We start from the raw sequence: 59,260 nt of genomic DNA on the forward strand, positions 1-59,260 counted from the left end.
TCTGTTCCACTTCTCTACCATCTGTGCACAAATGTGTACATAGATGTATATATCCTTACTGGAGTATACAGCCCATGTATTACTTTCATGATAGAATAATTATTATTCACATGCATATCCAGCATATGCTGTTCTGTGTTTCTCAGCAGGTGATGTGACACAGGGCACTCTCTTTGATACTCATTCTCCCTCTCTTTTTCTCGTAAACTGGAACTGCCCCTGAAATGCAGCCATTTCTTTGGGACGATATCATAGCTGTTCCTCAGTGAACACCTGAATGACTTTATTTAGGCCAGAAAATGTCAGGATGCCATAAACTTGCTGAAATTGCAAGGGGAAACCTATATAGGCAGATATAATTGGCCTCACTGAAACACGCCAAGCCAGCGCAGGCCTTTACTGCAGTAACAAATCCCATGGAATAGTTACTGACCAAGAGCTCCTTGTGTTTCTGCCTCATGTTCCCATGAAATTTCATGACAAGTTATCTGAGAATTAGCCACAGAGTTAGTGTTTCCCTTTCAGCTATTTTGAAAATGAACATGTTTGGACAATGTGCAAACCATGAAAGGGAAAGAATGGCAAAACATCAGAACAAGGAGGCCGAGGAGATCAGGATCAGCTGTGCACTGGACTTCTTAAGTTGTTTGATTACTGCTCCCCAAGCCAGATGCAACCCAGCTAGGATAAAGCTGTACATACTGTACTTAAATTTTTGGTGTTGGACTTTCAGGCTTGGCTTTACCTTGTCCACAGTGGGATATTTCCTTTGATATATCTTCAGCTATCATGCAAAAGCATCTACTTAGTTTTCTTTTTCAACATCTATTCTTCTGCATGGAGAGGACTTGAAAGGTAAGCATATTTTGATGACAATGAGGACTTGACTAGAACTTCAGCAGCTGTCTCATTTGAAAAAAAAAAAAAAATTGCAATGGAAAAAGCAGCTTTCTGTAAAACTGGTCTATCAAACAAAGAAATGCCTCCTCTAAAGAGTATGGCAAATTCATCAGTCCAATTAGAAAGCACGGAAAATGCTCTTGGACAATGAACTATGACAGGAATATACCAAAATCATAAATCCATGGCCCCTCAGAAGTTACCTGTCCCACAGAGTCTGGACTATATTACTGCTCCATGAAAAGGGACTCCCACTCCTTATGAAGAAAGTCAACACACAGAGAGATGCATTTGCTTGGTGCAGGTGATCCAGATCATACGGTCCTCAATTTTAATGCTCTAGGACCATGAGGATGGAAACACAGTTACTTAGGGTGCTCCACATAGGCCAGAGATGCATAGATTTCTATAGCATCTCCTGGACATGGTACTCTACTTCTTTCCCTACTATTCCCAAATCTATCTGGGACAACTTTTACTTCTCTCCACCTGAATGAGTGAACAGTAATTTATAGTAAGCAGCTTGTGGGCTGGGTTCTGCAGCTGCAAAAATTACGGAAGTGGGGGCACGTGACATGAAAACACATTCCCTGCATGTACATGACAGAACTGTTACAAAACTCTCTCTGTGAAGACAGGAATAAATTATTATGTTAGTGTTACCAATAAGTGCTGTCACTGCAAAAATGGGGAGTCCCTTCTCCCTGAAATCAGTATGAATCAGAAGAAAACAATATATTTTTTGAGCTAAAACACATGATCAGTGTCACCCCACGGACATCGACTAAACCCATGTTTACAAAGCAAAATCACCATTTCTCTGGTGGGAGATGATTGTTAGTTTTTAGGAAAAAATCTATGGACTCTGTTATTTAATTCAGCAAATGCTGGTAAATTCTCATGCGTAAACAAACATTCTTCTTCAGAGGAATTTTTCTGGGGGAAATTCTGGAACTGCTAATACAGGACAAATAGATTTTCTCTCCACTTGGAAAGCTAGCTTGAATTTCTGGCCACTCATATAAGCCTCTCCATGTTATTCCCCATGCACAGAATTTGCTCTGCTTTTTTTTGAAAGTCCAGGAATTAATTCACTTCCTCATTGCCATTGAAAACGGCTGTGAGCTTTGAACAGACAAATATAGTTAACCTCTTAACACACAGGATACTGAAACCTATTCAATACTTAATGCTTTTGAGGTAAAACCCCGTGAAACTGTTTGGCTGGAGGTCTGCCAAATGAGATTAAATCCCACACCTACACTAGTTATTCTAAAACAAGATTTACAGTAAGCACTGGGGGTACTAGACCCCTTATACTGTTGTATTCTATGACAAAATCAAAACAGTGTCTTCCTGAAACAGACACTGTGCATCTAGCAGCAGTTATGGGGCTGATACAGAAACTACAGATGAAGCTCATCGGTCTGTGTTATTGAGAAAGTCAGATTAGACAATTATGAACATAAAAAGCTGGTCAGAAGTATTCACCATGTACTGTAGAAATTGACATTTCTTGGCTATTTCTCCACATTTTGATGAATTGGGGGAAAATACAAAAATTACACAGGGAAAAGATTGACAAGCTTCATGCTCTATGATTTGTGACTAAGGATTACCTTCACATGGTCACTTTTTATTCACTTAGCAGTCCCCACATAATTCCATTGCTAAGAGCTACTGAGAAGAGATATTTCCATCCTGAGAGAAAACAGTGTCAGCAGTTCTCCCATATTAGCAAGGAATGATACAGAGTCACTCATTCACGTATTCACCAAGCGCATGGAAATTAACAACAATTTAAAATAGCTTTACTGATTTTAAAGACTGTAAGGTTGGCTTAATAAATGGAAACATACGTAAGAAAATACATTACTGGAAATATTTAAAAGAAATAAGAACAGGTTGCAGTGAATTTTTCACCATTCAGATTATACAAACTGCATATATTTTGGGAGAAAGTAAAAACTTCCAGTGAGACTAGAGTTCACTGGGAAAGGAGCACAGGATGCTAAAGACCTGAAAGACTGGCAAGTCTGCTGAACTGCAGGCTGTTCTATCTAAGAAAGTTTGACTGACTGCATTATGTATTGAAATTGTTCAAGGAATAGAGGAGAAAGGAGCAAAGGCTTTAATTACGTGAGCAGGCATTCACTAACTGCATTCCCCACCCCTTCCCATCCACTCCCAGAGGGTATAGCTCTGTGCTAAATGCTTACTTCATACCTGAAGTTAGAATAGCTGCATGTGAAATCCCATCAGACGGGAATACAGAAAGGAAAACAATAGTAGTTCCCGCCAGACTTCAAAGGAGGCATTGTCTTTAGCTATTTGTTCGTTAACCAGTTGCCGACTCACGGATGCTGAAGTGCTGGCTGAAGCAAACGGCTCCAAAATCCAGACTCTGCTTTATGGTCCGCTGCTGTGGTGTGCACTGTGCCTTTAGGCAGCACAGCAGTTGTACCAGACTAAAGGCTAAAATGAGTGGGCTTGCACTACCCAAACTCAGCCATTTGCTCTGTGCATTAAGGCAGGCAGTTTTGGAAAGAGAAGACCATCCCTGTGCAGAACCCTTCCCTCCACAGCATTACCTACGTAGTGCTTTATGCTTACAACCCTCAACCTAAATGAAAGACCATTACAACAGTCGCAGTTCACAGTTAATGAAGTCTCTACACCTGGATGGTAACTTTCCTGAAGCAGGGACCACACTGTAAATATTCATGGTAAGTAACCGTGTGTCTAAATGTTAAGGTACAACAAACACGAAATGCGAAAAAACTCTGTCCTAAAGAGTTTATAGTAAAAATTAAACAAGCAGGATATGGAAAAGTGTGAGACAAGAAACACCCTTACACTTACCATACAATTGAGAAACTGAGGTACCAGAATGCTAAGTCACAGCCCCAAATGCAACAGGAAAACTGTGGCAAAGTGTGGGCTGGAAAAGTATCAGGAACAACCCACCCCGTTTCTACGCTCTTTCCTAGGCATCTTCTCAACCACTGTGAGAAACAGGGCGCTGAGCTCCATGGGCCTTTGATTTGGCTTACTACTGCTGTTCTTACTTTCTTCAATTTAGCCACAAGCCCTGTCTGAGCCTGCTTCAAAATCCACTGAAAGCCCTTTGCTCTCCTAGGCAAAAATAATGTTGGTCTTCTGCTTATTTCTTGCTGGGGGCTTATTGGAATTCTCTGTATTGTGCACTGCAGAGGGTCAGTAATGCTGGGCTGTGCTGCTATCTCAAACATAGATGTACATAGCTCTAGGTCTCTGCAGTACTTAGGGGCCCTGAGGCTCGATCCACTACGTACAGATATCAGAGGAATGTATGACAGATAAAAATCTAGTTAGAAATATATTATCATTACCACTGCACCTTTTCACACGTTTCACAGACTCTCATAAACCAGCACTGGAAAGGCACTCTGAGACTTCAGTTTGCCTGTTACCTCCACACCAGGAGGTAAGTATGGTTAAGGCCAAGCTTAACTAAGGGTAAGGCCATACTTAACCCTCTTGTAGCTAATATAACCTGTTCTAAAAATGTCCAATGTTTGCCTCCATAGGTCTTTTATCGCAATGCTTCACCAGCCTTAATGGGAGAATATTATCCTTAATGTTTAACCTCCAGGTCAACAAGAGGGCCTAAAGCAAGATTTGAACTTTTAACTTCTTTGGAACCCACTGCAATTCCAGTCCTTTGCTTCTGACATTTCTGGCACAGATATTAAAAAGAAGAAGAAAAGGAGGGGGAAAAAAAAAAAGAAAAAAAAAAAAAAGAAGAGAAAAAGCAGAAGAAAAGCAGAGGGAGCCTTAGCCCGGTGGCATAAATACAAACCCCTACCCCCTACTCCCAGTACAGCCCCTTGCCACAATACGCTGGTAAAAGTCTCCCTGGGAATCTGGAGTTTCTCTTACTGTATTCAGATGAGTATGATGGAAAATTCACAAAACCAGTTCAGCTCTTGCTATCAAAGTGGCAGAGATGAGTTTGGGTATTTTTATTTTTTTTTTAACCATCACTACTTGATTCAGTAGTAAGCACCAGTTTTCTGTCTGATAGAGGTTTAAGGGATTTTCCTCCCTCTTTCTCCTCTGCACCAACAAGCTCTTCTCATCACTTGTCCGCCAGGAAAAAAAGCAATGAAAGGGCTCCTGGAAGACAGAAGTGCTGAACTCAAGCATGACCTCAAGCACTGCTATTGCAATAGAAGGGATTTCCCTTTTATGATCCTTTTCCTCCCTTCTAGATGAATCACACCTCTTACAGAATTATCTGATATTAAAAGACCTGGCAAATGATTGAGCTATTAAAGTCTGAATGTTACTATCCATAAATATTATCACAGTCATCATCCTATGATAGAGTGTTATATCAATACAGTTTTGACAATTAATCTTTCCTAATACAACCTCTGAAACACTTGGTGATGGTGTTCTGAACACTCTGAGGTCTTGGTTTAATTTAGTGAGCATGAGCTTTTCCTTCCCAAACAGTAAAAAGAAGTGAAATAATTAAAATAATTTAGAGATACAGAGCTGAATGGGGCCTTGAGAGATTTATTCTTCTTCTCAAGTACAATAAAGAATTGTTATTGATTGATGTGCATGAAACTGATTACTCAAATACCCTCCAAAGTTGGATATTCTGCAGCTTCCCTAGACAGCCTGCTCCAGGGTTATAGAAACTCACCACTTATAAGGGTGGGGGTTTTTACCCATATGCCTAACCAAAATCTAGGTAGCTGTGATTTAAAGTATTTCTTGTCCTGTCCTCAATGGCAAGGAGAACTTCCCCCGTCCCTCAAGAGATACAGCTATGTATATATACACAGAAATATGTGTGTGTGTGTGTATAGTTGGGAGGGTGTGTACGTGTGTGTCTACAGACACACTTCAAAGAGGAAAATTTTCATTGCCCTTATATATATGTATATATGTTTATATTCTGTCAAATATAAACATTACAGCATAAATGGTGGGACAAACTATGAGGTATAATTGCAAGAAATAGGAGTAAATCAGAAAAGAGGAATGTATATTCATGCATTCTATAATTATTGATGTTGCTGGTGTTTTTAATGTATTCCTATATTGCCTAGGAGATCCGGCTGACAAGACAAAACTTCATTCTGTGCTGTGCAAACTCAGATCAAATGAATTCCTGCCATCCTGCTCAGATCTATATGATAAACATCAGCCTTAGCCACGTGCAATCAACTTTCAGTTTATCAAGGTGTAAATAGTAATTATGAATATTCAGATGTGCTTACCATTTAGAAAAACAAAAATAAACTGTTGCCTTTTCAGGTTTTCCTGGGACTCAGCATCTCCCTCATAGGCTCACAGTTAATACCTGCAGAACTATTACTTTCCTTACTCAAACTTCCTTTCCTTTCCTCCTTCTTGTAAGTAAAAACCAGAAGGGGCTAGGACCACTTGTTAATCTATTTGCTGCAGTTTCCTTCGCAAAGCAGGGTATAAGTCAACTGGTTTTTCCCGGCTTCCTACCTTAGCTCCTCATTCCCACTCCATCACTTGAAATGCTCCCTGCAAAACTCTCCAAGTAGCTGGGCTTCACATCACATGAGAGAAATTATTTAGATAAAACCAAATTTTTTTATTTTTTTTTTTTTCTTTCCCCTAATCAGATCACTTCAGTAATCTGGTACATCAGCCCACATGAGGGGACAGGGAAAAATGTCCAGGAGCAGGGAATGGCAAGATGCTGAAGGAAACATACACTTGGTAATCACACCACAGATGCTGCCGTAGTTACACAAGTAATTGCTCAGGCCCATTTCCCTGAGGCATCCAGCCCCCTGGATCTCATTCATCCCGCAGGCCATCAATCCTTAGGTGCTGAGCCTTCCCACCCAACTACTACTTTCCAAGGCAGCAGAGAGGCTAGGGGGAAAAAGGGGAAAAAACCCAAAAACAAAACCAAAAAGCCAAACCCACCCACAAAAATATTTAAAAGAAATCTCTGCAAGGAGAGCAGAAAAAAAAAATAAAATGGAAGGGATTATTCTTTTTCCAGCCATATCCCTGACTTCTTTTTGACCAAAGGCAGAGAAAGAAGGACAGCAGGCTGCGTAGAGCCAGACACAGGCCTGCAAACCCTGGGAAAGAGCACGCTGCCACGTAACCACAGCATGTGACACGAACGCATGAGCTGAGCCAGCTGCTGCTACCAGAGGTGAGGTGAGGGAGCTCAAGGCTCAACTCGTCCGAAATCCACCTGTTCTCTGCAGGAGTCAGGATTTAAGACCTGATTTCAAGGTGCAGAGCAACCCTAGCTTCTCACGGAGTCGGTAGGAGCTCCAGAATGGGCAGGAGCTCCAGCATCTGTGAGTCCTCTTTTAAGACTGCAAGAAACTTTGTTGCACTGTATTTAATTTCTGGGTGCCTTCAGGTTGCAAGCCTGCTGGGCAAGGAACTGCCCTTTCCCCAGCAAAAATCCCATCCGTAAGTCATATTTACAGGCCTTAAGCATTGCGTTTTATTCAGTGAGTTTTTCCATCACACAGATTTTAGGACATAGCTTAAAGGTGTGAATCAATTGATTACAATGATTTAATTTAATGATTCCTACAAACTGGTAGGCGTGGCCAAGAGTTTACAAACACGGGCACTAAGATCCTCCCGATTTGATAACTTTATTCTGAAGTTCCGCCCCTTACCTACAACAACCTTACCTTGAGCAGGGCTGGATTAAAGCTCATTAACATCTCCTGCCTAAAATACCAGCGTATGGATTTATGGGATTACATATCAGTCTAACCTCTCACTAATGAAGTTACTTGTGGTTACCTACAATACAAAGCCAAAACCGTGAAGCAGATGCCACCCTAAATGAAAAAAACCTAACCAAACCAAAACAAAAAACCCCCAAACTAACAAAAGAGGAAAAAAAAAAAACAACAAAAAAACCCCCCACAACAAAAACTTGCTTAGGTTTGAAAACAGTCTAGAAGAGCAATAGCTTCCAATGGGATGGGGTCCCTTTCCATCCTGTTGGGTGTGGGCACCTGCACCCGGGGAACCCACGCCCTGAGACCTCTGCAGGCCCCTCGTCACGCTTCTCCGCGTGGACGAGGACGAGGTAAGGGCTCCAGGGGAAGTCGGAGCCTCTTGTTGCTGCTGCTGCTACCGGGCGCTCAGAGGGCGCAGCCGGGGCGCAAGGCTGCTGCCTCCGGCCCCGGGCACGGCAGGGCAGGGCAGGGCACGACCGGCGGCAGCCGCCGGTTCCCCAGCACAACTAACTCCCTAGTGCCCGGGGGACCTTCTACACCTCCCTGCACCGGGGCACAGAGCTGCTCCGGCCCCAGCGCCTCGGGCCGCGGGCTGCCCTCCCCCGCGCCGGCGGGCCAGCCGAGCACCGGGACGGCACGGAGCGAAGCGAGGCCTGCAGGACAGGACGGGACGGGACGGGAACCCACCCGCCCCGGGTGGTGGGGGGGGGGAGGGGGAGGAGAAAACGGAATAAGGAAGGAAAAAATGACACCCCGGCTCCCGAAAAGCCCGTCGGTGAGTCACGGCGGGCGGAGAGGCGGCGGGGCTGCCCGGCGGCGGCGGCGGCGGCGGCGGCGCGGGGTGCGCGGCGGCGCCCCCTGGCGGCGGCGGGCGGGGTGGGCGGCGGCGGCCGCCCTTGTCACATGCCGGAAAGTCCCCGGCGCTGCCGGTGGAAATCCCCGGTGGGGTTTTTTTGTTGTGTGTTTTTTTCTTTTTTTCTTTCTTTTTTTTTTTTTTTTTTTTTTCGCCCGGGCGCTGAAACGGAAAGGGAAAAAAAACCAAGAGGCTCGGCTCAGCCCTTCATTCCGCAGCGGCGGCGGCGGCAGCAGCTCCGGCGGGGAGGGAGCGGCGGAGGGAAAGGGAGCCCCGGCTGGGCGGGGGGTTGATGGCTCCTGAGCTCGGCTGCGTCCCACCGCCCCAGCCCCGCTGCTGAGCAGGAGTTACCGGCAGGATCGCCCGGAGGAGGAACCCGCCGGCGGAGAGGTGAACGCCGCTGCGGGCACGGGGAAGGGAGGCGGGCGCGGCGGGGCACGGCGCGGCGGGGCACGGCACCGCGGGGCACGGCACGGCGGAGCCCCCAGCCGGCTTGGTGTCCCCCACCCCGCTTGCAGGAGGGCTCCTCGGGCCAGCGGGCGGGTTTGGCCGCGGGGTTCGGCCGTTTTCTGCCCGGCGGTTACCGCTGCGAGGGGGGCCGGGCGTTGGGCGTCTGCGGCCGGGCGGTGAAATTGTGCCCTCTGTTGACCGGCGCTGGGGCGGGCGCGGCGGGACCCCGGCCCCCCGCGGGGCTGAGCGGGCTGCCCTCGGCGCGGGTCTGGGGCACGGCGAGTGGCGGTGACCGCGCCGGGCTGGCTTCTTGCGCTTGCCGCTGCTGGCAGAGTCCTTGGCTTCGAGCTCCTGCTGTAAAGCTGGCGGGGGGCAATAGCCGTGGTTGTCCCTTCCACCTTGCGTGCACTTGCTCCCAGCGGACCGGTAGGTTGGGGAACCAAGCCGTGCGAACCGGTCCGGTGGTACATAAAACACCCTCCATCCTCGTCCTCTTCCTTGGTGAGGAGTGATAATACGCTTAGCTCTGTACCAAGCGCTCAAAGACCCGGGCATAGAAATCCATGAGCGCTGTAGATGCGTTAAGCGTGTTTATTTTAGCATTGTCTTAGCGCTCAGCAGAAAAGAGTTTATTGTTGCTGTTTTCTGGAAAGAGGACAGAAAATTAAAATAACTTTATGAAGCCACTGGCAGGTCTCGGAACAGTATTCAGCTTTCGCGAGCCCAACATCCTCAGTACTACCAGTTCAGAAAGGATGCTGCCTCAGATAGCTATTTAATCATTGTTTACAGCGGTGCTCTTCACAGAATTCATAGTCATTACACGTCAAAAGGTTAAAGTAGTATAGCATACGGTAAAGCACGGTGCAGTGTAAATGAATGTAATTGTAGCTGAGCTTTCTGTTCCTTAAATCTCTAGCTTAGGTGGCTATTGAGTTCTGTTTGTTTCATCACATTGTTTTTGAAAAGAAGGGTTGCTCAGCCTTTGCCTTGATTGACATTTAATGACCGTAAATAGCATAGACAGTAATTTCCATGTGTGGAGGGGAAAATATGCCTGTAGAATATAATATTGAATAATATAGTTTCAGTGAATGCTTCTGTAAACTCAGTACTTTCTGTTACTTAAAGCTGGAAATAACCATTTCAAGGGTCCATGTCGGTAATGCTTAATTGGTGTAAAAAAAGCCCATTGACTCAATGGCTCTACTTACATAAGTAAGGAATTCAGTATTTTGGTCATCTCGGCGTAAAGTATAGCTGTGGTTATTAAACAGATTGATAAGGGGTTCTTCATATTTCATTTCTTAAATCATCCATACATTTAAATATAGGGTTACATAAATAGCACGTGTAAAACTATATTGGTGGGTGGAGTGGATGAGAAAATGTGTTATTTCCATCCTAAGGCTGTATGTTGGTGGGGGAATGATAAGAATACGCCACCTTTATTAGCTAAAGGAAAGCTTTTCCACGTGTTGCAAGATGTGACAGCTCTGAGCCCTGTCCCTAGCGCTCTTACAGGAGCAGAGGAAACACTGCATGAATGACATTGCCCTGACTGAGCAGAGAGAACTTTGCAGCATCTCGCGTTTCACCTGCCTCTATTTAGGGCTTGACAGGATGTCCACTGAATCTCTCCATCAGCTGGTTCTCAGAGAGGTTATAGAGGGCAGCTCTTGGCAGCAGGAGCTCAAGGTCCCCTCTTACCCCGGCAGGGTCCTTTCCAGCACTCCAGCTGAGCGGTTGGAGGTGGATGTCGCCAATGCAAGTGTCTGGGTGAAGAGGAGAGAGCAGCTGGTTCCCTGCGGGGAAGGGCATGCTGAAGTCCTTCTGTGCAAGAGGGGTCTTCTGCCTCCACAGACCTGAGAGTGCCTTCCCGGTCAGCCCATCAGATTGTAGTCCTTCTGCCTCCCTCTGGCCCTCCAGACTCCCATCTCCATGAGAAAACTTCCTAATAGTTGCATAAACCAGTTTTCAGTTGCTTCTCGTCTCCCTGTACTTGGCAAGGTATATAACCAGACCTTAACACATACTTACACCTTGGTATTTGTCCCTAGATTCATAATCACAATGGTGGGTTCCCCTAATGTGGCCAGCTGTATTCTAAACATGTTAGGCATGCATACCTTTATTTGTCTTCATAGAAATTTTGCTTTGTTTTTAAACAGAGCAATAACGTACATGGCCAGCATGGAGAGTGTCTCCATGTAAAAATAGGTTGTTGGTTGTGTTACTGCCGTGCGCGGGAGTTTTGAGGGATGTGGTCCCTAGGTTTGGCTCTAGCTAGCCACAAAGTTAATGTGCTCTGAATAAGTATTTTAGAGAGTGTAGACAGTTTGAGGTTATGGGGTTTTTTTTGTTCTTCCTGCTGTAGCCCATAAGGCTAGAGATACTGCAGAAAGGGATGCAGGCCAGCAAACGTTACATGTCCCACTGTGGAAAAATATTGGGGTTTTTGAGCCAAGTGGAAATGCTTTTTCAGCTATGTTGACTTACCGCTGAGTAATAGCGGCACTGCAGTCTGCACCCCCACACGTGGCACAAGCATCTCTGTGCAGTAGCTCTACCACTCACAAAATATAAGGAGCCTCAAGAAGAGTAACCTAAGTCTGTCCCTGAGTACTTGCTCTGCGACAAATTCCTCATTTGGCATCTTCGGCCACCGTAAGTATGGGACAGATACTAGCATGGCATGTAATTCTTGGGGCTCTTTTTGTAACTGTACCAAGCATCACTTCTCAGAATGTATGGGTTGTGGAAATCTGAAATGGTCATTATCTGCTTTTTTTGGCATGTCATCAAAACAAGAGCTTGAAACGTGCTGAAAGTTCAGCAAGTTCATATGGGATTACACTGTACAATTATCAATTAGTCAAGTTTCCAGGATAATTTTCCCTTGCCTTGATCTTGCCTTCTTTTGTCCTTACTTTGATTTGAATGCTTCTTTTTTGGAACGATGATGCAATTTCCTTAGTTATGAATAAATTCGCTTTAATATCTCAGTAAATGATCGCAGTAAATTATTGGAATAAACTGATCAGTGTCTACATCTGAGTAATGCAGAGAGGCTGATGGATATGAGCTTTAAAAATCGTCATCTGTCTAAGGCTCAGTGGACTGCATCTACCCTGTGCTCATTTTAGGCAAAAATGCAGCCAGAATCCTGCCCTTGAAAGTGCCTTCTCAATCTCTGCAGAAGCGATAGCACTGTGATGCAAGGACACTAACATGTCAATAAAAGGATCCTTTTTCATTTCAGATGTCTTCTAGAAACATGGCTGGCCAACACATTCTTCCTCAAGCTTTGTATCAGAGCAATATGCTGAAAGCCATGAAGATTAGAGAGAGGACACCTGAAGATCTGGTCAAACCCCCCAGTGGAATAATTCACCACTTCAGGACTATGCACAGATACACCATAGAAATGTTCAGAATGTGCCAGTTTTGCCCTCAGTTTCGGGAAACACTTCAGAAGGCCCTGACTGACCAGGCCACCCAGACTTCGCTGGAGCGCCAGAGGAAGCTCAACTGGTGCATGGAAGTTCGGAGACTTGTCCCTTTGAAGACTAATGGTAAGTTATGAGCAGGTCTTTGCACTCCCGTTATAACGGGTAATATGAATGTAACACCTTTATTAATAGCATCTGAATTCACGTTACTGAAACAGAAGCACACGGCTTTAAAAAAGTGGTGCCTTTTAATCTTAGTTTTGTAAGCTAAAATTCTTTTCACATGATGTACTGTCCTGAGGCTGTAGCAGACCCCTGCCCCTATCATGCTATTATGAGTAGCCCGAAAGTTTCACAGATATTTTCATAAAATCAGTAATCCGTGGCACGTCAGAGTAAAATACCAGGTGGGAAACTTGACTTGGAACCCATCGACTTTCTGTGAATCCAACTCTATGTGTTGGCTGCCTCGTCAGAAGTGCTGAAGGGCCTTTAATGCCAGGCAAGAGGAGACTTCAGATGCTTTGAGTGACGGGGGTGCATTCCCGTGTATATATAGCAGAAGTTAATATCCTGCCGTAAGCCCTGCCGTTGTAGCTGGCAGGCAAGGTTCACTTGCTGATCCAGCTTTAACAGCAATGCCAGCAGGAGCGTCCTGGACGTGGAGCCTCTGGGAACCTGAGTTCGCTGGCCCTGGAGCCAGTGCCCCGCGACTGGCCGGCTCCCTCATCCTCAGCTCCCTGCTGGGGTTTGCCAGCTCTTGCCTTCCCTCGGGGCTCTCCAGTAACTCCCGCATGCGTGACTGACAGCCGTCTTTGTGCAACACAAAGTTTGCAGTGCCCTTTTCTTTCAAGGGTCAGTGCTGGTTTTAGGACTTGGCTTTTGGGTTACTTTGTGTGTATTGCGTCAAAGTGCTGTAAATCAAAAGGTACAGCAGCAATACAAAGATTTCCTGAATAGGTAACACGTGTCCACAGTCTTGAGCAGGAAACTTTTGCACATGACTGTAAGAGTCGCTGGGCATTTCACATTCAGTGGAGGAAAGATTCGGTAATGGCTATGACTTATGGTCACGCAGCTGCAGACTTGGACTCAGGATTCCCTACAGCACAGATTGCCCCAAGCCGGGAAGGTAGACTGGGACAGTGAGGACTCCAGGAACATGGAAAAGACATACTCTTTGCTCAAGGAGCAGATCACAGTTATAGAGACACTGGGTGTGGTGGACCTGCAGCCTCCTTGAAGTCCTTATGTTATGTTCTGTGGATGCTTCGTTTCCTAGCTGCTTATATACATGTTGCCCTTATCTTCCCAGTCCACATTCTTCCCATCACAAGTCCTACGATATTTCTCAGTCTGATTGTACACAGCTGTCTTGTGCAAAACCCGTAAAAACAGAACCTCTGTGTAGATGTCACTGCCCCAACCTAGAAGACCCTGACCCTAATGTGCGTCTCTGTAACTGTCATAGAGGCACTGACCTTCTGGTGGGCTTTTGTGGACTGCCTCTGCACTGGTGTAAAATTCCCATGGCTGTGATTAGGCTGTGCATAGAGACCGCGCAATCTTGAACTTCCAGAAGGACTGGAATTGCAGCCAGGGCAGGCAGTGCTTTACAGGTTCTAGGAAGATCGCTCCAAGTACTGCATCTTCAAAACTTCACCCCAAGAGATATGGTCTCACAGATTTACTAGGAAAATGGACAATGTGCATAATTTTTGCCCAGGGCAAAGAGCAACGGGTTTGGAATCCCCCATCTCCCGTCGATACAAGTCTTGCAGGAGTTAACACTGCCTGGACAGGCCCTTGCTGCTGACAACGCTGTAGTCAATAATTGTGACCTCTTGCATTGCCTCATGACTGTCGGCAGTGTTACAAATAGGAACAATTTGTGGACTGGTGACTTGGATCCCATCCATGAGCAGGTGTACCGATATATAAGATGCTGAAATATTAGGGCAGGTTGAGGGAGGGTAAAGCAAGGACTCGGTCTGTGGTCCCCCTGTATCCGGTGCAGCCAATGAACTCGGCTTCAGTTCAGTGCTTTAGTGTCATTAAATACATGAGTAGGAGTGGCTTTGGGAACCTGTGATTTATGCAAAGTAGTCGCAGCAAGGGACCTTTGCAGGAGAGAGAACATAGACTGAACTGAAGGAGAGGATCCCTGAGAGAAGGGACAGAAGCCTAGAGAAGCCCTGTATTATCCCAGAAAATAACATGGTTGGGGTTTTTTCTCCCACGTGGCATGAAGAATATTTTTTAAAGCATTTGGCTGCTTAACCCATAGATGTGGGAGGAATATATTAGTTCTTTCAGTCAATGGTGAGCTTTCTTCAGAAAATCCTGGGTTTTTTTCTGATAAAGGTTGTAATTGTTGAAAAGAGAGAAAGTATCTCCTGTAGGATCTTTTGATGTTTATTTTACCTAATGTGTATATGAGTTTGTGGAGTGGTGGGGTTTTTTTAATTAAAAAAAGCCCTCTTGAATCACCACACATTTCCTTGCAGACGTGTGAATGGAGGATAGAAGGAAAGCAGTAGGAGGTATAAAAATCGAAACTTTTTTTTTTTTTTTTTTTTTTAATTTAAAGATTCCAGCATCTATTGGATGTAGAGATTTCACTTGTATAATGAATCGGCATTCATTCCAGCTTGCCCAGCCACACCCCCTGGGAAAGTCCGAGGGAGGCTTCGCTGTTCAGCCCTACGTGCCGCAGAACAAAAAGTACAACTGTTGCTCAATTGCTAGTCAAACGGTGCAGGGGAATTCCAAGTGCTGTGTAAGGAATTTTGGGCAACGCTTCTCAATAAAGAACTGAAAGTGAGCTCTCAGAGAGAGAGAAAAAAAAAATATCTTATCTTTGCTCTAGATTTTGCAAAGGGAAAATTTTAATGGGATTAATATGTCATCTTTCTTGGTCAGAAGGAAACCCAGTCAGTTTTTCTGTCTTATATGTTGTTCCCTGATTTTTGAGCTCAAGTAAGCAGTCTGCAGACTTGAAGTAAGCTTTGCAAGACAGCATTCAGAAAACAGAAGGCAGTTGCAGGAATCTGATATGCAGTGAGTCCATAACAATTTATGAAGTGTTGAGTAGATTTCAGATTATATCTTTTTCAGGATCTGGGGTCTGTTGTAGGGTTTTTTTCTGCAGTTTCATAGAAAAAGTAACAAAAGTGTTCACAAATGGTGTAACTGAGCCCATAATGCATGTGGCAAACTGGGTTTAAGTCTGTTGTGGGGGTTCTTTGGGTGGGGGGGGGGTTTCCCACATGAGAAAAATCTGGTAGCTTTACCATGGTCATGTCCTCTATTCCAAGGAAATTGATGTGGTTTCTTAGCATTGGGTGAAGCTGTTTACCACTGTAGTAAACACTGGACCTAGTTTTGAATCTGAATGATTCTTGATGTCTCCCTTTCAGGGGAGACATCCCCTTTTGAATAAGATGGCTAGAGATAGAATTTGAAACCCAGCCATAGGCATATTTTGTCACACCTTTTAATTAAGTTAGTTAACTCCTCTGATTCTCAGTTTCTTCCCCTCTGAAATTGCAGAACATTGATTTCCTTCCTACCTGGAGAATAAGGAGGACTTTTTCAATGCAAGGAGGGTGTCTAAATGAAAATAAAATCATTGTGGTTTTCATTTATTTAGCTTTAATTTTGTGTTTTTAAAAAACAACCCTCTAAATAAAATATTTAACAGCCCAGCATACTATCAGTTCTGAGAGGAAGGCAAGTGGTGTTCCTATGATTGCTTTACATAATTCACCTACTCTTCTGTTTCTGTCTCTTTTTTTTATTACAATTCCTCCATCAAGCACAGCCAAGTGCCAAGCCCTTCAATGCAGTGCTCGTCAGGGGACGTGAGGCTTGGTTTTATTATAGTATTTTCTTAGTGGTTTCCATTATCTCTTCCCTGTGCCATCAGGTGTATATTTGTATAAACACTGATGAGTGAGATTTACATGTTCTTTTGTAATTTTAAGATGACTTTGTTGTGTTTAAAAGCTATTTCAACTGTGTTTGACATTTGCAGTTGACCCCAAAATTTAGTTCATGATATCAGTCAAAGTTAAGTAAGATAGATAAGGGGCATTGCTGAATGACAGCTTAACACTAACTGGTGAAGGGACAAAACCAGTAGAGAGGTGACTTTCTTCCTTTCTGAGCAGAGAGCTTGTAGCTGTAGCCTCCATCTTAAAACCCTTCTGTCTGAGGCTTAGAGAGAAGTGTACAGGGAATATGCATATGGGCAGTGTAATTCTACATCCCACATGCTTGTGGCATTTTATCTAAGTAGCCATTTAAAAATAATGTCCTCTTTCTTTTTTTGCAGGTGATGGAAATTGCCTCATGCATGCTGCATCTCAGTACATGTGGGGTATTGAAGATATCGACCTTGTCTTAAGAAAAACATTGTTTAGCACACTCAGGGAGATTGACACACGGAACTTCAAGCTCCGTTGGCAGCGGGAGGCTATTAAATCCCAGGAGTTTGTAGAAACGGGACTCCACTATGACACCCGGGTAAGGTGGCCTGAGGGAATGGTGCTTTTTTCTAAGTGCTCATCAGCGTTGCCTTGCTGATTTCATTTGCTCTTTGGCTTCATGGATTCTGCCATTAGTGGAGAGCAGAAACAGTCTTCCTTTGGAGGAAATGGGAAAATGTGATTATTTTGAGCACTGCTGTGCTGAAGTCGGTTCCTGACCTCCATGTCTTTGAACCATTGCTGATGGATGTTTCTTTCCTCAGAATTGGGAGGAGGAGTGGGAATACCTTATTGAAATGACCTCCCCAGAAACATCAGGGGCTCGAAACAGGCTTCCATATAATGCGCTGGAAGAAATCCACATCTTCATCCTTGCTAACATCCTCAGAAGGCCAGTCATTGTCCTTGCAGGTAAGTTGCCTAGCAAGTAATCTCACCATGTTACTCTGTGCTGTGCTAGTAATCTTACTTCAATAATTGTTGTTTTCAGGTAGATGCATTTCAGAATGGGGTGTTTTCAGCAACTTTTTGAAAACACCCAGAATATGTTTTCTCTTGCCTATAGCACATACTTACTTGTGGTGTTTGTGTTTTCTTTTTCTTCCTTGTGCAGATAAAGTGGTGAGAAGTTTAGAGTCAGGCTCCAGTTTTGCTCCTCTGAACGTCGGTGGTATTTATTTGCCTCTTCTTTGGCCAGCTGAAGAATGCTACAGATACCCAATTGTGCTCGGCTATGACAACATGCATTTTACACCACTAGTGACTCTGAAGGACAGCGGGCCAGGTATTTCTTAGTACCTTGTTTGGTATTTATGTAGCTTCTTCAATATCGTCGTGCTGATAACTCATTTAAAATAAAATCTGGTTTAGATTGGCATTTTTAAAGTTAAAATAAATGCAAAAGATTCCTTTGGAATATATTTTTAAAATGTGAGCAAAACCAGCTTTGTCTGTAAATCTGAATAGAAACTAAAGGTTGCCTTCAAAATGCTGGTTGCAAGTAGAGTGCAACTCACCTGGTTGCAGGCTGGAAGCATTCAAAGGGTGGCCTCTGCTTCATTGTCTTCTGGCCTCCTTTGCACGCCTCATCATAGGAGAAGCTTTGAAGGACATGGTCTCAAAAGAGTGTACTGCTGCCTGGCAGGGATAATGAAATACATGCTTTGCCATTTTTAATACATCTCTTCTGAATGGATAGCAGTTCTCTTGGTTCAGGTTAGGGCACCATCCTGTGGAAAGGTACAACAAACTAAGATCTACAAAGCTGCCCACACTGAGAAGCAAACTGCAATGGGGGCGTTAAAACTGTTGTGGGATGGGGCTAGGTTTGCGGTGCAGATGTGTCTGCATCCTTCTCTAGTGGCACTGTTTAGAAACTGGTTGCTCTGGCCAGCCGTTCTCCTCTCTTTCCAAAATTCAGCAGCAGTGGTGACATCTCCGTGTGTTGCTTCTTGTGGTTACACCTGCCTGGTAAAATATATATATATATGCTAATCCGCCTTGTTTCCCCACAGAAATCCGGGCTGTCCCTTTGGTCACCAGTGAGCGAGGCAGATTTGAGGATTTGAGTGTGCACTTTCTGACAGATGCAGAAGAGAGGGAGAAAGAGCAGCTGCTAAAAGACTACTTGATCGTCATAGAAATTCCAGTGCAAGGTTGGGATCATGGTACAACTCATCTAATTAATGCTGCGAAGTGAGTGTCATTCCTGTTTCCTCAAAGTTGTCTTCTTTATGGAGGTGGGAGAAGCTGGGCAGCCCAGTATGTTCCTTCAGTCTTTCCTTCCTTCCACGGTAGCACACGTGTTTACCCTCTGAAATACGAAATATTGGCATTACTGTTGACATGCTTGGAAGTGGTGTGAGCTCAGACCAGTCTCAAATTTAAAGGTAAAAATGTCTTCAGACTTAGCAGACTGAAACTAATATTTTGGAAGAGTAAACCCAACGGATTAGTTTCAGTGACTTTTAGATTACACAGGAGGGTGGCTGAAAAGTAGTTAAACCCAGGAACTACTTAGATCTTGCACTTTATGTAAGGGCACATTGCATAAAGGGCAGCTGGTGTAATTTTGGCTGCCCTAAGAAAAGTGCTTGGCGGTATGTTCTTAGTGCAGATGCCTTGACACCCCGGGCAGTTGCAGTGTGGCAGTAGGCAGGAAGCTGTGGCTGGCGGAGGAACCACCGTCTGCGCTCATCCTCCTGACGGTTAAGCATCAGTAACGTGCAGGGAGCAGCTGGCAGCACCCGTCGGCTTCTCGCATTTAGGGGACCCTGGCAGCAGTGTCTGCCCAGCCCCTTCGTGATTGCGGGAGGGAAGCGACTCCTTGTATCCTCTGTCTTTGCTTCTATTACCACACAGGGAGGTATCTTTGTGCTATTGGGTGGTTCTGGTTTAGAAGCCTTGAAAACTGAAGTCCTCCTACCCGAAAGATATGTGCGTACATAAAGAGTAGCGATCGAGCTCCCATAGTCCCACGCCTAGTCCCACTGCACAGATGCATTCTGGAGTATTACCAGTAATGCTAGCTCCTCATCCTACCAACTGTGGCATGGTGAAGCTCCCATGTGGGTTTTTCCATGTGGTCGCAGGCAGAGTGGGGACGGTGTGATGGATGCTAGCGTTACACACGCCACATAGAAGCCCTGTAGTCTGAAGAATTTTGCTGGTAGATACAGATCCAACGGGGCAAAACCAGGAGCAGATTTCATGATAAACTGTATCATGAAATGCCGAGCCCACTGTAGAAAAGGCTTGTTCATAGCATGGGCTGGTGAAGAAAGAGGTCTTCCATGCTAACCTCTGCTCAGCTGAGCACCGGTCTTCAGAGGAATCCAGGATTTGGGGGACTTCTCTTTTCACTTCTGAGAGATTATCCATACACTTTGTACAAACAGCTCTCAGACAGAAAACCCTCACCTGGAAAATCCTTTTAAGAATACTTCTGTTTATCATTGTGTCAGACCATTTCTTTAGATGTGAAAGTCTCCATTTGACATCACTGAACACCTGCTTTTAAAATAATTTCCATTTACAGCAACAGTTTAACATCCTGGATTTTCTACCTGACTAATGTGGATGTGCATTAAATCTACATTTCCTCCCCACGTTGCTTGTATTTGCCTCCATCCCCACCATCTGCCCTTTTCCACCACTGATGCAATCTTCCTTTTTTGGCTGTCAGGTTAGATGAAGGCAACCTACCCAAAGAAATAAACCTCGTGGAAGATTACTTTCAGTTGGTACAGCATGAGTACAAGAAGTGGCAGGAGAATGCTGAGCCTTCTAGAAGAGAGACCTGCTCCAGGAACAGACAGGAACGGTCTTTTTCCCAGCTCTCCCTCTTACAGGTGAAATGTGAAACGCCGAATTGCCCTTTCTACATGTCTGTGAACACCCAGCCCTACTGCCACGAGTGCTTTGAGCGCAGGTCCCAAGGAAGCAAAGGAAGAAAGCAGACCTCTAAAGCAGCACCTGAGAAACTGAAGGCAGCTGGGTCGGGCTCCTCCCGTGGGGACGTTTGTGAACCTGGGGGATGGACGTCTGAAGGGCCTGTAACAGGGCCTCGTTCGGCACCTCCAACTGCTCCGAGCCTTTTCCTATACAGCGAGACCACGGCCATGAAATGCAGGACACCAGACTGCCCCTTTACATTGAATGTGCAACACAATGGGCTTTGCGAACGCTGCTACAATTCCAGACAGCTTGGTCCTTGCAACAACTTGGATGATCAGAGACATTTGGACTATGCCACGTGCAAAGTGTGCCATCAGAAGGCCAACAGGACCTTCAACGGTATATGCAGCACTTGCTTCAAAAGGTCTACAGAGCGCTCCTCAAACGGCAGCCCCGCTTTCCTGCCCACGTGCCACCAGAGATCGACGTCTGACCCGTCCCAGATCTCGCAGAGCCTCCTCCAGCACTCCTGCCATCAGGCTCCCAACAGCTGCGGCGAAGAGCCCCCACCGCCGGCACTGCCTCCTGAGGAGAAGAGAGGAGGTAACCTCTGCAGGAAACCTGGCTGCAACTTTTTTGGGACATTGCAAAATGAGGGCTTTTGCACGCTGTGTTTCTTTGAGTACAGGGAAAACCACGGTAAGTGGAGATGGGGTGAACTTTGGCACACTTTTTACCCTCTGCAGTTCAGCCTCCTTGAGCTATGGAGCTCTGCATGCACTGGGTGCTAAAAGGGCAGAGGGTGATGGAAATGGTGTGGAGCAGAAGCAGCAGTGTGAGGAGAAGGTGCTTTTTTGGCCATTATTAGCCCATAAAGGGGCACACAGTAACAGTGGGGAAATCTGTGAAATCTCTTGTAAAACTTCCCATCAGCTTTCATGGAAGCAAAACTAGCTCAAGAGGGGGTGGGTTTTGATACCTCCCCACGATCCACTGCAGTCATGGTTTGGTATGAATTTTCTTCACAGCTAGACAATTCGTGGGGGTCAGTGAGGGAAATGCTGTTGTACTGATCGTACTGAAAAACAGTTATGTTAGCAAGGTTTTTAAAAAGCTTGGGATGAATTTGAAGATCTGTATCCATATCCGTTCTGGGTGTAACAGGTATAACACTCTGGAGTAACTACTGAAGTCACCTTGATGAGCAGAGCAAGCAGAAGTTGACTGTAGCTAATGTGCTTGTGTTTTGGAGTACATTATTATAATCGATTAGGAGTGTATTGTTAAAATCTACCTTGAAATCTTTCTCAGTAATATCATGCGTGTGCATGCACGTGTGTGTTTAAAGGCAGGCCTTCAAAAAGGTAATAGTCCGTGAATAAATCACATCATGAAATCTTCATCTTTCATGCTACTGCCCTGTTACAGGCAAAGAGCCCTCGGGTATAGAGGGTGAAAGGCACATGTAAGAGAATTATTGCTTATCTCTTAAGACTTTAATTTTTGACAAGTGTGCCAATAGAAACATAGAAAGGTTTGGGTCAGAAGGGGCCTTTAAAGACCATCTAGTCCAACCCCCCTGCCATGGGCAGGGACATTTTTCACAATGCTGCGCTTTCCACATACTTTCCAATTAGGAACTTCTATGCCAGTTTGCAATAGCTTATCTTCCAGCATTGTTCACAATGAAAATTTTTCCTTTTGATTGTGCAGTATATAAGATTGCTTCATGAGACTAAAAAGCATAAGGCACTTTTTCTCCATAAGCTCTGTGACACTGTACTTCTGCTACCTGATGTGCCTGAAATGGGGGAGGCCAAAAGGCAAATGTCAGGGTAGGTCACGGATGACATGTTGAAGCCAAAGGTGAAATTCCTCTTGACTTCAGTGGGATCTAGTTTTCCCACTGAGGGCAAGTTTTTCCCAAATCAGCTCTTTCAACAACTTCCGATATGAAAATCAGGCTGTATTAGCTCCCTTATTTATGTAACATAAAGAAAAGTGCACCAACTGAGGGGTCTCAGGATTGTCAAAAACCCGTGTTTGAGGCTAGTAGATTTTATTCATTTATTTATTTATTTTTAAACTAGGGAGCTTTTTATAGTTGCTTTGGGTCATCAGATCTATTGGGCGCATTCAAACTCGTCCTGTCCTTACTTTGCATTACAGACAGTGCTTTGCTACGCCACCAGAGGAGATCTCAGAGGAAGTCCTCGGCAGTGGGGCAGCCGGGGAACTCTGCCGCTGCCTTCCGTAACACTGTGTCCTGCCAGCGGCGTGACTGTGGCACCCTGGGCAGCACGATGCTCGAGGGGTACTGCCAGAACTGCTTCATTAAAGCCCAGAACCAGCGATTTCAGGAAGCCAGGAGGACAGAAGAACAGCTGGTGAGACAGCCAGAAGTAAGTATGAACTTCTCAAAATCTTCCTCTTGTTTAGTGCTGCATGTTTTTCTCTTGTGCAAACAACTCTGGATGTGTACTAGAAAATCCTCAAACAACTGCATCCGAAGTATCATGGAAAGACAAGCGTAGAGCATCTCATGATTTTTTCCTGTTGCAGCTGAGCAGCACTCCTAACAGTCATCCTCAGTTTAGGGTTATCATGGCTGTGCTCAATTTTACCTCAGCTGGGAATCTGCCAGCAATTTTAGTGGAAGCAATTGGACCAACAGTTGGTTTGTTTGCTGGTTGGAGAGAGATTTTCATTCTTACCCTTAGAGCTATGCAACTGCATCAAGGGGTTTAGTCCGCCTCATGTTGCCTTTTTCATTGAGCCCATTACAGGTTTTCTGTGTTCCAGATTCTTTTTTTTCTTATTTGGTTTGTTTTGGCCCTTTTAGAATTGAGAGTTAGCAAAGAAAAAAAACATTTTTTTCTAAGAAATGACAGAATTTGAGATTTTCTTTGGTAAAGCCCAACTTGGCTCTTGGTATTGTACTTTTCAGAAGAAGCATGTGTCTGCAACAACCCCCAGTGGTAACTTATACAAACCATGAGCAGAGTTGAAAGTAAATGAAAAGCCGCTTGTGCTGCCAGCACAGCAACTGACAATGTGTTTTAACGTTTTTCAAGAGAACGGGACAGCACAGAGATTTGCAGCGAGGAGCGTTGAGTAGCCAGAAGAGACAGTGTGCTGTGGCTTCGTGTAGAAACAACCTGGCCTGCAGAAGCGATGACTTGTGCCAGGAGTGCCAGCGCCTCGGTCAGCTTCCACCGTCGGGGAGTGCCAGGGACCTGGCTGCAGAGGAGCCCCCGAAGCAACGCTGCCGAGCCCCTGCTTGCGATCACTATGGCAATGCCAAGTGCAGTGGCTACTGCAATGAATGCTACCAGTTCAAACAGATCTATGGGTAGCGGCGGAGAGGAGTTGGTAAAGAACAAGAAAGCAAAACCAGCTACTTCCTTCACTGAAACGGTGCTATGTCCAAAACACTTAACAGTCCTGGGAGTGGGGAGCAGGGGGAAATATAAGCTGTCTGCTAGTATTCCTGTTTATTCCCAAGAACAGGAATAAGTGTCTACTTCCTCTAAACACTGCATACAAGGACTGCTGAGAAGGGCAGGTTGCCTTCTGCACAGAGCTGTTGTTCATGACTAAGCTCCTACAATGCTGTATTTAATTCTTGGACTTCCCAGGAGGAAGTGTGAAGCATTTGAATCCAAAGAACTTCCCGATTCTGCCTCGCTCTCAATACATCACCTGCTCCCAGGTGAGGAGCCGTGGCTACTGTTGGAGGTGCAGGAGCTCTTTGCATCGGCGTACATCAGTCAGAGGCAAGTCTTTCCTGAGAGGGAACCCCCAGGACAGGCTGATGCAACTTGCAGTTGATGTCTGAAGAAACTTGCTTTGGGTTGCCGATGTCCTTGCTAGTGTTCTTACAGACCTCATCAAGGCAGGAGCTCCCACAGGTGTTCAGGGTGTTAACAGCGAGCGGTTCTGTTTGCAGAGCCCTCGGCAAACCGCAGCCAGAAACAAGACTGGCAGTGGTTTGCTCCTTTAACATGCTTAACCCAACTAGCATTTAGATCCTTTCCCAAATCCCAAGACAGCTGGAAAGACAGGTGATTACAGAAGCAACTTTCATGAGCATACGCATGTGACGGGAAAATGGAATCCTCTCTTCCTACTCATGTGGAAGGAATTGCCTCCAACAGACAAAAAAACCCCAAACCCCTTTGTCTTCAGCTTCAGTTCTGAAACCAAAACAACTCTCTTCTCTTGCATTGTAACTGTCAGAATATGTGTGCTGCTGTTCATGCACACCCCTCCCCCCCCCCCCCCCCATTTCTTTCACATTTCTTCCTTTTATCCTTAATGTGATTCTGTTAACATACTAACAGCTTGGAGCTCAGTAACAGAGAGCTTTAGGGTCAAGATTTTACTCCTGGAATTCATGCATCCACTTCTCAATCTGCAATACTTTCTTTAGTGACCTTGCCTTTACTGTTGTGCCTGGTACCTGCTTCTCTCCTTTCCTTTCAATATCCTTTTAAGTTTTCAGCATCTGTTTTGCTGCTATGATTTTGGAGGTGATACCTCTTCTAAGTTGCTTCTCAAGTTTAGAATCTTTTTCTAATTATTAAAAAACAGTTTTTAAAAGGAAAAAACCCAACTCATTACTTATTTCTGTAAAATTTTATATATTTTGTGAACCTTAATGTGAACATATGTTTTATTAAAATATTTATATTATTTGAAACAATGCAACTTGAAATTTGCACAGTTAGGACTTTTTTTACGTATATTTACTCTTGTGTTGAAAGTTACAAACTTAAATGTATAATTGAAAAACATTCTCTGATATAAAGAAATAAATTATTGAAGGATTGAATTTGCTATTTTATACTGATGAGAGAGAGCGCAGTTGAGCATGGACACCCCCTGAAGAAAGCATTTCTGTTCAGGACCGCCATTCAGCATGTTACCAAGTGCTTCCTAGTTCAGATGATGTAGCCAAGCGCTTTGAGGAGGCGATAATTTGCTCTAAGCCTCTGCATACCCTCACCTTACATCATCGTCCTCTCAGGAAGAGCTCCCGGGGCTGTGGTGTGCAGTCAGTGTGCATAAGGACTTAGCTCCTGTGGGTGCAGAGCATCTTCAGTCCCCAGAACTGTGGGCGTGGGAGCATAAGGGTGGCGCAGGACCAGGCTGCAAGGGAAGCTGAGGTAGTCTGACTTGACTTTGCTTTTTTCATTCATCCATCAATTATGCCAAGGATTCCCAAATGACGTTGCTTGAGTGCCACTTTGGGAGGCGGTGATGGCAGCAGGTGATGCCCACCTCTGCCCAGCCATGCATGCAGCCCCAAAGGCACAGGCCAGCCCTACCACCGCCCCTCACCAGGGGCAGCAGGGAAGCCTTTTGGTCATGGTGTCTGAGTTGCTCGATAGCTCCTGAAAAGCAAGTTGACAGCTGCTACTTGAAACAGGACTTGAAAGCAGTGTTTTCTTCTCATCCCAAGCTCGGCCTAACCCAGCCCTACCGCCAAGGGATTTCTGCACTGTAACGGTCCCTCAGTATGGCATGAGTATGCCTGTGCAAGCACGCAGGTGTTTCGGACCTCTGCCTGCACAGGCAATACTGTACACTACCATGACTTTTAGGTGTTGCCCGTGACCTGAAGGAAAAGATTGGGGCTGCAAGAATCCCTGTGCAGTCAGGAAAGAGGACCCTTCTCTAGGAGGCTGACCTCTCCAGGTCAGCTGCTGTCTATCCTGGTTAACTCTTTAATCCCTTCTGACTGTTCAGGAGCACACTTCAGCACATGCTTCAGTGCTGTCCCAATTGAAACTATGTAGATGTTAAGTTCCTGAGCACTTCTGCCATAGGTTAGCTGGTCCTTGGAATTCACTCAGCTCTCTAGCCCAAGTTCCTGGATGCCTGTCCACCTTTTTGTTGCGTGCTGCTCTCCTTACAATTTAGCCCAGCTCCCTCTGGACTCATGTGCCCCTCCTTTCAGAGCATGCAAGCTAGAAGTCAGCCTACTCCCACCAGAGCAGAGCCTGCTGGATCTACCAACCTCATCTCTACAGCATATTCCTCTTTTGCAAGATCTGACTCTCCATTTATCCATGCCCTCCTTCCCCTTTCTTTCAACTCGTGCAACTCACGTGCCCACCAGATTCATCGAACTTCTGCACCAGGCAGACGCCTCGGTGCTGAAAGAGTAGGCAAAGACTGGGAGGGATGTCTGCAGCTGGGCACCAGGAGATGGAGGCAGCTCACAGAATCCAGCCTCAGCAGCCATCAGCCCCTGCTTGCTGAAACGGCAGAGCATCCATCATGACACCTTCAGTGTCAGGAGGCTGGTTAACTCCAGTTGCTGTTAACTGCAACATCTGCAGAGAGGAAGGATTTCAGACGCAATGCCTCACATCCCACCGATATTGCTCTGCTGCTTTCTGGGCCCATTACTCATAACCCTGAAGTCACATGAAACTTGTCTCATTCTGAAGCTCCCATGTAAATGAGCGCCCAGCCTGTCTCTTGTGATTTACTTGTGTGGGAAAATTAAAGCCAGTAGGGCCTTGTTTTTAAAATACTCTGGTATTTCCCTAATGTCCTTCGGGGATTTTGTCCCTCTGATGTATTCTGCTCTTTGTCCAGACACCTCTTCAAGTTCATGTATTTTTTTCCTTCCTGTTCTGCAAGAGAGAACTTTTATTTGGAGTCTCCCTTTTCATGACCACTTCTGGAAGTCTCTTCGCTAAGACACAAATCTTTCATAGCCAAATATTCTTTTCTTAGCAGAAAGGCAAAACTAATATGAAACAATTGGCTTAACAACTATTTTCATTGCACTGCAATTCCTTATAACATAGGGCAGGCTGTATAATATAAGCTGTGCAGGCTGTGCTTACATATTCATTTGGTTTGGGGAAGGGATAGTTTTAGATGATTATATGATGATCTGAATATTATCTATGTTTCTGTATTTCTCAGGGTTCTAACCACTATATTAATAGATAACTTATGATATAGAAAAGAAGAAAGCACTTACTACATTTTTAGTGTAGAGAGAAAGTAAATTAATCTTTTGATACATCAGTGCTCTGCTTGGCAAGTCTTTGGTGTACTTTGAAGTACTAGGCCACTTAACAGGTCTGGGAGCACCAAACGGCATGTACTGTGTTAGATCAAAACACTTAATCAAGCTACTGACCTAAGTGTGTATCCCAGGAGCCCCAGGCAGGACTCAGTGTGGTCAGCGGTTTGCAGGGAAAGCAAGAACAGTGAATCCCTGCTTTTACAATTTCAGGTGCAGGCTGTGATATTCTACATTTACATAGAAGGGAAAGGCATCATATTTATGGCCTGTGAGCCACCTGCCCATCCTTTCTTCCTGCACTTGTTCAGCCCCATCCCCATCCCACACAGTACTCCCCCTCACCCAGCAGAACTGAAGAGAAGAGTTACCTGCAGATGGAGGGGATCCACAGTCTGCAGTGCTACTCCTTCGCTGCAGGCAGACCTCACAGGAGAGCCGTGCCTCTCTGAGGTAGTTATCAAGAAGTGGTTATTTAAGTAAGGATGTCTTATCTGATGAGCCGTTCATGAGTTGCTTGCCATGCAACTTGGTGTATAGATTCCAGCTGACCCACCGACGGCCTGGAGCAAGTAGGAGTGTAATAAATGGAAATGAAAAACTTTCATCTGAGTTAGTGTAAATGCAGGAGTGGCATCATATCTACTTTTTATGTGCTTGACTGAATTACAGGTGATAGCCATTTTGCTAGCTGTCTTTCGTATCGATTTCCCTGCACATGCTACAGACTGTCCTAATCTATACCACCCCATTCCTCAGAAGTGTCTAAAGTCAGTTAAATCATGCATATCTGGCAGCTGTGACCTTTACACTGACAGTGATAGGCATAGGAGAAAAGGTGGTTCAGTGATTAGGATACGCACAAAAAAAAGACTCCCATCATGAGACCAAAGCTCTTGGGATATGCTAAGGTGTCTTTCCCACCTGGGACTGGGGTACTTGACTCTAAGCTCCTTTTCTGAACAGGCTCACAACAGGGACTTTTAAGCTGCTATGTCAAGGAGGTAGTCCACCTACTGAAAAAAATAATCTTAACCTGCTCATCCCTAGCTGTATTTAGGAGGCAGTGAGTATGCAGGGATATCTGGTAGGGCCAGACTTGGTAGTTCAGATGCCCAGGACAATGCTTTGTTTGAGACTCCTGCTGAGACTTTGGCACCAGGAAGGCCTCTGAGCACCTCTGCAGCATGGGAATGGGGACACAGCCTCACCAGAGAGATCCTCAGTATCTGTGGATTTTACTGACAGAGGGGCTGAAGGACTTTGGGGCAGTATTTGTGGGGGCCTGTAAAGACTTCAGTTGCATCTAGATGTTCGATATAAGTGTTTTGGATATAAATCTCCAAAAATTCATGCTGAGCATAACTTTGTGCGCTTGGGGCCCTGAGGCCGCAGCACATAACATTAGTTTGTGCATTCAATCTGTGCAAAATAAGTGGTTCAGCACAGTGATATGATGCATGTTTTGTTCAAGTGAGAGCCACAGGGGAGGAGCAACTGCATAATTTTATCCTACATACTTGAGTAGTACACTATAGTGTGATATGTACAGCACCGAAATAGAAAATGACAACACTGAACAGTTACAATTTCAGTTTATATTAAACTGCCAAGGTCCCTTAAAATCCAGAGTTAGAAGTACAGGTGCCTTTACCTCCGAGTGCTCTGATTCTCAGGTGCTCGTGTTTAACATGCAGTGCACCAAACCTGGCACTGATAGGAGCACATTCAATGGACTAACATAAACGTTCAATCATTTCTGTGCTGATGCTTTCTCCCACATTAGTGATAAATACTGATAGCATCAACCCTTGCCTGGTTCAGAAGGGCTGTCCTAGCTGCACAGGAAGAAAGACAAAATGTTTGGAAGTGGTTTAATTGAGCTGCTACTTCGTTAACTCCCCTTTCCTTGACCATCCATGGTTGTTTTGGAGAAGACTGCCACTAGCTCTTCACAGGTTATTCCTCTAGCTCTTCAATTTAGTAGGACGCATTTATATGGACCTCACAGCCCAGCCCTGCTCCTGTATGAGCGTTATCACTTTTCAACCTGCAGCCGAGCCGACTCTGTCAGTCACCCTGCGATCCGGCACCTGACTCCCGCTGCCGGCTGGCCGGAGCCATGGCTGTCCTGGGCAGCCCAGCACCCCTGCAAAGGGCTCTTGTAGCCCTTTTACGCCAAACAGCTGCTGTAGGAAAGCTAGTCAGCTTGGGGTGAATACGTCTCCATTTGTCAAGATAAATGTCTATTGAACAAAAGCCTGTATATATAAACACATACATATATATATTAAAAAAAAAAAAAAGTATTTAATGTCTGTCAAACAGAAACCTAAAATAAGAGCAGGTAATTTTGCTTGGGAGTTTTATGATGACATCTTTTTGTACTAATGTTAATTTTCAGAAAACTCCCTGTGTCTAATATTGAAAGACAGCCTACGGCGTGCTATTCAGACGACCCCCTCCTCCAGCCTCACTAAAGTGAATAATATTACGTGCATAACCTCTCCCCCTTCCCACCACCCCCGATCTGTGACAGCAATGATTCTTTTTTGTTATTGATTTGGTTTTTTCCTCTCCCCCCCCTCCCCTTTTTTTGCTTAAGCTCTAGTACACATCCGTGGTGTTGGGCAGGAAGTCAGATTTCCCCTGGTGAATTACTGGGGAGTAGGGGGGGGAACTTAGGTTTTGTTCTCTGGTTATGGCTCCATGTCAAGGGATTCGTATGAGCTCATATGAATGCACATCGTGAGTTAGTTCAATTCCCACCCAGTACTGGTTTTTAAAAAAGCCACTGTTTGCTGGCATGTCACAAGAAAGGGTCAAAATCCCCTTCTCATTTACAATGTAAAGCAAAGCCAGTGAGCTGGGGATCTGCTACGAGGAACGCAGCTCTGTGCAGTGGTTTGCGCTTCAAAACCTTGTCTATATTTTTGCTTTTCTTACTGACCGCTCTCAGAGATGCCGCTGAATACTGTGGGGCAGAATTTGAAGTATGGTGTAGCATGAAATCACCCAGTCAAAATTCCCACTTACTAACGTTACTTGTTGCAGGACTCGTTTCGTTTCCTGTTGCCTGACACTGGTGACAGAAGAGTGCGCACTGCAGTGACGCCTGGTAAACATCTTACTGCAAACTCCAGTAACATTTATATTTGTGTAAACCTTTAATAATTTAATTGGCTTCTGCAACTTTACTCCAGGTATTCTGTAGGATAACTAAGATGGGGATTTGGCCAGCTATCACATAAAAATAGTCTCTTACTTCCTTTTTTATGTTCTGGAGTGAAAAGATGCACCTTAAATTGCTGCTGTTGCAATCCTCATGCCACAAAGGCATGCCTACCTGAGCAGACCTGGTTGTTAAGACATTGCATTTAAATAGATACATGTCTTGGTTGCTGGTTACAGTTTAATGGGGATTAGGTGTCTTAGCCTTTGCTGTGGTCCTTAACGCAAAACCACTTAAAAGGCAAGAAAAGTAGCCAAACAGATATTTTAGCATGATATTTCAGCTCATTTATCCTATAACTTATTACCTGCACTAAGGACAAAACTTATTTTTACTGGAGGGAAGAGATCACATTATTTTTCATTTACATATTATTAATGCACAGCCTAACAGAAAAGGATGATGTTGCATGGCTTTTTCACAATCATGTGCATGTCTAGACCAGCCTACATTTGCCTAAAAGAAAAAAGTCATCATTTCCAGGGCCTTTTTTTAAAAAAGGGAAGTTTAGGTGGTGGTGATAGAGCAATGAATGATGACCCCTGGCAGAGCTCTTCTCTTTGAAGGCTGGCGCCAGGTCAGGCGCTTGGAGGCAGGAAAGCCTCCGGTGCTTGCTGGCGCTCCTGTGCATTTGAGTCATATCAGTAGTGTGCCCCATTAAAGTTCAAAATGCATTACTCAGACCAGACATGTAGCTCAGGCCCTGTCAGGCCCAGCCAAACCTGAGTCTACGTTAATGTCAAATTTAACATATTCATCACCAGAATTTTCTTCCTCTTGCTTTTCTGGGGGGGGCACTCAGCAGGGAAGACCTATTAAGGCAGAATTTCATATCATTGGGGTCTCATTATTTAATTAATTGACCTTTAGTTTAAACAGTTTGCTGTTACATCAGACTGTTAAGCTTTGATCATCTCCCTTGAACTGGGGCTGTATCAGATCTCCACTCTGTGCTCGGCTGTGCAATCAGTCCTCCTCGGAGTGGCAAGATTTTTTCTGAGGATTTGGGTTTTTCATGTGTCTGCACATTGTAAGTTAACTGCAGCCGCAATGTCATCTACAACGTTGAGTTGCATCACTGTCACGCGTCTGTTCTCTGATACAGGCTCACTCTCCTCTCCCAGAAGAGAAACCTACCAAGAGCTGGGACCAGGAACAATCTGATCTTTAACGTGCAGAGCTTCATTATACTTCCCACATCTGCATATGCTGTAGACGGCACAGCATTTCCAGCTTTAACCAACTCCCCAAGGTACCTGTGGCTTCATTTTGCACCGCAATGAGGCTTCTGCCTCACTGTTCCCCCACCCTCACGCCGGGTCTGGCTGCACCCCAGTTTGCTCCCACTGGTGAGCCAGTTCCCAGGGCAGGCATGTTCCTCTGCTCCCCGAGGCTTTGGAGAAGGTAAGGGTCACATGCACGACTTGCTGAAAAGTTCCAGCCCCTAACACTCCTCCTTATGCTTGCTTTCTTCATCTTGCAGATGGCTTCATCTGTAGAAATGCAGAAATCTGGCCGTGCTTTGCAAAGGGCTGACCTTTCAAATTCCACAGTATTTACTCTTTTGAGTTAACAACACTTCCTATTTGGAAATAACTTTGAATTAAGCTCTCATCAAAGTCCAGCAGCAAACACAGCAGTTATGGGTAGGTTTTATCTCTTTTTTCCTTCTGTACAATGAAGTTTCAGCCTGTAATAATAACATCTGTAGTATAGTTGCCAGACCTGTGTTTGTGCCTAACCTCTTTTTATTAACATGATCTTTCTGTTATGTTTCAGGGTGTAACTAAACATTTTCAGTTCCAGGGAAAGTCTGGCTAGATCATATTGTTCATGACTTATTTTTCCCCAGTCAAAAAGCAATAAGCTATTTAAAAATATTTTCTAACGTATAAAAGATTGACTAAATCTCTGTTTTAATACTGCAATGATGAAAATATCATCAGTAGATAAAATTAATCCAGCAAAGCCTATAGTAAATGGAAAATAATCGTGGGACATCACAGAGGTCAGCAAAACCAGGAGATGATAACTTTATAGGCATGTGGAGTCAGTTAAGTGTTTAATCTATAAACTCTCTTGTTTTGAGCTGGGTGAAGCAGAGACAAGTAGACACAAGAAAAAGTACAAACAAGTTCTTTATTCTGAAACTGCACTAGAGCACTCTAAAGATAGCATCAAGGACTGCGTGGAAATCCCCTGGATACGTTTTGTAATTTTTTCCGGTGAATCTCAGGATAGCAAATATGAGAGGCGAGGGTAAGTGGATGACCACAGCTGGTATAGGCTGCGTTTTGGTATTCTGCTTTTGCAGTGCAGACACCCAAGGTGGAATTTGTCTCCATTGCCTTTCCCTCCCTTGACTACAAGGAGCATCCAGATGACTAGTCCAGATGTAGATGTTTACATTGTAAAGGTGACACATTCAATGAGATGAATCTCACAACCCATTTCTAAGGTGATGTTTCCTCTTGGAGAAACTTAGAAAATCAGGGCAAGATGGCAGATTACCTTTTATTTCATAGCTTCCTGACTCATCAGTTTGACGCTGGGCAAACCACAGAGACACTCAAAACTTATGGCAACTAGCACCTTCTGTAATCAGTGGGTGTTAGACATTTAAATACCTTGCTGTCGTGGTTTAACCCCAGCCAGCAACTAAGTACCACACAGCCGCTCACTCACTTCCCCCATCCAGTGGGATGGGGGAGGAAATCGGGAAAAAAAGTAAAACTCCTGGGTTGAGATAAGAACGGTTTAATAGAACAGAAGAAAATAAACTAATAATGATAATGATAACACTAATAAAATGACAACAGTAGTAATAAAAGGATTGGAATGTACAAATGATGCACAGGGCAATAGCTCACCACCCGCTGACCGACACCCCGCCAGTCCCCGAGCAGCGATTCCCTGCCCCCCTCCCCCCCCCCCCCTTCCCAGTTCCTAAACTAGATGGGACGTCACATGGTATGGAATACACCGTTGACCAGTTTGGGTCAGGTGCCTTGGTTGTGTCCTGTGACAACTTCTTGTGCCCTGGCTGGCCATGAGAAGCTGAAAAATCCTTGACTATAGTCTAAACACTACTGAGCAACAACTGAAAACTTCAGTGTTATCAACATTCTTCGCATGCTGAACTCAAAACATAGCACTGTACCAGCTACTAGGAAGACAGTTAGCTCTATCCCAGCTGAAACCAGGACACTTGCATATCTGGGGTAATTAACCTTTCACTTCTTTCATTCATATATTTGTTCCTCATGGAATTGGAGAAATAACACTCTCCTAACTCTCCTCAGTAGTTATGAGATTAAATTCATTGATGATTACAGTATCCACTGACATCCTGAGATGAAAAGTCTGATATGTAAATGACAATACTTAATATTTCTATCTGCATTGAGGACGTACTGACTCCCCACTGACCACATAACTTTGGGATCAACTGAGTTACACCTTTTGAGATGCCTCTTTTATTTTTCTGAAGTCACTTTTTCTTGTTTTCTTTCAGGTACTCCATGGGATATAGAGGAATCAAAATGAAACTTGCCCAAAGGGAGCATGTGGAACCAGATGCATATCTCTGCACTAAACAACAGCTGAATACTAAGCCCACTTCATTACCATTTCTTTAGTTATTTTACCAGTGTTCAGGCCCAGTATGTTCCCAGTGTAGAAAATCAAAGCAAATGCAGTTATATCAGGGCAGGGCTGTTTGGAATAAATATTAACAGCAAGATACTTGGCCTTGCTGCCAAAGACGATATCCTCCACTTGCATTAATAATGCATTCAAGAAAACAGGTTTCCTTTCTAGTCAATGGAATTGCATCAAAGAACTACCCAGCTCCATCATCGATTTCTCTTTCGAACAAAGCAAAAGATCTGAAATGTTGTGAAATGACAAGGAAAAGTACTGGGTCACAGTTCTCTGTACACCATTTGCAGTTGGCTGCAGATTGGTGTGTTTAGCTTCTTTGAACCGTAACACATTTGAGAGGTACCAGGGAATTTGTATCCAGCTTACACAACGATTAATGTTATAAATTGGGGGAAATAGATCACCCACTTGTTTACGCTGAGGTTTTCAAGGTTATCAAGGGAAATGAGAATAAACCACTGTGGCATGTACAAGGGAGTTGAGTAAGTTCATCTGGCTGGCTTTTATCTGTTTCTGCAGGGACTTACTGCCATAATCAAGGGATAAACACCCTCTTTGCAGTGCAAAAATATTCATAATAAAGTTAAAATTGTGATCTCAGTGAGACCCGGGAAGTACCAGTAAAGACTTAGAATTACTAGAATGGAAAAAAATCTCAGCAATGAGAAATACAGGGGCAAGAATCATGACTTCTCCTAGCTTGCGTATACATCCATGAATTGCATCATTCCCTTTTATCCCTGTAATGAAATGTGAACTCATATTGAGCTATTTGCCCACTATGCCCTCTACCCTCTTTGTTGTTCTCAGGATATAATACCCCACCTTGTATTTGCCAGTATTAAAGTGTATTTGTTTCAGTGGGTCTAGTTTGCTAATCCATGTATTTTACACTGTCTGCCTCCTCTACCTCCTCCATTTTTACTGTTTTTCCAGTCTTCCTGTCATCTTTGGTTTTTATCCGTAGTGACTTAATATTTTCTTCCTGGCCATAGATGAAAATGTAGAATGAGATCAAATCTGGCACCTATCTCTGCAGAAAATAACTAGAGAAGTCACGTGCTGAAGATTTCTTATTGCCAACCTATTAGTAATTCTGCCAGGGTGTCAGTTCTCGGTTTAATGGGCATGGGTTTTTTGCCAACAGGAGTTGTTAGATTTTTCTGTCCAAACATTGTACAATACTGAAACAAATGCCTCACAAAAGTCTACGTAATTGCTTTTGTCAACCAGGCTAGTAACTGACATCAGCAAAGCATGGAATCAAGTTTATTTAAGAAGCTTTGTTTTCTAGTAATTAACATAGAATGTTTTCCTTCTTCTGCAAGCAACTGTTGTAGGATTTGTGGGTGTAAGTTGCATTCAGGAAGAAGTGATGTTATTTACTTGTATCACATAAGAACAATACTTTCCATTACATTAATATTTAAGGGAAATGTTAGATACAGAACCAGGATGTTTACTGAACACTTTTTGTCCCTGTGTTCAGAATTGTATTATCTCCAGAGGAGATATTTAATACCACTGATATTAATTTGATGATAAAAAATTCTTTATTGCCTTTAGATTTGCCAAACTCTGATTTTCCCTGAATGTGAGTGCAACTTGGACTCAGGAAGATGTCCAAAATGTTCCTAAATTCATCCTTCTACAAATGTTTATGTTCTGTTTTGGTAAAGTGGAATTCCTTTGAAAAGGTCTAACCATTTTACACAGCCCATTGACTGTCAGTTCTGAACTGCAAGAAACTTTTGACTTGAGAAGAATTTGACCTAGGGAGATAACCTACAGTATAAAGACTCTCCAGTGTCATTAACCTTTAGTAGCCCCATGTACTCATCTAATCCTTGTGTAAAATAAGCAAAGTCAAACCCTTGAAAAAGTTTCACACCAGGTAAAATTTTTTACCTATCCTCTGTTCAAAACATGCAAACCACCCTATCTTCTGGCATCTAGTGCTAGACTTTGGGGAGTTTCGATCCTCATGTGGGATGTGGGATGAGATGTGGGAGAGAAGTGTTCATGCTGTAAACAAGTCAGATGTCAAAAGAACAAATGGATGACACACAGGGTGCTGGGTTAGAGTTCAACCGTCAAGTTTTGGCATTATGTGGCAATGCAAAAAGTTCCCTACTCCTACGTGTCTGCACCATCCACCTAGCTCCATTGCCATACTCTGGCTACTGAGCTGCTCCAGCACAGCTGAAGATAGGACCCTTTGGTCCCTCAGTCCGGAAAAAGTGATGTTCTTTATTTTGAATTCTACTCAATTGCTGTGTTGTACAAGGGCTAAACAACCTGCAAACACAATGAAAAAAATATTTATTTTTTCCTATATTAAATAAGAGAAAACAATGTGCTATTCATTTTGTCCATCAGGTCACTGAAAACTTTCAAGAGGAAAGCATTATTTTAAGAAACCATAATTCACATATGTGTACCAAGATTTACATAGGGACACAAGTAAAAGAACTTAGAAGTATATTTACTATCAGAATAAAAAGTGCCCTGTAAGTGAGAATTAAATAGCTCTCAGATTAGTTTATACTGGGGGGGGAGGGGGGGAAGATTAGTTTATACTGGGGGGAAGCTTATGAAGAATTGAGGTAATTTTATTTTTCTAACTAAAAGAACTGAAAAATGACAAATTTACAGTAGACCAACTATAATCATTCTCTATGCTATGGGGTGCTTTGTGGTGACTAGAGGTCAGCATGATCTCACCTACACTTGTCCACCCAGCAGGTTGCTGGGTCCCCCTTGTCCAGATCCAAGCCTCTCTGCAAGCCAGCTCAGCCTGGATTCAGGCTGTGTTCAAAGCTGTGCATCCCATCAGCAGTCCTTCCCTGGCATGGTGTTGCCGTGGGGCAGGCAAGAAACGTGGCAGCTCAGCTGGGTAGAGCACAGGGCAGCCCATCCCCAAAGGAGAAATGAAAACCCCTTGTTGTACAGGGGATATTTCCTTCTCTGGGGGTCCTGGCCCCACTTGATGGGATGGTGTTGGAGCTGGCTGTGGAGATAACCCAAAGGAAGCCTGTTAACGCCTTTTCTCAAGAGAAATGTCCTTTATCTCAGATTTTGCTGTCTCTCTCAGCTCCAAGGACTCGAGGCTGCAAGTTGCAGGACTGAGGACACTTCAGGACCATTTTTCTCCAACAGATTCAGGCCTGATAGGTCTGAAGAAGAATTTTTCCTCTCCGGAGGCTCTGTCTGGGTGGGGTCTAAACAATGCTTTAAGGTCGTTTGCAAAGAGGGGGTTTCCCATGTGTGTCTACAGAAGATTACAGTGTTGCCTCTTTAAAAAGAGTTAATTACCAAGAAGGGCACCAGCTGACTCTCATGTGCAGGCTGACAGCCCCAGTCTGGGTGAACCAGCCAGGGGTTCACACCAGCGTCCAGGTGCTTGGGCAGTTTGGTCGTGCTGGGACACTGCTGCTCAGTGGGTGCCTGGTCGCCTTGCCTTTGGCAGAGTTTCCATTTCTTTCCTCCTCTCCATATATTTTGTATGCCAGCAAACACCAGCGTTGTGGCTTTACCCTGAGGTCTGCGTGTTTGTAAACTGAGGCGGTCCCAGCAGGGTGCTCACGCGAGGCATCCGTCCCTGCCCAGCAATACCCCGGGTGGTCCCCAAGTGCAGGAGCCGGAGCCCTCCCCTTGGGCTCTCCAGCATGACCAAGGCAATGTGGAAAGCTGGGGAAGTCGGCTCATTACAGCTTGTTTTCACCCCAAGCTCAAGGCAACCTCCATCAGTTCCCCCCGCACCACAAAAAATACAGCCCAGAGTCTTTAGGACGTGTGGCAAAACCCCTTGAAACCTCTTTGTCTGCTGCTTCCATAAACACAGACTAGCAGAATCTGTTTTTTTTCAGGTTTTGTCACATTTTCTGTGAATTCTGACAGCAAGTATCTCAGAAAGTCCCCACATAAGTGTGTTTCCAGCACGGGAGGAAGGAACACCCCAGTGGTGTGTCTCCTGCCCAGCCCAGCCGTTCACCCCTACCCAAACAGTGCAGTGAAGCGTGAGCTAGGTGTGTTTCTAACTGCTGACACCACCCCAGTCACCCACAAGGACACAATTATTTTTGCTATTAAATTCTGGTTCATCCATCTCAGCTTTTCTCAGAATGGTTCTCTAGAGAGCTGTGTGTGCGAGTGTGGACAGACACGTTTATACCGCACCAGTCATGTGGGACAGACCGATGTCCAGAACTGTGCTTAGCCTTGCTCACAGCAAATGAACCAGGGTATCTGTGCTCTGAATACTTCCAGGCTTTGAAATTTCAAGGGAACTGTAATAATAAAATTAAGAGGAAAAATTGTGTGTCACTAATTTTTCCTGAAAAATTGTGATCAGCGTGAAGAAAAAGAAAGCACAGGCAGTTTTGTTGCTTTGGGTTGTTTTTTTAAACACTGCAGGTTATCACTGTAGAATTATCTCTGTCAAAACAACATAAGCTTTTTGCAATATTATTGTACATACTGTCAGAACCTTAACATTAAGTCCTTACCTGGTACAATACAATATTACTGAAAGGCTGGATAAAAATGTCAGGGTATATTTACATTGTACCTTGCTTTCACCCATAACTAACGTACTTAACCAAAGAAACCAGTGAGAGGAAAATGAGGTCTTGCTTACAATATTATTTATCTTGTCACCAGAACTAAGTTCATCACATAAAGACAGTAACTGCAATTAAAAGGCATCATCTTGCTGAATAAGAGTGAGAAACAGGAAAAGATAAGTCATACCACACCCAGAAACTTCTCTTGCACAGTCACAGAACAACCTGAGTTTCCTGAACAAATGACAGGTGATTTTTTCCAACCTTCAAATACTCATTTTTGTCCTCCTACTCCTAGCTTAATCAAAGACCACATGTGAAAATCTTAACAAAAGAATTCACCCTTAAATACTCACCCAGACTGGACAAGTCTGTCCTCTATGCCCACCAGCAGTGCGGTGTGTAGGCTCATCTCAGCGGAGGGTCTGCCCCTGTCCCACCTCCTCCGCCCCTCCAGGCATGCAGCAGTGGGTGGGATGCTGTACCACCAGGCCACCTAGCAGCTTCTCTACTACTTCTGCTTGGACCATCTCCAGATTCTGCTATCCAGAAGAATATGACTACAAAAGCACAGTTAATTTTGTTTGATCAATACCCACTTGAGAGTAATGAGGGATTACTTCAACAGATGTCCCCTGCTTTTCCCCTGGGTATTAATTACGCATACTCTTCCCCACCCCTTGTTAGTGAGACACAAGGGAAACTAGCCACTGGTGATGGCTTATCTACACGGATTTCTTGTGGCTTGTCATCACAAGACAGGGTTTGGTAGATTGTGCAACTATTTTGCTAGACAAAGTTGTTTATTCTGACTTCTGTCGCTTCTTTTTTTTTCCCCCCAAAGTACAGGATTTCCACAGGTACATGTTTTAAAAACAAATTCTGCCAACTTTTAGATGGTATCTCTCCTCCCTAAAACCTCACTATGGTAAAATCTAAGTTGGAAATATATCATGATTCATGCAACCTCTTCCTTTCCCATGTGAAAATAGTTCTTGTTCCTCAGACACTTTATCTAGGTGCTTTTCACACATGTTGTCCTAGTTTCAGCTGGGATAGAGTTAACTGTCTTCCAAGTAGCTGGTATGCTGCTATGTTTTGAGTTCAGTATGCGAAGAATGTTGATAACACACTGATGTTTTCAGTTGTTGCTAAGTAGTGTTTAGACTAATGTCAAGGATTTTTCAGCTTCTCATGCCAGCCAGCGAGAAAGCTGGAGGGGCACAAGAAGTTGGCACAGGACACAGCCAGGGCAGCTGACCCAAAGTGGCCAACAGGGTATTCCATACCATGGGACGTCCCACCCAGTATAGGAACTGGAAGGGGGGGTGGGGAGTCACCACTCGGGGACTAGCTGGGTGTCGATCCGCAGGTGGTGAGCAATTGCACTGCCCATCATTTGTACATTCCAATCCTTCTATTATTACTGTTGTCATTTTATTAGTGTTATCATTATCATTATTAGTTTCTTCTTTTCTGTTCTATTAAACCGTTCTTATCTCAGCCCACGGGTTTTGCTTCTTTTTCCCAATTTTCCCCCCCATTCCACTGGGGGGGGGGGGGGCGGGGAGGGTGAGTGAGCAACTGCGTGGTGCTTAGTTGCTGGCTGGGGTTAAACCATGACACATGTCTATTTACCCTAGGTGCAAATGCTCGTACACAAGACTCAGTTTTTCTTTTTTTTCCAGGGTGAGTTGTTTTAGACACAGCTCTTTTCTCCAGCCACAGCTCTCTGAGCAATGTGAAAGTATTGTCGTATTTTTCCAAAATGTCCCAGGTACTTCCATCCATTTCAAAAGTGATTGCTGCCAGATGTTAGATGGGAAGGAGGCCTTCGGCTGGAACAGCATGTCGTGTACACTCATCCGATGTCCTCAAACGATGCCTTCAGTTCCCCCTACTCCACCGTCTTCCAGGCGCTGGTGGATCTCCACAGCTTTGCTGCGTGCATGCTCTCCCATCTGCTCCGGCATCCCGACGTCTCCCCCTCTGTGCTTTCCAGTCGCAGAAGCTCGTTGCTGCCTGCCCGTGCTGGGACAGGGCTGGATGTGCTGAGGACCCCCAGCCAGCCAGGGCATGAGGGCAGCACCCACGCTCGGCACAGCTGCCGTTGTGCAGTGAGAGTGCTGTCACGCTGCCGGCTGAGAAAAGTTTCCTTGTGGGCAGATTCTCCTTCCTGGTTCCTCTTCTGGCCGTTTTTTGCCTCCCCCTTGCTTGTCACTGCCTCCTCCTGCCTGCTTGGCCAGGGGCCGGCCTGCATTTCATCTTCCCCTCCACAAACAGTCATGTTGCTCCGTGACCAGCAACCATCCCCGTCCGCCCCAAATGCCTGCCTTTCCAGCGTACGATTCTCGTTGGCCTACCCCTCGCACCACAGCCGCTCTGCGAAGCCCACAGGACTTCACGGCGGCTGGCTGCCTTGGCCGCCTCTCAGTGCTTCTCTGCCTCTTTAAGAAGGTAGCGCATCAAGAGGGAAGTGTTTAGGTTTTTTCTAGGAGGTTATTTAAGGCTGCCTGTTGCATAATTAAGAAATGTTTCCATCAAGTGATTAGCAGCCTACCCAGCTGTGAGTCTCTTTTATTCATCCTGCACTTGGGAGCACAGCCAGGCCTTGGGCTTTGTGCTGAGCTATTTGCACTTTTTCCCTGCAGTTGTTTTCAGCGGAAAAGGCTGAAGATGAGCTCATCTCCTGAGGGCAGCCATGGGAAGGCCTCAGGAGCAGCTGGCCCCAGGCGAGTTGCGGCTATCCCCTCGCCCCATGTGGGACAGACGGAAGGAGCCCCACCTGGTGGGTAAGGCAGGGCTGGCTCTCGCATGGTCCAGCTGCACCCTCCGTGTTTCGGAGAACGTGATGTGGGTGTACATCTCCCTTTGCCTCTTGCCAACCAGAACAGCCAGTGCTGCAGCCACCCTGGTGCAAGACTAGGTTTTATTTCTAACCATAACAAAAGCATGGGACAATGCTACCTAATGGCATCAGAAGAAAAATATTCTCTAGACCTCCCAGAGAAACAGTCTAGTCATCTGTACTCCTCTACAGGTGTCGTCCATACTACCTTCTCTGAGGCGTCACCTCCCCAGAAACATGCAATGCCCTCTCTCCTCTTCACTCACGCCAACTGGCAGCATGCCTGCAGACGCTCCATGAAGCCAGCAGCCTGCACGGGTTCTTCAAGAGCTGCTGGGCTCTGCTTAGGTGATCAAGGCTAAAAATGGCACAAGAGCTTGGGAGAATTGTTCCCTGAAGAACCACTCCCTGCCATTAAACTATGCTTTCTTTTGCCCCCCGCCCCCCTTTTTTTTTTTTGGCTTGAGAAGTCACATAGCTACTATTTGTAAATGTTTCCTCCCTCTTCGATAATTTTCTCCGTGTCCCCTCCATTTTATAAAAGGGAATCCAGATGCATCCTTGTCTTTCCAGTGTCTGTTGAAGGTCAAGAAAAAAACACAAGCTTCAGTAGCTGACTTTCGTCCATTATAGAGTCCAATAAAATATTCAAATACCACAGCAATGAGCAAGATTTAGTTATGTGGGCTATAGCTCTCTCTTCAGAGCTTAATTGGAAATTTGATGGAGTTTCTTTCTGAAAGCAAAAATAGGGATGATGCACTTTAGATTAATCAGGTGAACAACCCATACTTGCCCAAGAACTTTATTTACGGGCTACATTGTTGTCAGCATGAAGGAGGCAGACAGTCCGTGACAGCTTTCCCAGTGACCGGTGTCACTTAAAGGTTCTCAGGTTCAGATCCATCATTCTGAGGGCTGGGTTACCCACACAACAGAGGAAGACATGTCTACCTAAACATATTCATTCATTGATTAAATCTGCAAAAGGAGAATATTGGAGAAGAATCTTTTTTCTTCTTAAACTTCATGCAAATTTCAATGTTGAGACTGCAAGTGGCCTGAACAGCCATTAATATTCTTAACCGTCCCAAGGGACACCACCAGCCAGGCAAGATGCTGTCCATCGACACACTTCAGTTCTCCCATAAAGGCCGCCCTGGAAAATCCCACTGCTACGCGCTGCCTCTCTACCTGTATTTTTACTACTTGACATCCTTTTCCTGAGGAAGGTGTCACCTCCACCTGCTTACAGAAAACTGTACAGAACTGACATGGCTTTGCCTTTGGCTTGAAATCTTCCATTGCCATCCCTTCAAATCTGAGTGCAAGAAGTATGCCAGTGCCTGGGTTAACACCGCAAGCTTTCCAATAAAGCTTCCTGGCAGCTCTTCACTTCAAAACTTTTCTTATACCTTGATTGTTGGTGGAACAATCCAATACCAAAGATAGAAAACACTTGAAACTAAAAATACAGAGCAGCCAGGGGTGTGTGGTTGAATAAGGGGAAGTACTTGACCTTGTGGTGCCCCGGGTTCCAGATGAGCAGTCCTGAGCCTGTTGAATCAGTATCTGGCAACTTGCTTTTTTGTCAGTGTTCATCCTTGACGTTATGTGTCACATCCTTAACTAAATCATAGTAACTTCATATAAACATTTGCTGAGAGGCATTCAAGGCAGCTGCTTAAGCTATGCAGAATAAACAGTATGTACCTGCGAGGAGCAAGGTACAGCTACTGCAGCACATTTAACATGCACTACTTTCAGCTATGTAGAGAAAAAAACAAAAAGTGAACGAAGTATTCATTACATGGAGAGAAGAAACAAGAGCATTGGAGTTCAGTTTCCACTACCTAGCATTTAGATGAAAACTTCCCAGAGGCCTGTCTGTGAATAAGATAATTTTGTGGGTTTAGGTGGATTCAAGGCAGTTCTTGAGTCTCCCACAATTTTCCTATATAACCTAGATGAATCATTTAACCTACCAATGCTTCAGTTTGGGGATTTTCTTAATAGCCTTCCTAGGAACACTGCTCTGCGTAACATTTTCATATACTAGATCAGGTGCTTGAGATATTCTATAAAAATGTATATTATATACATACTTAATCCTGCCTCCCAGTGCTGGTGCAGCAAAAAAAAGACACCATCATCTCTTGAAGATACCATGTTTCTGTAAGAGAAGATGATGGTCAGAGCTAGGGTCATAACCAGAAAGCCCTAAAGAGAGGTTCATAATCCCAACCCACTTTCTGTTTGGCTTCACAACAGGCAGTTTCATCAAGGACTGACTAAACAGGGATGCAAGATGAGCTTGACAGTCTGTTAAGAAATCCCTCATTTCCCCATTCAGAAAGCTGCAACCATGTATTTTCTCTGAATTTGCATGAGTCCTGGTCCTGTTATTAGAAACAACAGAAGAACTCCGGAGACTTACTGGCAATTGACATAAATGGACAAAAAGTTAATAAATAAATCACTGCCCAGCATAAGAAAAGTCTCTAGAGTATGCTTGTGTAACTCCTTGTTTGCATCATCTGAAATTTATACTGATTTCTGTTGCCATGACATTAATTAAAAAAATTTTTAAAAAAGGTTTTGCACAATTTTTATGAAGGCTTGTAAATAAATTTGCAGTCACCAGTTTCACATGATATGCCCTGGAGAAAGAGCCTTCCTTTTATCAAAAGACTAAGAGGAAGGTAAAAATTTGATTAAACTGCTTCAGCCTCAGCTAAATCTCATCTCAGACACTCTCAGCTGACCCCAGTAGTTTCATTGTGAATATAGTAGCTAATAATCTAAATTCAAATCTCACTGCTGGAGCAGTGAAAAAGTCTAGGAAAAAAACCTCTACTCTTCACCTGGCAATTTGCTACAAGATTTTGAAGACAGTTGTCATGGTCAACAAGAAACACCAAGCCCTCCTTGTGGGCCAGTTATTTCAGTAGCTATTGCCTGACCTGCCTGCCATTCTCCATCACTGTTTCTTCTTAACCCCTGCCAGCACGTATCAGAGTCCCCATGAGAGGCAGTAACCAGGAACTCATCCTAGTTGGGCAGAGGAGTTTTTTGGTACCACAGTACTCTTCCAGGATACTCCAGTGATTAACCCAGTGCTTTATCGAGTGCTTACATTTCACTGGTTTATGTCAAGAAATAGGAATCTATTTAAAAGATTTTATCAGATATGGATATAGAAGCAAAGATTTCCCATCACTGGGTGCTCGTAATAATGCTTGGTAATTGGGATGCAACATTACTTCAGATCAGGCAGAACTGCCTTGAACATTTGCTCCTTTCTTAAGATGAACCCACTATTTCCACATTTTAAATGAACAAGAAATAGTTAAAACCTTTCTATTTTTAAAAATTATTCTTTCTAATCTATGTAGAAACAAAAAAAGCTGCTCTGTAGGGGAAAAAAGTCTTTAAAACGAGTAATTTAATTGCCTGGTGTCCTGGTTTCAGCTGGGATACAGTTAATTTTCTCCCCAGTAGCTGGTATAGTGTTATGTCTTGGGTTCAGTATCAGAATAATTTTGATAACACACTGATGTTGTCAGTTGTTGCTAAGTCATGTTTAGACTAAGTTTTTCAGCTTCTCATGCCCAGCCCGCAAGAAGGCTAGAGGGGCACAAAAATTTGGGAGGGGACACAGGCAGGACACCTAACCCAAACTGGCCCAAGGAATATTCCATACCATGTAACATCATGCCCAGTATATAAACTGGGGGGATTTGGGCAAGGAGGGATCGCTGCTGGGAAACTATCTGAGCATCATTCAGTGAGTGGTAAGCAATTGCATTGTGCATCACTTGGTTTGTATATTCCAATCCTTTCATTATTATTATTATTGTCACTTTAGTATTGTTATTACTATCATTATTATTTTCTTCCTTTCTGTTCTATTAATCTGTTCTTATCTCAACCCACGAGTTTTATTTTTTTTCCATTTCTCTCCCCCATCCCACTGGGGGTGGGAGGGGGGAGTGAGTGAGCGGCTGCGTGGTGCTTAATTGCTGGCTGGGGATAAACCGCGACACCTGGCCAAGAATGAGATATCTCCAGGAGCCGTAGGTGGAAAAACTTGCCATACTGAAGGCAGTGACTGATTTTTCTCATGCCTGTCTGTGAGGCCAGGTTTCCACATTCTGCCTATGAAATCAGCCTGGATATCATAATGATTATAAAAAGCAGGTAGTCAAGAAGAAAAGGCATTATAAAAGTTAGTCGCATCTAAAGTGGTTGGAAAACAACTGACAGAACACTCCTGAATTAAAAAAACCGCAGTGCTATCAAAGCGATATTTCACAATATCACATCAGTTCTGCCAAAATACTATTTTGGAGGAAATGAGAAATTCCTGACATAATCAGATGATCTGCTTAAATTTGTCATTTAAAAAAAACCCAAGTCAATACTGAAACTACAGGGTTTTGTTAAAGTGAAATTCCTGTGTGAGTCCAAGTTAGACTAATTGCAGGTCTAGATTTCTTTTGCTGAATTGTTATCACTCGTCTAGTGTTCTTTGGTGACAAGTTCAACATTCAGGTTTCAAACATTTCAAAATCTTCAGCCTCTTTTAATGATTTTTAATTTGCTTTCTTAAAGATTTTTAGCACAACAATTTGATTTCTAAATGGTAAAAGAAACAAAACAATGTGTAATATACAATGTTTCTTACTCCATGAGTGTTATATTTCCTTTACAAATCGGATCACTATTTTCAAATATGGCAGACTAAAGGTAAGTACCTATATCTGTGCATGCACCACCTCTGAAAATGCAAAAGCAGCATTTATTTCCCCCAAGGAAGATGACTGCATTTATGTAAAAGGGTAAAAGGGCATGTTATAGGGCACAGAAATCCACATTTTTTAAGACATGGGCACCTCTGATTTCACACACCCCCAGTGGGTATCAGAAGCCAGAAAAGCACTTAAAAGAGGGGAGTACATTTTCTGTTAATTCCTGACAAAAGAAATGGGAGAGGAAAAAACTTTCAGAGGATGCTAGGCGCAGCACCTTGGGGGTTTTATGCTCACCTTGTTGTCCAGGGTCATTGCGTTACTTCTGCCTGGACTGTGTTACAGCTGAACAGGACTGTGGTAATTTATGACCCAGCCTGGGAGGCATGATCCTTACCTGATGGTCACCTCCTTTGCCCCGGGGTGCTGTGCCCCTTCCTGTGCTTGTGGTCAGCTCAAAGCAGCATGGACGTGCTGCCAAGCCATTGAAATAACTCACCTGTAGTTAAGTTGCCTATGTAGCAGGCACATAATTTCTTTTTCTTTGGTCTTAACTTTCTATCTGCCTAATCCACTGAAATCACTGCATCATTTCAAGTTTCATTGCAGATGTTTTAGGTTTATTAAGGTCCTAATTTAGATGCCATCAAGAACCCAGGGCCTGACAGGATTGTCACAGTATAATTAACATTCAAAAGCATTTCAGAGGCTTGCTAAGTATGGACAACATAACTGGATTAAAGTTTTACTTTCTAGGTTGCAGTGACAAGAGACCTCTTGTTTCTGACTTTTACTGTAAGCCTAACTGACCACAGCAATACCTTTGCTGTTGACAGAACTGATTTTTCCTTTTCTCTGAGGACAAAAGTTTGCTGTGATTCTCTAAGCTTGAGTCACTAGATATTCTGTGGAGAATACACCACTGAAGCTTTTGGAAGCACTCCTAAAGCTGTCTTTACCTTGATTTAGCAATAGTGAGAGAAGCCATCGTCAGTTTTGTAGAAGTGTTTCAACAGCAATGCAGACCTGGCCAGTGAAATAATACTACACTCCCAGATGTCACAGGAGCTAGTATGGATGCACCACCTACATCCACATTGAAAGCCCTTCCCTTCTTTGCTTAAGTGTCCACTTGAGGTCCTGTCTGAAATGACACCCTGTGCACAAACCTTTTTGGAAACTTGGCAAGACCCCTCCATCACACTAACTAACCCCATGACGTCCTCATCAGATGTATCCTCTGGCTCTCAAGTCCTGCTCAGACAAGTGGCCTTACCCACAGCTGCCTTTTCTGTGGTGGTGGTGTACAAAACTAAGGAACAGGGAGCAAAGAAACAGCGAGATCTACAGAGCTCTCTGTACAGGTAGAGAGACCTTCACAAGGCTGGCCTGCCATTTTATTGCTAGGGCTGTGAATCTATGACTGGACATAGCAAAAGATGCAGTCAGCCACCGCTTGATACATGGCAGATTGGTAAAGTCGACAATGGTCAACATGGGATTACTGAGATAAAATACAGAAAAGATACTTTTTTGATTTACTCATGTCCACAGAAGTGTAATAAACAAACATGGATGACTAGCCCTCTTTGACCTATGTTTCAGGACACAAGCCTAGCTTTTGCATTGTAAAGCCATGCATTAAAAAGTATCCTTAGTCACTGTCTGCTAAAGCATACACACAGAGGAGCCCACGAAAGACAAAAAAAGGCACCTCGTAGCCATCAGCTGATCAGTGGGGCCTCACTGACAGATGCCACGTCCAACAGCTCCCTTGCGCTGTTGGCAATGATGGATGAACAACTCATCAACTCAGGACCATCACCAGCAAGTATGGTCAACCAGTAGCTGCAGGGAACCTTCCCAGTGGCCCAGATCATGCCTCCCATATGCTCTGCAGCTAGCTCCTGATGGCATGATGTTTGAAGCTCCTGCTCTGCATGCCGTGGTTTCTCCAGACTTTCACAAGAGCCTGGGGCTGGCAGTCTATCACTTCTGCACATCTTCTCAGAGAAATCGAAGAAAGGCCAGATGTGCCCAGGCTGCTCCCACAGTAGCAAAAATGCTGGGAGCCCTTCTCAGTGCACTAAAGGGCAGGCTCTTCACAGCTGATCACTGAAAGAAGGCTCAAAGCCAAGTAGACACACTAGGTATTTCTTTTCTGTGATTTCTATAGGGTCCTTTGAGACTGAGGAGGAGGAAAAAAAGAGTGAGAAGCAGTAGACGGAACATCCAGGTCAGAGAAAGGAGGAAGAGGAGGAGGTGCTCCATAGGGGAGCAGATATCCCCTGCAGCCCATGGAGAACCCACACTGGAGCAGGTGGATATTGCTGAAGGACTTCAGCTTGTGGAGAGCCCATGCCAGAGCAGATTTTTCCTGACAGGAACTGCAGCCCATGGGTAATTCACACTGGAGCAGATGAAAAGTGTGAGGAGGAAGGAGTAGCAGAGGTAGAAGGGTCTGGATTGAAGGAGTGAAGTTGAACCTGGGAAAGGGGGACAACAACTCAAACTGAGGCAGGAGTGCCGACCCACAGTCCCGGCAGGAAATGTCAGCCTTGGCCTACATTAGAATTAGGCTGAGTCTAGCACTAGAGGACAGCTCAGGACCTACATGCTCAGGCTCAGTGCTGACCAAGCTGTCCTGTTCAGATTGGTTTGTGAAGGGCCACTGCACAAAACTCTGCACTACGCTGCACCCTTGTCGTGGTTTAACCCCAACCAACAACTAAGCACCACACAGCCACTCACTCACTCCCCCCTCCCACCCCCAGTGGGATGGGGGAGAGAAATGGAAAAAAAATAAAACTCATGGGTTGAGATAAGAACAGATTAATAGAACAGAAAGGAAGAAAATAATAATGATAGTAATAACAATACTAAAGTGACAATAATAAAAATAAAAGAATTGGACTATACAAACCAAGTGATGCACAATGCAATTGCTTACCACTCACTGAATGATGCCCAGTTAGTTCCCAAGCAGCGATCCCTCTTTGCCCAAATCCCCCCAGTTTACATACTGGGCATGACGTCACGTGGTATGGAATATCCCTTTGGCCAGTTTGGGTCAGGTGTCCTGCCTGTGTCCCCTCCCAACTTCTTGTGCCCCTCTAGCCTTCTTGCGGGCTGGGCATGAGAAGCTGAAAAACCCTTGACTTAGTCTAAACACGATTTAGCAACAACTGACAACATCAGTGTGTTATCAAAATTATTCTGATACTGAACCCAAGACATAACACTATACCAGCTACTGGGGAGAAAATTAACTCGATCCCAGTCAAAACCAGGACAACCCTACAGCCCTTCTTATCTGGGGTAGCCTGACTACCAATACACAGAATAACCAAGGTTGCTTATATAGCCAATAACTTTGTCAGGGTGGGTTATCCTGCCTCTTTTGCCTGTCCCCATGAACTCATCCACGAAAAGACTGAGCTAATAAAAAGAATACTGCATCTTTAGTATGGATTATAGCAGAAGAAGAACGTATGTGTGGCCTTCTGTTACTGAATACAGCCATCTAGTGGTTAATTCTTTTTTATTCTCTACAGTTTTCAGAAGAGAACAGTGCTGACAAGTAAAGAGGGAGGAAGAGAATGAGGGTGCACAAGCAAGAAAATTCCCTTCCTCCTTGTACAGCACATAAGACTTACCCTTGAGGTCTGACTTGAAGAGGCCACTTGGCCATATCAACTTGTGGCTATGGGTAGACTTTCTAAAACGGAGTCATGGTAAGGTCTGGGCACTGAATCCCCACCAGTTCCAGATGTGTAATTACCGACAGAAGTGGCAACAGCTCTATTGCTCCTTGTATTGATTCAGTGTTTATGTGATTACACACCTATAAAAATCCTGTACCCAAACACTTAACTTCCTGGTGTACTTTTAGTCCTTTTCCTTTACACGTAACAGGTTCATTTCCTAAATAAAATATTTTGTTACTTATTTTCTAAAAAAATCCTAGGCTATTTTAGCTTTTCTACTTTGAGTCAGAGAAATACTGATTCAAGAGTCTTAAAGAAATGCATGAAAACTGAAATAAAAAAGACGAGCATGAGCATGTAACAGGTTTATTTCATATACACTGGTTCACACATCCTGAACAGGTTGTGTGGGAATACTTACTATTTAGCTAATAGTGAAATAATAAAGTAATAAAAAGTAGTTGCAGAAGAAACTGCAGAAATGTCAAACGATTCACCTACATCATATCACCAGCCGAATACTGGAAAAGCTTCCTGGTAGGCCTGAGTAGCAGCTTCTATTTCCTGTTAAATTACTATCACAAGGTAGCAGAATTCAACAAGTTTCCTATTTCTGTCATATCTTCTCCCTTCGCCTTGCAAGAGGATGCCAGCTGATCCCTGGTCTGGGACAGGTACCACCATACACACCACCCTCTCTCTCTCCCCTGCACTCAGAAAGCTGTTGCCCATGGACCATGCAGGGGGTGGCAGCACAAGGAATGGGTATATTGCAGCAGGAGGAAAGAATAAAGCAGTTTTGGTCATTTAGACCCAGCCGTAGGTGCCCCAGTGCTACACCGCCTATGTGCTGGGTGAGCTATTTAGGGACCCCGTGTAGCTGTACCACCTCAGAGCAATGCATGAAAGGAGGCAGGACTGCCCCCTCTATCTCTCAGTGGGGCTGGCTTTAACCAGGGACACGCATCGCAGTCTAGCACTTAAATTGTCAAAAAGAAATGAAACGGTATAACCCTCAGTGTCTATGTTTGTATTCTCATACCAATACAGCTTGTTCTACCTTGTGTGGCGCCCACGTACAGAAGCAAACCAGCACTTCAATATGAAATGCATACAAATGAGACAAATCCTATTTTAGCAGGTTATAGCCACATCATGAAAACAAGCCCATTTAGGCACACATTATTAACTTGGGAGAACACATGAATTTACACAGGTTTGTGAGAAAAATGTAGAAATCTAGGACCAGAGGAAGCATTCCAGTTGACTGATTAACCTCCTGTATCACATCAGAAGTATATTCCACTGGTAAGGCTTTGCTTTGATAATATTTGAGTGTGAATACTATCCCGCCTTGCAGGAAGGCAGAGGGCTGGCCCTGCTGAGCTCCCCCTTCGAGCTCACACGCTCACAGCTCAGGCATGTTTCTGCCGCCCATAACCTCACAGCCCAGGGATTCGGGCGCCTGCAAGCCAAGGCTTACGTTTGCAAGGCATGGTTGCGTGACCTTGCTGCATCTTTAGTAACGACGCTGTGATGAGCTGTGGGAGAGTACTTAAGCTAAAGTCGTACAAGGTAAGATAAGTAAAAGCAAAGACAGCAGTAAAGTTGTTGAGGCAGGATTAGTTCCTAACACGAGGACTCACGAGACAAATACTGTTTAACGTAAGTAAAAAAGCAGAGTCAAAATGGCTCAACAAGACCAAGCATCGGCCTGTTCCAAGGACCGATGAAGGCTGCTGCTTCCCCTCGGCACCAAGAGCTGCCAGGCCAGCAGCAGCACATCACACATCTGCATGCCAAAACGCAGTTCAGTAGCACAGTAGCCCCAGCTGTCTTGTGTGCATTTTAGTCAATAGGTTATCACCATATACTCATAAAGTTGTGCATATCCTGCTTGTAGAAACTTCACGTACAACAAGCCACACCTGAGCAAAAGCAAACCAGTGAAGGGATGGCTGTGAATCATGCTGTGCTGAGAACATCCTACCACCCTACTAATAACATAATACTGATACATTGTGACAATACAGCATCAGGATTTCCACAAAAAAAGGGTTTAGGGCTCTCCTGTTACAAGTTCTTTTATTTTAGTGCTACTTAGTGTCACTGAGCTTTGGAGTGTTGTAGGGCTGGCTGGGAGCTGACCCCACAGAGCTCTGTGTGTTTGTGTGTGTGGGTGTGTGTGGGTGTGCGTGTGTGTGTGTGTGTGTGTGCGCGCGCGCGCGCGCTCAGCACCCAAAAAGAGCTACACCCCAAAGCAGCCAGTGGGGTCACAGCCTACCGCTCCTCTGGGAACAGGGTTCGGCTGGGGTGGGTTTGCTGGGTTTCCACTGATCAGGCTGAGCTCTTCCCATGGAGCCAGCCTGTGGCAGCTTCCTCCTCTCGGACAGAGGTCACGGATCCATCTGTCTGTCCCCATCTGGGGAAGACGTAGCTTTAAGTCCAAGGTACTTCTGGGAGCCTGTCCCAGGTTTCACACGAGTTCTTTTAGCTGCGTGGCACGTTGCAAACAGAGGAGGCAGTTTCCAAGCTGCGTGAGGCAAGGCGGCGGCCTAAGTTGTTGCCTGGCTGCTGCTAATTCCTTCTCTTAGGAAGATGACGAGCGTGAAGCTGGGCTTGCCGGCAGTCATTCAAGAGCACGGCGGGTGCCAGGACCGCTCCACCCGCCCGCCTTGTACCGCAGGGGCGGGAGCAGCTCCGGCACCAGGCCCACGGAGGCTGCCCGCTGCCGGGCCAGCGCCAGCTGCCGCACGGCTCTGCAACACGCGTTGCAGACTGGCCTGTCCCTCCCTGCGGTTTAAGACTTCACGGAAAAATAAAAAAGCCGGCTGCCCCGCCCCCCCCGCTTCCCCTGCTCCCGCCGCCCGCTAGCGCCGCCGGACGCCGCCAGGGGGCGGGCGCGGGCAGCGCCGCCGCGGCGGGGCGGGGCGGGGCGGGGCAGTCCCGGCGCGGGGGGGGAATCCCGGGGCGGTGGGCAGCAGCAGCCCGAGAACCTGTTTCACTCTGCAGCGAGTGCCTGTAGGAAATACCGCTCCGTCCTCCTTGCAGAGATAGGTGGACACTCTTCTCTGGTTACCAGGAGCCGGCCCTGGGTCAGAGCGCAGTGGCGGCTTAAGCAGGGAGGTGACGGCAGCAGTTTCTAGGGAGTGGTAACCATTCGCCTCAGGTGCAGTCCCACTGGGAAAGTCAACGTTTAGCTATTTTATTATTCACAGACGGCGAGGTGGAGGTCCCAGTTCCAGGTGGCTGCAAAGAGCGCGGATGAGCTCGGGCCCTGCCAGCATCTCCACGGATGGATAAACTCCGCCGTCCAGAGAGCACCAGCACCAGGCTCGGGTCCGGCAGGACCGATGGAGTCAGCCTCGGGCCTCCCTCCTTCCCCTAGGCCACGGAAACATTTTCTCCCAGGCCCTGCCCAGGAGAGCCCTCCTTTCTGGATGGCAGCTTTCTTGTGTCTGGAAGTAAATCACGGCACTGGACAGAGTACGCAGTCAAATCCTCAGTCTTGAGACAGGAAAAAATTTGCCATCTCTCCACTATGGCACCATTTAGTATCAAAGACATGTGGTCAGCTCAAGCTTTTTCTGATTCTTGTGTGCAGTTGGTCTCGATTTTTTTAGTCCCTGAGGTCTCACCTTTTCAATAGAAGCACACTGTCTTTACTACCTAAAGAAAAACAGGCGCAAAACAAGAGTAATTATCTCACATTGAAAAAAGCGTGTCGCTTTGCATGGCCAAAATCTCCCCACGGTATCACTCAGAATTTGGTAACTATTTCAGCAAAGGCTGGAAGTGGCACTTGCTGCAGTCTGTGACACCTTCAAAGAGCAGCTCACCACCTGAGTGCTTCACTGTCACAGCCTGGGGTCACTGTGTGCATGCCGGCATGCACCTAAGTTTGCAACCTTTCAGTATATTTATGGCTGCAGTTTGCTCATAAATATTCTCTGCACTTTTGCATGAGAACCAACGTCGAGGACTCTGAGCTGGGAGCCCAAAGTAATTATTTCTCTAGCAAACATAGTCATCAGAATTAAGGCTGGCAAGTACACTCTCCTAAAGCAGGCAAGGCCTTGCATGGGGAAGAGTAATTCAAATTACTCTGGTTGAGTACCTGATTTTACCATATTAGGGAGACCATGTTTTTTCATGCAGTGTAAGCCCTTAGGGTCTCCATCATATGTTTCTTAAGGCTAAGGAAATAGTCCAGATTTTTTGCCAAATTCCAATCTGGGTGTCTTCATCCAGCCTACTGAAAGTTCCCCTGCAGGTTCAAGTACTGTAGCTGTTGCTACTAATGCAACACAAAGGTACTTTCTCAGTAGTTGTCCACTGCTGTGGTACACTGTAAATCAGCTTCTTTATTAGGACCTGGGCAGTGTGGAGAGGTGACAAATAAATTACTGTACAAAGTGGTGATATTGGATTATTTCTGAAAAAAAGCTGCTACAGTGGACACATTTCTTCAAGTCTTTTTTCCAAAAGACGTGCACATACAAAATTAATCCCCAGTGCCAAATGCAGGCCACCCTGTTCTTTTTCTGAGCCTGGTGTAACTCCATAGGCAGGGCAGCGGAGTGTGACTGACAGAAAAGTGAGATAAGGAAACAGTACTTCAGTGCAGAGTTGCAACTTCTTGTAATAATGCCTTTGATCCTGTTCTCCCTCCTGCAGAAGGGCCGAGGCCATGTGCTGTGAATATGGCTCCAACAAAAAGAGGCAGAAACTAATCTCAGATTGTTCAGCCACTTTACCTTTTCTTCAGTGCGTGAATGTGCCTAAGCGATTTGAGGAGATGGCAGCTTCCATCAAGAATATAATAATGGGTAGTTCCCTTGGTGCAGAGGAGCATAGGAGTTGGAGATTAGGAGTTGGAGAGTTGTACATGATTTCTGCTTTTCTGTGCACGTGGGGAGGCAGGATGGGCAGATTGGCAGGTGCTTTCTGGTTGAAACCACCTCAGTTTGGGTGGAGCAGGATTCACACAGCTCCAGCTGACAGTTTCACTCTGTCACTAGGCCAAGGGAAGCAAATTAAACTGTCTGGAGTTGCTACAATTAGACATTAATCTCTGCCTTGCTGCTGATTAACTCCTTAACGCCACACTGCCTACTGAACACTTTGTTACTCAGCCATAAACATGGATCTCTAACAATTTACTGCCCCTCCTGCAAACATGCAAGCAGTGGCTCTTCTTCCCAAATTGACAGCTTTTTTTGTGGACTCGGCAGAAATGGTACCATCTCCTCGCCCCAGGACTAGCATAGAGCTGGCTGGGGCAGAGGCAGCAGCTGGACAAGACGCCTGCTCCAGGACAAAGGATGCCTCCAAGAGAGATGGAGATCTCCGGCATAGTTCTTAAAGTGCTTTTAAAAGAAAGATGATGCATGCCAGGATACTGACGGCGTTTGTTCATGTTTCCTTGGTGCCTTTGGGAGGCCCGAAGCTGATTCCCTAAGCAACAGATAATCAAAATGCAGTTATAATGTGGTTAAAATTTTTGGTAGCTGGACAGAAGCCAGAATGTATCTATACAAGCTTAAATTATATGGTTAGAGATTATTAATGTTGGTCTTGTATTGGTTGGAAAGGAGTTGCTTAGGTAACTACTTTATCCCTAACTCAGAGGACATGACATGTCAAGTATTTTTGCTCATTATTCTAATGTCTGTAATTTCGCAACCTTTTGGCATGTTTATGCCTGCAGTTTGGCCATAAATATTCTCTGCTCACTCTTCAATATTGGGCAGAAAGATAGAGATCTTGAAAACACATAGGTAATTAAATGGTACATTGTCAGAATGAAGAGCACAGATCAGCAAACCCCTGTTCGGCTGCTGACTATTCCTGAAGGTTTCTAAATGCCATGAGTGCCTTGCTTTTTGACAGGCACCAGCAGGTAAAGTAGTCACAAGGCCATGGGAATCCTATGTTCAGCTGCTTCCCGTAAACACATGGCTATAGCTGCTTCTCTCACGTTGACTCTCATGGCTACACATCCTACCGGTCTACAGAGGTAGCACAGTTCTGCAGAACGGTTCTGCAGCACAGTGATGAAGACGCTCAAGTGGCAGAGAAGGGAGAAGACATGGGGAAGTGGGTTATAGCCACCTCTGCCCATGAGCATGAACATACATACATATTCATGACTATATAACAGTTCTTAAATGTATAACTAGTACTTTGAGAAAAGGCAGAATCTTGGGTCTTCCCTCGGGTAAGGCATGCTAATCTCTGAGCTCAGGGTAGTGATCCCTTCCATCTCTTGCTTTGGTCTTTTACTTACCTTTTCCTCTGCAGTGTCCCCACATGAGAAGGGATCGTGAATGCCACCTGGCAGAGGGGAGCAGTGGAGGCTCCACGGTTTGAGCTACCACAGGCAGCAGGGGCAATTTCACATGGCTTCGCGCCTTGGGAACCAGCAGCATGTCTCCTTGCTGAATGAATAAATGTAAGGGGGTTACCAACTCCCTCAGTGTCAGAATTACCTCTGCTTGGTTTAGGAAGCTCTTGGTGTCTGTGTTAATGGAGATGTTAAATTACAGGTCCCACATGCAGAAAAAAATGCATTTCTCAGCCCTGAAGAGTATCTAACCTTCCAACTAAGGTAATTTTTAAGAGCTACTCTTGCCTTCAAACATTTCCTATCTTGCATCCTTAAAAGCAGAGCTGTCCTTTACTGATTTACCCACAGTGAATTCCCAAGGTAACACAGGGTATGAATGGCAGGCAAAACAATGAACTTTTCTTTGTCTAGGTTTCCTGAGGCCGAGGCTTGCTGGCCAACTATACCTCTATTCTCATAATTTTCTGAGGACAGAACAGTATGCATTTCAAGACCATGATACCTCTTGCTGAGGGCGTTGCTGGGGGTTTGAGATGGTGCTGCACTGCAGTCAGGAAGCACCAGGCACTGAGGAGCAAGCATGGGGAGCACCTTATTTTCCATATGCCCAGCAAGGAGCTTGGCTGCACTGGGGAGCTCAGTCTCTTTGGATTGTGCTCTCTTATAGACTAAGTATTTTGATTTTTACTTTTGTTATTTCACCTTAGTGACACTGAATTACATAAGCCACTTTTCTTCCTCTGGTAATTAGTGCAGCCAGCACTCCTATTGAGCATGACACCCTGTCAGCACCTAATGCCACCTTCCTCATTAGCAGCACCAGTCTGGCCACATCACTGTTTGTCTGTGTTTGTTCCTTTACAGGTCACTCTCCCACACACACTCACATGCAGCATGTTCTGCATCAGCAAGTTTGGAAGGCTGAAGCTTCCCTTCTCTAATCTGCTGAATAAAAATGAGTTGTTGAATGGCTCCATAGCTTCCCCTACCCCCAAGGGCTTAATAGCTCTAAATGTGCAGACAGTGTCATTGTAATGTGACACGAAAGAGGGAAACAGGAAACGATGCTCTCGCCTGTTGCAAATATGTGCAAACCTTGTAAACAGCATGGACACATGCCCACCAAGTGGCATATGATGACAGGACTTGGCCAGTCCATTAAATGATTCACTGTCAACAACTTGAAACCAGAATTGAGAAATAGAGCTTTGGTTTCAATCTGAGGGTCTAGCACTTCTGAGCAGGATCCCACATGGGAAAATGTGTCAGAGAATATATGAATGAGGAGATTTCTATACATTTTTCTGTCTAAACCATTGGCTGATATATCACAGATCTCTATGCATGGTCTGCTTCTGGGCTGAATCAGCTGAAGTTTTGCTGTGGGCTTGAGTGTGGACAACATGAGACCTGATGTAGACATACTACTCACAATAGCTCTGTTTGCAGTTTTTAGCCCTCTGGGAACTTTCAGCCTTCTTGCTCACCATGTTCACATTCAAAAAAACCTCAGGGCATGGGACCTGCAATCTGGGCATAGACAGCAAAAACCATCTGCTACTACAGGAGGCAGAGAAGCCAGCACTGTCACTACAACTTTTTCTCCGTTCCTTCCTACATAGGGGAAGAAGTGATTTTGTTTACATATGAGGAATCAATTCTGTCTTATAGACCTATGAAATCTGAACTATTTACCAAATTTTATCCTTAAGTTCAAACTCATCATACTATTGAGTCTTCTAGGTCCCTTATTAAAAGCTCAGTGTAAGCTGTTTTGGGCATATGTCCATGGGGAAAGGGTAAAACTTTCTATTAGAGCAGATGAATGTAATATTTAGAGCTTCCAAGACAGTTAAAGTGCAGGTGGCCCTTATTTTATATAGACATGCTCTACATAAATTCTATCAATGGAGGTAGGTTTCTCAAAGGATCTGAAGGGAATTGGGAGCTCAATTGTCGTAAAAATTAATAAGAATAGTAATCATTTACAAATCTCTGTTTAAAAATCCACCTTTTCCCTCTTATTTTCAAAGAAATAATTTCTTCTGTTATGCCAAGTGGTAAATTAAATCAGTTCCAAAACAAACAAATGAACAAGGGACATACAAATGTCTGTGAGACTGAATTCAGCCTTATCCTGTGAAATGCTCAGCCCTCACTTCAAATTCTTGAGCCAACATTGTTTCGATTTAATGCCAGAAGGGATATATGAGACAGTTTGATAATGACTGGGTACAGGAAAGTTCTAAGAAATTTTCCAGATTTTCAACTAAATGTAGGGGGTGCTAAAAGGCTCTTTCATAAGACCATCTGTACTGATGTTGACAGTTCTTCCTTCCAAAAAACAGCACACCTTTATAGCCACAAGGTTTAACTGCTCTGCCCACTGAGGAAACTATCCAAGGGCACATGCTTATAGTTTGCCAGGTAATCCCTAGTGGGGGTTACAGCCTCCTTACTACAAAAACTAAATCTCTAGAAATTAAATAAAGAGAAGTCAATGTAGCTACTAATAATACAGAAAGCTAAGGTTGCTTTCTAAGTCAAACAACTGAGAAAAGTATAACTTCAAAAATCAACCATCTACCACATCAAAACTAAGTTGTGGTCAGCAACTGAGTTTTACATGGTAGGACTCACTGATCAATTTTTAAAGTTGTTATAACTTTACATAACAAATTATTATTTGTCCTACATAATAAACAACTTCTTACTTGCAAAATGCTGTTAAAAGAGTGCAGTCCTCCCTCCTTGTCACAGACACAGAAAGGCTCGAGCTGCTGTCACAGTTTGAACAA

At 44.7% G+C, this 59,260-nt stretch overlaps 1 protein-coding gene across 6 annotated transcripts; it reads left to right on the forward strand.

Moving 5' to 3' along the window:
* Positions 1–8,649: 8,649 nt before the first annotated feature.
* Positions 8,650–35,102, forward strand: TNFAIP3 (TNF alpha induced protein 3). 6 transcript variants are annotated; one of them, XR_007506147.1, is made up of 11 exons: positions 9,168–10,971; positions 12,224–12,536; positions 16,750–16,940; positions 17,167–17,314; positions 17,517–17,687; positions 18,418–18,598; positions 20,088–20,998; positions 22,469–22,701; positions 31,685–31,831; positions 32,063–32,838; positions 34,094–35,102. XR_007506147.1 is itself a non-coding variant. In XM_049801527.1 (10 exons), exons 2-10 carry the CDS (start codon positions 10,903–10,905, stop codon positions 23,653–23,655), a joined length of 2,499 nt encoding a protein of 832 aa, XP_049657484.1. In that variant the 5' UTR covers positions 8,650–8,901; positions 10,680–10,902; the 3' UTR covers positions 23,656–30,392. The 6 variants fall into 6 exon arrangements, 4 of the variants coding, with proteins under 4 accessions (XP_049657484.1, XP_049657485.1, XP_049657483.1 ...); XR_007506146.1 differs by having other exon boundaries at positions 32,063–32,225; XM_049801527.1 differs by lacking the exons at positions 31,685–31,831; positions 32,063–32,838; positions 34,094–35,102 and adding exons at positions 8,650–8,901; positions 23,374–30,392 and having other exon boundaries at positions 10,680–10,971.
* The last annotated feature ends 24,158 nt before the right edge of the window (positions 35,103–59,260 follow it).

Source organism: Accipiter gentilis, chromosome 5 (genome assembly GCF_929443795.1).
Source record: "Accipiter gentilis chromosome 5, bAccGen1.1, whole genome shotgun sequence".
NCBI classification, from domain to species: Eukaryota; Metazoa; Chordata; class Aves; order Accipitriformes; family Accipitridae; genus Astur; species Astur gentilis.

Coding starts and splice junctions, on each gene's coding strand:
- TNFAIP3 (XM_049801527.1), top strand. CDS start 10,903: ATGAGAAAACTTCCTAATAGTTGCATAAACCAGTTTTCAGTTGCTTCT. Junction 12,537..16,749: donor TGTCCCTTTGAAGACTAATG/GTAAGTTATGAG, acceptor CTTTTTTTGCAG/GTGATGGAAATTGCCTCATG. Junction 18,599..20,087: donor CATCTAATTAATGCTGCGAA/GTGAGTGTCATT, acceptor TTTGGCTGTCAG/GTTAGATGAAGGCAACCTAC.